Here is a 70,843-nt window from a genome sequence, read left to right as displayed (position 1 = left end):
TAAATTTCGTTGTAAAAATGACAAATCGCTGGTCAAATTTTAACCCTTATAACTTCCTAACAAAAAAAAATTTTGTTTCCAAAATTGTGCTGATGTAAAGTAAACATGTGGGAAATGTTATTTATTAACTATTTTGTGTCACATATCTCTCTGGTTTAACAGAATAAAAATTCAAAATGTGAAAATTGCAAAATTTTCAAAATTTTCGCCAAATTTCCGTTTTTATCACAAATAAACGCAGAATTTATTGACCTAAATTTACCACTAACATGAAGCCCAATATGTCACGAAAAAACAATCTCAGAACCGCTAGGATCCGTTGAAGCGTTCCTGAGTTATTACCTCATAAAGGGACACTGGTCAGAATTGCAAAAAACGGCAAGGTCTTTAAGGTCAAAATAGGCTGGGTCATGAAGGGGTTAAAGACGTGTGCAGGTACTGTGACAACAGCAGGCAGGAAAGCTACTGACTACCAGATCGAGTCTTTAGACGGACAATTCTGCCTACCGCTACCTACGATCATCGAATGTAACCAGATCCCAGACAACAGATCTGAAATCCCTACGCCAGATGTAGCAATCCATCACGCTCACTTAAAACGAATACCACACCTCATACCGGAACTCGACCATCAGGCCCAGATAATTCTGCTGTTGGGGAGAGATATCCTGCAGGTTCATAAAGTGAGACGTCATATCAACGGACTCCACAATGCTCCCTATGCCCAAAGGTTAGACCTAGGATGGGTCATAATTGGCAACGTATGCTTGGGACGCATGCACGCCCCATCTTCTGTGACAAGCATGCTGACAAATACATTGGAGAAAGGACGTCCATCTCTGTTTCAACCTTGTAACAATGAGTTCCATGTCAGGGAACTGCCACACAGCATCCAACTGCCCAACCATTTAATAGACTTTACTCACGACAGCAGTATAGTGTCGGGAAGCTATGAGGATCAGTTAGGGTGCACAGTCTTCCAGAGAACTAAGCAGGACAACCAAGTGGCAATGTCGGTAGAGGAAAAGTTGTTCTTAGAGGTAATGGACAAGGGACTCGTTAAAGATGAGACCAACAGCTGGGTCGCACCTCTTCCCTTCAAAACCCACAGACCACGTTTACCGAACAACAGAAATCAGGCATTACAACGTTTCTCCTCTCTCATTCGTAATCTGCAAAAGAAACCAGAGATGAAAGATCACTTTTTCTCCTTCATGTCAAAGATTTTTGAAAACCGTCACGCAGAACTAGCTCCCACTCTCAAAGACTCTGAAGAATGCTGGTTCCTACCCATGTTCGGAGTATACCACCCTAAGAAACCAGGCCAGATCAGAGTCGTGTTTGATTCCAGTGCTAAGTTTAATGATGTCTCCCTGAATGACGTTCTACTGACAGGACCAGACCTCAATAACAAACTACTGGGTGTACTTATGCGCTTCCGTAAGGATTCCATTGCCTTCATCGCTGACATCCAGCAAATGTTCCATTGTTTCCTTGTGAGAGAGAGAGACAGGAACTTCCTAAGATTCTTCTGGTACAGAGACAATGATCCTACTAAAGAAGTCACAGAGTATCGCATGAGAGTGCACATCTTTGGCAACAGTCCTTCACCTGCAGTCGCCATTTACGGACTCAAAAGGTCAGCTCAGGAAGGAGAACCAGAATACGGAGCAGATGTCAGACAATTCATAGAAAAGGACTTTTATGTCGACGACTGTCTAAAAGCCATGCCTTCAAATGAGACTGCCATCAGTCTTCTCAGGAGAGCTCAGGACATGCTTGCCTGCTCGAACCTTAGGCTTCATAAAATAGCCTCAAACAGCCAAGAACTCATGGAAGCGTTCCCTTCTCAAGACCTATGTAATGGTCTCAGAGACCTGGACCTGGGGTCAGACCCCGCACCAATGCAACGCAGCCTCGGGCTTCTCTGGAATCTACAATCAGACACTTTCACCTTTCAGGTCAGCCAGGAAGAAAGGCCTTTCACACGTAGAGGCGTCCTGTCTACCATCAACAGTCTGTACGACCCCTTGAGTTTCGCAGCTCCTGTTACTATGCAAGGCAAGGCCCTACTAAGAGACTTAACTAGGGAAACATCTGACTGGGATGCACCTCTGCCACCTGACAAGAGGATCCAGTGGGAAGAGTGGAAGAACTCGTTAGCAGCACTCTCCAACCTGCATGTGCCGAGACCATACACCCCTGTGCCATCTACTGAGATACAGAGCCAAAGACTGTCTGTATTTGCAGATGCTTCTGTCAAAGCAATTGGCGCTGTTGCCTACCTCAAAACTGTAGACTCCAAATGTCAGTGCCACATTGGTTTCGTCATGGGAAAGGCCAAACTCGCACCACAACCAGAGCACACTATACCCAGGTTAGAGCTTTGTGCCGCAGTCTTAGCCGTTGAGTTAGCGGAGTTCATCGCATCCGAAATGGATATCGACCTGACACAAGCCAAGTTCTACTCAGACAGCAAAGTAGTCCTGGGATATATCCACAACGAAACCAGGCGATTCTACGTTTATGTCAATAACAGAGTGCTACGAATCAGAAGATCAGTTCATCCAAAGCAGTGGCATTACATACCCACAGACCAGAATCCCGCGGATCATGCAACTAGAGCAGTTGACGCAAGTCGACTAGGAAGCACAACGTGGCTCTCTGGACCAAAACTATTGTACATTGAGGAATGTTTTCCAGACACCTTTGAACTAGTAGGAGAGGACTCAGATGCTGAAATCCGCCCTCAGGTGTCTACCCTTCATACAGTAACCTCTGTTATCCAGCTTGGATCTTGCAGGTTCGACAGATTCTCAAGTTGGAAGTCACTTACTCGAGCCATTACCTGCCTGACTCATATAGCTCGCTCATTCAGGACCACCAGAACTCGTGACATGGAAAAATGTAAAGGAGCAGCGAGGCTTACCCACGAAAGCCTAATGACCTTCATGGCTGAAGCTGCAGCTATAATCAATGCAAGACCCCTGGTTCCAGTTTCTAACGACCCTGAGGAGCCCTTGTTATTGACTCCAGCTACTCTACTTACCCAGAAAACAGGACTGTCCAGTGCCCCTCCAGGAGGATTCGACGCTAAGGACCTCTACAAGCGCCAATGGAGACAGGTACAAAGTCTTGCAATTACTTTCTGGGACAGGTGGCGCAAGCAATATTTGTCTACCCTGCAGCCACGTACGAAGTGGCAATCTGCTAAACCTAATCTGAACATAGGTGACCTTGTTCTGGTGAAAGACTGTCAGATTCACCGGAACCAGTGGCCACTTGGTCTAGTTACCGCAACGTTCCCGAGCAAGGACGGCAACGTCCGCAAAGTTGAGCTAAGGATGACCAAAGGGAATGAACCTAAGACATTTTCCAGACCGGTATCTTAACTGGTCCTATTGTTGCCTTCGGAAGAAAGGAGTAGTGACATCCGTTGATGCCAGACGGGGAGTGTTCTGTCTCCGCCATCTAATATTGTTACCCTGATTATTTGTTCGCATAATTGCAGTTTCCTCAGTATACAGTATTGATATATTCATGCCTTTATTCATCTGTCATGCTTTGGCTCCCTCTAGCGGTCAGAGTTATGTTGGCAGTTCAATCTTGTTTTTGTATTATCCATGTCTGATTCTCCTCCTCCTTTGCAATGCATTATGGTAGCTCAGCCTCCATTTCCCTCCATTTTTCCTTTCACTTTCTTCAGTTTGCCTTCAAGGAAAGACGCTTCACTTCATCCCCCTTGCGATTGCATTGCCGGTATGTCTTTATGCTTCATATAGATATTCCTGCTCTATATTAGCTTAGTTTAACCAGTTGTACTCCCAGTTTAGTCACTAGCTTCTAAATGTTATGCATAATGTATATCATGTGTATTATGTATCTGTTCTATGCCATGCACTGATTCTATGTATATCATTGTTCACAGTTTCACCGCATCAATATACCACTACGTTTAATAAAGCACAGACTCAACCACAGTCTCCTTATTGGACCCCGGTATAGCGGTTTAGCTGACTGTATAGCCTGCCTCAGCTAGTGAGGACAGAACACCCCTAGAGCATATGGTGCCTGCAGATTATTACCAGATCCTTCTCTACCAGAGACTGTCTTTGCTCTATACCCACAGAGCATATGGTTCCTGCAGATTATTACCCAGATCCTTCTCTACTAGACTCTTCTATACCCATAGAGCATATGGTTCCTGCAGATTATTACCAGATCCTTCTCTACCAGAGACTCTCCTAGTTCTATACCCCTAGAGCATATGGTGCCTGCAGATTATTACCCAGATCCTTCTCTACCAGAGACTCTCCTAGTTCTATACCCCTAGAGCATATGGTGCCTGCAGATTATTACCAGATCCTTCTCTACCAGAGACTGTCTTTGCTCTATACCCACAGAGCATATGGTTCCTGATGATTATTTCCCAGATCCTTCTCTACCAGAGACTCTCCTAGTTCTATACCCCTATAGAATATGGTGCCTGCAGATTATTACCCAGATCCTTCTCTACCAGAGACTCTCCTAGTTCTATACCCCTAGAGCATATGGTGCCTGCAGATTATTACCAGATCCTTCTCTACCAGAGACTCTCCTAGTTCTATACCTCTAGAGCATATGGTGCCTGCAGATTATTACCAGATCCTTCTCTACCAGAGACTGTCTTTGCTCTATACCCACAGAGCATATGGTTCCTGATGATTATTTCCCAGATCCTTCTCTATCAGAGACTCTCCTAGTTCTGTAGCCCTATAGAATATGGTGCCTGCAGATTATTACCCAGATCCTTCTCTACCAGAGACTCTCCTAGTTCTATACCTCTAGAGCAGCGGTTCTCAACCTGGGGGTCGCGACCCGAGGGGGGTCGAACGACCAAAACACAGGGGTCGCCACCAGTGGCGTAGGAAGGGGGGAGAAGAAGAAAAAAAAAAAAAAAAAGACGCCCCTTTAAATCTTCGGGCGGCGCCGTCCGCCGCCACGACCAGGGCCAGCTCCCCCCACCCCCGCTCTAATACTCACCTCTATTGGTTCCTGCGGCGCCGGCAGCTGCAGCGTCCTCTGACTCTGTGACGTCTCAGAGCAGAGGGCGCGATGACGTCATCACTGTGCGCGCCGCTCTGCCTCTCTGTCCTGAGCGTCGCAGAGCCGGAGAGACGCTGACTGGCTGCACCGGACCTGCGCTAGGAACGGGAGAGGTGAGGATTTTACTTTTTTTTTTTTTTCTTTATGTCTGACTGTCTGGGGGCAATACAGGAGACTATGGGGCAATGCTGGACACACTGGGGCAATACTGGAGACCATGGGGCAGAATGCTGGACACACTGGGGCTATACTGGAGACCATGGGGCAGATTGCTGGACACACTGGGGCAATACAGGAGACTATGGGGCAGATTGCTGGACACACTGAGGCAATACTGCAGACCATGGGGCAGAATGCTGGACACACTGGGGCAATACAGGAGACCATGGGGCAGATTGCTGGACACACTGGGGCAATACAGGAGACTATGGGGCAGATTGCTGGACACACTGGGGCAATACTGGAGACCATGGGGCAGAATGCTGGACACACTGGGGCAATACAGGAGACCATGGGGCAGATTGCTGGACACACTGGGGCAATACAGGAGACTACTATGGGGCAGATTGCTGGACACACTGGGGCAATACTGGAGACCATGGGGCAGAATGCTGGACACACTGGGGCAATACTGGAGACCATGGGGCAGATTGCTGGACACACTGGGGCAATACAGGAGACCATGTGGCAGAATGCTGGACACACTGGGGCAATACAGGAGACCATGGGGCAGATTGCTGGACACACTGGGGCAATACAGGAGACCATGGGGCAGATTGCTGGACACACTGGGGCAATACTGGAGACCATGGGGCAGAATGCTGGACACACTGGGGCAATACAGGAGACCATGGGGCAGATTGCTGGACACACTGGGGCAATACAGGAGACTACTATGGGGCAGATTGCTGGACACACTGGGGCAATACTGGAGACCATGGGGCAGAATGCTGGACACACTGGGGCAATACTGGAGACCATGGGGCAGAATGCTGGACACACTGGGGCAATACTGGAGACCATGGGGCAGATTGCTGGACACACTGGGGCAATACAGGAGACTATGGGGCAGATTGCTGGACACACTGGGGCAATACTGGAGACCATGGGGCAGATTTCTGGACACATTGAGGCAATGCTGGAGACCATGGGGCAGAATGCTGGACACACTGGGGCAATGCTGGACACTGGGCACAAATAAGGAAGTTGGGGGTGGCGGTGGCATGGGGGGTGGGGTCAGAACAGTTAATAATTTAAGAAATAGAAGTACAGAGAGGAACATAAAGTGCATGTATACTAATGCCAGAAGCCTCGCCAACAAAACGAACGAATTAGAACTAATGTTGTTGGAGCATAATGATGACATGGTGGGGATATCTGAGACATGGCTGGATGAGAGCCATGACTGGGCTGTTAACTTGCAGGGCTATAGCCTGTTCAGAAATGACCGTACAGATAAGCGAGGGGGAGGGGTGTGTCTATATGTAAAATCATCCTTAAAACCCATCCTGCGCGATAATATAGGTGAATTTAATGAAAATGTAGAATCCCTGTGGGTGGAGATAAGGGGAGGGGGAAAAAATAATAAATTACTGATAGGGGTTTGTTATAAATCTCCAAAAATAATGGAAGCAATGGAGAATATCCTCGTAAAGCAAATAGATGAAGCTGCGACTCAAGGAGAAGTCATTATTATGGGGGACTTCAACTACCCTGAAATAGATTGGGGAACAGAAACCTGCAGTTCCAGCAAAGGTGATCGGTTTTTGACAATTATGAGAGACAATTACCTTTCACAACTGGTTCAGGACCCAACAAGAAGGGGGGCACTGCTAGACCTAATATTAACCAACAGGCCAGACCGCATATCAAATATAAGGGTTGGGGGTCACTTGGGAAATAGCGATCACAAAATAATAAGTTTTCATGTATCCTTTAAAAAGATGTGTAGTAGAGGGGTTACAAGGACACTAAACTTCAGGAGGGCAAATTTCCAACGGATGAGAGAGGATCTTGGTGCAATTAACTGGGACGATATCCTGAGACACAAAAATACACAAAGAAAATGGGAGACGTTTATTAGCATCCTGGATAGGACCTGTGCACAGTATATACCGTATGGGAATAAACATATTAGAAATAGGAGGAAACCAATATGGCTAAATAGAGCTGTAAGGGGCGCAATAAGTGACAAAAAGAAAGAATATAGAGAACTAAAGGAAGTAGGTAGTGAGGAGGCATTAAATAAATACAGAAAATTAAATAAATTCTGTAAAAAGCAAATCAAGGCAGCAAAGATTGAGACAGAGAGACTCATTGCCAGAGAGAGTAAAAATAATCCTAAAATATTCTTTAACTACATAAATAGTAAGAAACTAAAAAATGATAGTGTTGGCCCCCTTAAAAATAGTCTGGGTGAGATGGTGGATGAGGATGAGGAAAAAGCCAATATGCTAAATTACCGTATATACTCGAGTATAAGCCGACCCGAGTATAAGCCGACCCCCCTAATTTTGCCACAAAAAACTGGGAAAACTTATTGACTCGAGTATAAGCCTAGGGTAGAAAATGCAGCATTTACCGGTGAATTTCAAAAATAAAAATAGATGCTCCATACCGTTCATTATTGCCCCATAGATGCTCCATATACAACTGTGCTATATAGAATGCTCTGCACCGTTGATTATGGCCCCATAGATGCTCCTTATAATGCTGTGCCCCATATATGCTCTGCACCTTTGATTATGGCCCCATAGGTGCTCCTTATAATGCTGTGCCATATATGCTCTGCACCTTTATGGCCCCATAGGTGCTCCTTATAATGCTGTGCCCCTTATATGCTCTGCACCTTTATGGCCCCATAGGTGCTCCTTATAATGCTGTGCCCCTTATATGCTCTGCACCTTTATGGCCCCATAGATGCTCCTTATAATGCTGTGCCCCATATATGCTCTGCACCTTTATGGCCCCATAGGTGCTCCTTATAATGCTGTGCCCCATATATGCTCTGCACCTTTATGGCCCCATAGATGCTCCTTATAATGTTGTGCCCCATATATGCTCTGCACCTTTATGGCCCCATAGGTGCTCCTTATAATGTTGTGCCCCATATATGCTCTGCACCTTTATGGCCCCATAGATGCTCCTTATAATGTTGTGCCCCATATATGCTCTGCACCTTTATGGCCCCATAGGTGCTCCTTATAATGTTGTGCCCCATATATGCTCTGCACCTTTATGGCCCCATAGGTGCTCCTTATAATGTTGTGCCCCTTATATGCTCTGCACCTTTATGGCCCCATAGGTGCTCCTTATAATGCTGTGCCCCTTATATGCTCTGCACCTTTATGGCCCCATAGATGCTCCTTATAATGCTGTGCCCCATATATGCTCTGCACCTTTATGGCCCCATAGGTGCTCCTTATAATGCTGTGCCCCTTATATGCTCTGCACCTTTATGGCCCCATAGATGCTCCTTATAATGCTGTGCCCCATATAATGCTCTGCACCTTTATGGCCCCATAGGTGCTCCTTATAATGCTGTGCCCCTTATATGCTCTGTACCTTTATGGCCCCATAGGTGCTCCTTAGAATGCTGCTGGTGCTGCCATAAAAAAAAAAAAAAATCACATACTCACCTCTCTTCTCAGGACGCCGGCGCTTTCAATAATTACCTGCTCCTCTGCGGCTCCGTCCCCAGCACTGACGCTCAGCAGAGGGCGCGCACTGACTACGTCACAGCGCCCTCTAACCTGAGCGTCACTGCTAGAGGACGCTGCAGACGGAGCGAGGAGCAGGTAATTATAGCGCTGCGCTCCCCTTACCTGCTGCGGCGCGGTCCCTGCAGTCCCTGGCTTCTCCGGCGCTGCAGCTTCTTCCTGTAATTGAGCGGTCACATGGCACCGATCATTTACAGCAATGAATATGCGGCTCCTCCCCTATGGGGGTGGAGCCGCCTATTCATTTCTGTAATGAGCGGTGCCATGTGACCGCTCAGTGCAGGAAGAATCTGCAGCGCCGGAGAAGCCAGGGACTGCAGGGACCGCGCCGCAGCAGGTAAGTATGACTACACAGCCCCCGCCCCCCCTCCCCTGCCGACACCCGGGTATATGACTCGAGTATAAGCCGAGAGGGGGACTTTCAGCCCAAAAAAATGGGCTGAAAATCTCGGCTTATACTCGAGTATATACGGTACTTTTTTTCATCAGTATTTACACAAGAAAATCCCATGGCGACAAAATGTCTAGTGATAAAAATTCCCAATTAAATGTCACCTGCTTAACCCAGCAGGAAGTGCGGCGGTGTCTAAAAATCACTAAAATTGACAAATCTCCGGGCCCGGATGGGATCCACCCTCGAGTACTGCAGGAATTAAGTACAGTCATTGATAGACCATAATTATTAATCTTTAAAGACTCCATAATAACAGGGTCTGTACCACAGGACTGGCGTATAGCAAATGTGGTGCCAATATTCAAAAAGGGGACAAAAACTGAACTCGGAAACTATAGGCCAGTAAGCTTAACCTCTACTGTGGGTAAAATCCTGGAGGGCATTCTAAGGGACGCTATACTGGAGTATCTGAAGAGGAATAACCTCATGACCCAGTATCAGCACGGGTTTACTAGGGACCGTTCATGTCAGACTAATCTGATCAGCTTCTATGAGGAGGTAAGTTCCGGATTGGACCAAGGGAACCCAGTGGATGTAGTGTATATGGACTTCTCAAAAGCTTTTGATACGGTGCCACACAAAAGGTTGATACATAAAATGAGAATAATGGGGATAGGGGAAAATATGTGCAAGTGGGTTGAGAGCTGGCTCAGGGATAGGAAACAAAGGGTGGTTATTAATGGAGCACACTCGGACTGGGTAGCGGTTAGCAGTGGGGTACCACAGGGGTCAGTATTGGGCCCTCTTCTTTTTAACATATTTATTAATGACCTTGTAGGGGGCATTCAGAGTAGAATTTCAATATTTGCAGATGACACTAAGCTCTGCAGGGTAATCAATACAGAGGAGGACAACTTTATATTACAGGATGATTTATGTAAACTAGAAGCTTGGGCTGATAAATGGCAAATGAGCTTTAATGGGGATAAATGTAAGGTCATGCACTTGGGTAGAAGTAATAAGATGTATAATTATGTGCTTAATTCTAAAACTCTGGGCAAAACCGTCAATGAAAAAGACCTGGGTGTATGGGTGGATGACAAACTCATATTCAGTGGCCAGTGTCAGGCAGCTGCTACAAAGGCAAATAAAATAATGGGATGCATTAAAAGAGGCATAGATGCTCATGAGGAGAACATAATTTTACCTCTATACAAGTCACTAGTTCGACCACACTTAGAATACTGTGCACAGTTCTGGTCTCCGGTGTATAAGAAAGACAGAGCTGAACTGGAGCGGGTGCAGAGAAGAGCGACCAAGGTTATTAGAGGACTGGGGGGTCTGCAATACCAAGATAGGTTATTACACTTGGGGCTATTTAGTTTGGAAAAACGAAGACTAAGGGGTGATCTTATGTTAATGTATAAATATATGAGGGGTCAGTAAAAAGACCTTTCTGATGATCTTTTTAATCACAGTCCTGAGACAGGGACAAGGGGGCATCCTCTACGTCTGGAGGAAAGAAGGTTTAAGCATAATAACAGACGCGGATTCTTTACTGTAAGAGCAGTGAGACTATGGAACTCTCTGCCGTATGATGTTGTAATGAGTGATTCATTACTTAAATTTAAGAGGGGACTGGATACCTTTCTGGAAAAGTATAATGTTACAGGGTATATACACTAGATTCCTTGATAGGGCGTTGATCCAGGGAACTAGTCTGATTGCCGTATGTGGAGTCGGGAAGGAATTTTTTTCCCCAATGTGGAGCTTACTCTTTGCACATGGGGTTTTTTTGCCTTCCTCTGGATCAACATGTTAGGGCATGTTAGGTTAGGCTATGGGTTGAACTAGATGGACATATAGTCTTCCTTCAACCTTAATAACTATGTAACTGGGGCAGATTGCTGGACACACTGGGGGTAATATGCTGGACACACTGGGGCAATGCTGGACACTGGGGGTAATATGCTGGACACACTGGGGCAGATTGCTGGACAACATGGGGGTAATATGCTGGACACACTGGGGGCAGGACTTGAGGCATGGGCAGAATGTAGATACGGGGCATGATTGGAGACACGGGGCAGGATTGGATCATGGGGCAAGACGGATACGATGGAGGCTGGTGGGGCAGGATGGGGAGATCATATGGAGTAGAATGGATACTCATGAGGGCAGGATGCGAGAACATATGGCTGGAGCCAGGAATGAGATAAACGGGGCCAGGGTGGGGAATAGTGTTACCATAGGCATAATAGGGGATAATTAAGGGATATTATTACTGCAGTGATGTATTTATTTTATTTTTTGAGTATACTGTTTTAAATGGGGGGGGGTGGTCCTGTTACTGTGCAGAGTGACACTATATCGCCTTTTTATCTTCATGTGGTGTAATGTAGAAGTTGTGAAAAATTAAGTAATGTGTTCTGCAAGCGGAGCTCGAGATAACGGTGTTATTTCCTGCAGAGACGAGTCCTGGCTGGAAGGAATGATGGCGGTCTGTGCTGGATGAAAGATGAAGGACTTCACCTAGAGACGTCACTGGTGAGTCAGTGTTACCTATACACTGACACTATACACTGTATACTATATAGAGGTCCTGTGTATAATGTCACCAGTGATCTCTGTATTACCTCTATACATAATGCATATCAGATATTTACATTCCGAATCATAACTAATAAAATTACAGTTTTAAAGTAGCCACCAAAATTATTTTTGGGGTTGGGGGTCACCGCAACATGAGGAACTGTATTGCGGGGTCACGGCATTAGAAAGGTTGAGAACCACTGCTCTAGAGCATATGGTGCCTGCAGATTATTACCAGATCCTTCTCTACCAGAGACTGTCTTTGCTCTATACCCACAGAGCATATGGTTCCTGATGATTATTTCCCAGATCCTTCTCTACCAGAGACTCTCCTAGTTCTGTACCCACAGAGCATATGGTTCCTAATGATTATTACCCAGATCCTTCTCTACCAGAGACTCTCCTAGTTCTGTAACCCTAGAGCATATGGCACCTGCAGATTATTACCCAGATCCTTCTCTACCAGACTCTTCTATACCCATAGAGCATATGGTTCCTGATGATTATTACCCAGATCCTTCTCTACCAGAGACTCTCCTAGTTCTGTACCCCTAGAGCATATGGTGCCTGCAGATTATTACCAGATCCTTCTCTACCAGAGACTGTCTTTACTCTATACCCACAGAGCATATGGTTCCTGATGATTATTACCCAGATCCTTCTCTACCAGAGACTCTCCTAGTTCTGTAACCCTAGAGCATATGGCACCTGCAGATTATTACCCAGATCCTTCTCTACCAGACTCTTCTATACCCATAGAGCATATGGTTCCTGATGATTATTACCCAGATCCTTCTCTACCAGAGACTCTCCTAGTTCTGTACCCCTAGAGCATATGGTGCCTGCAGATTATTACCCAGATCCTTCTCTACCAGACTCTTCTTTACCCATAGAGCATATGGTTCCTGATGATTATTACCCAGATCCTTCTCTACCAGAGACTCTCCTAGTTCTGTACCCCTAGAGCATTTGGTGCCTGCAGATTATTACCAGATCCTTCTCTACCAGAGACTGTCTTTACTCTATACCCACAGAGCATATGGCACCTGCAGATTATTACCCAGATCCTTCTCTACCAGACTCTTCTATACCCATAGAGCATATGGAACCTGCAGATTATTACCCAGATCCTTCTCTACCAGAGACTCTCCTAGTTCTATACCCCTAGAGCATATGGTGCCTGCAGATTATTACCCAGATCCTTCTCTACCAGAGACTCTCCTAGTTCTATACCCCTAGAGCATATGGTGCCTGCAGATTATTACCAGATCCTTCTCTACCAGAGACTGTCTTTGCTCTATACCCACAGAGCATATGGTTCCTGCAGATTATTACCCAGATCCTTCTCTACCAGAGACTCTCCTAGTTCTATACCCCTATAGAATATGGTGCCTGCAGATTATTACCCAGATCCTTCTCTACCAGAGACTCTCCTAGTTCTACACCCCAGAGCATATGGTGCCTGCAGATTATTACCAGATCCTTCTCTACCAGAGACTGTCTTTGCTCTATACCCATAGAGCATATGGTTCCTGCAGATTATTACCCAGATCCTTCTCTACCAGAGACTCTCCTAGTTCTATACTCCGCCCTAGAGCATATGGTGCCTGCAGATTATTACCAGATCCTTCTCTACCAGAGACTGTCTTTGCTCTATACCCACAGAGCATATGGTTCCTGATTATTATTTCCCAGATCCTTCTCTACCAGAGACTCTCCTAGTTCTATACCCCTATAGAATATGGTGCCTGCAGATTATTACCCAGATCCTTCTCTACCAGAGACTCTCCTAGTTCTATACCCCTAGAGCATATGGTGCCTGCAGATTATTACCAGATCCTTCTCTACCAGAGACTCTCCTAGTTCTATACCTCTAGAGCATATGGTGCCTGTAGATTATTACCAGATCCTTCTCTACCAGAGACTGTCTTTGCTCTATACCCACAGAGCATATGGTTCCTGCAGATTATTACCCAGATCCTTCTCTACCAGAGACTGTCTTTGCTCTATACCCACAGAGCATATGGTTCCTGATGATTATTTCCCAGATCCTTCTCTACCAGAGACTCTCCTAGTTCTATATCCCTATAGAATATGGTGCCTGCAGATTATTACCCAGATCCTTCTCTACCAGAGACTCTCCTAGTTCTATACCCCTAGAGCATATGGTGCCTGCACATTATTACCCAGATCCTTCTCTACCAGAGACTCTCCTAGTTCTATACCCATAGAGCATTGTTGTGAATTCTGTGGCTGAATTCACTCCTGTGGTCACAAGTGGTACTGCAGCTTCTGAGCTTCCTCCCTCAGGTGTTCTGGTGAGCTCGTTAACTGCTTCATTACTTAACTCCGCCTGATGCTGCTATCCTTGCTCCTTGTCAATGTTTCAGTGTTGGATCTGAGCTTCTCCTCATTGTTCCTGTGACCTGCTGCTCTGTATAGCTAAGTGCTTTTTGCTTTTTTTGTTGCTTTTTTTCTGTCCAGCTTGTCTTTTGTTTTGCTGGAAGCTCTGAGACGCAAAGGGTGTACCGCCGTGCCGTTAGTTCGGCACGGTGGGTTTTTTTTTGCCCCCTTTGCATGGTTTTGCTTTAGGGTTTTTTGTAGACTGCAAAGTTCGCTTTACTGTCCTCGCTCTGTCCTAGAATATCGGGCCCCACTTTGCTGAATCTATTTCATCCCTACGTTTTGTCTTTTCATCTTACTCACAGTCATTATATGTGGGGGGCTGCCTTTTCCTTTGGGGAATTTCTCTGGGGCAAGTCAGGCCTATTTTTCTATCTTCAGGCTAGCTAGTTTCTTAGGCTGTGCCGAGTTGCCTAGGTAGTTGTTAGGCGCAATCCACAGCCGCTTTTAGTTGTGTTTAGGATAGGATCAGGTTTGCAGTCTACAGAGTTTCCACGTCTCAGAGCTCGTTCTTGTATTTTTGGGTATTTGTCAGATCACTGTGTGCGCTCTGATCGCTAAGCACACTGTGTTTCTGGATTGCCTTCATAACACCTGTCATTAGCAAACATAACAGAGCATATGGCACCTGCAGATTATTACCCAGATCCTTCTCTACCAGACTCTTCTATACCCATAGAGCATATGGTGCCTGCAGATTATTACCAGATCCTTCTCTACCAGAGACTGTCTTTGCTCTATACCCACAGAGCATATGGTTCCTGCAGATTATTACCCAGATCCTTCTCTACCAGACTCTTCTATACCCATAGAGCATATGGTGCCTGCAGATTATTACCAGATCCTTCTCTACCAGAGACTGTCTTTGCTCTATACCCACAGAGCATATGGCACCTGCAGATTATTACCCAGATCCTTCTCTACCAGAGACTCTCCTAGTTCTGTACCCACAGAGCATATGGTTCCTGATGATTATTACCCAGATCCTTCTCTACCAGAGACTCTCCTAGTTCTGTACCCCTAGAGCATATGGCACCTGCAGATTATTACCCAGATCCTTCTCTACCAGATTCTTCTATACCCATAGAGCATATGGTTCCTGATGATTATTACCCAGATCCTTCTCTACCAGAGACTCTCCTAGTTCTGTACCCCTAGAGCATATGGTGCCTGCAGATTATTACCCAGATCCTTCTCTACCAGAGACTCTCCAAGTTCTGTACCCCTAGAGCATATGGTGCCTGCAGATTATTACCCAGATCCTTCTCTACCAGAGACTCTCCAAGTTCTGTACCCCTAGAGCATATGGTGCCTGCAGATTATTACCCAGATCCTTCTCTACCAGACTCTTCTATACCCATAGAGCATATGGTGCCTGCAGATTATTACCCAGATCCTTCTCTACCAGAGACTCTCCTAGTTCTGTACCCCTAGAGCATATGGTGCCTGCAGATTATTTCCCAGATCCTTCTCTACCAGAGATTCTCCTAGTTCTGTACCCATGTAGAATATGGTGCTTACAGATTATCACCCAGATCCTTCTCTACCAGAGACTCTCCTAGTTCTGTACTCCTAGAGCATATCGTGCCTGCAGATTATTACCCAGATCCTTCTCTACCAGAGATTCTCCTAGTTCTGTACCCCTATAGAATATGGTGCTTACAGATTATCACCCAGATCCTTCTCTTCCAGAGACTCTCCTAGTTCTGTACCCCTAGAGCATATGGTGCCTGCAGATTATTACCCAGATCCTTCTCTACCAGAGACTCTCCTTGTTCTGTACCCCTATAGCATATGGCACCTGCAGATTATTACCAGATCCTTCTCTACCAGAGATTCTCCTAGTTCTGTACCCCTATAGAATATGGTGCTTACAGATTATCACCCAGATCCTTCTCTACCAGAGACTCTCCTAGTTCTGTACCCCTATAGCATATGGCACCTGCAGATTATTACCAGATCCTTCTCTACCAGAGATTCTCCTAGTTCTGTACCCCTATAGAATATGGTGCTTACAGATTATCACCCAGATCCTTCTCTACCAGAGACTCTCCTAGTTCTGTACTCCTAGAGCATATGGCACCTGCAGATTATTACCCAGATCCTTCTCTACCAGAGACTCTCCTAGTTCTGTACCCCTATAGAATATGGTGCTTACAGATTATCACCCAGATCCTTCTCTACCAGAGACTCTCCTAGTTCTGTACCCCTAGAGCATATGGCACCTGCAGATTATTACCCAGATCCTTCTCTACCAGAGACTCTCCTAGTTCTGTACCCCTAGAGCATATGGTGCCTGCAGATTATTACCCAGATCCTTCTCTACCAGAGACTCTCCTTGTTCTGTACCCCTATAGCATATGGCACCTGCAGATTATTACCAGATCCTTCTCTACCAGAGATTCTCCTAGTTCTGTACCCCTATAGAATATGGTGCTTACAGATTATCACCCAGATCCTTCTCTACCAGAGACTCTCCTAGTTCTGTACCCCTAGAGCATATGGCACCTGCAGATTATTACCAGATCCTTCTCTACCAGAGACTCTCCTTGTTCTGTACCTTTATAGCATATGGCACCTGCAGATTATTACCAGATCCTTCTCTACCAGAGACTCTCCTTGTTCTGTACCCCTATAGCATATGGCACCTGCAGATTATTACCAGATCCTTCTCTACCAGAGACTCTCCTAGTTCTGTACCCCTATAGCATATGGCACCTGCAGACTGTTACTCAGGTCCTTCCCTACAAGTCACTTTCCTAGTTTACTTCCACTAGAGCATATGGGCTTCAATATTACTAGTTTCCATGTGGATAACTTTCCATTACTCCACGATAAACCACATTCGCCTATTTCTGGACTGCTCCTTTAAATTGCTGTCATGCTCTGTGCTCCTCAGGATCGGCACCAGGCGGATGACCTTGGTTTTGTAATTTCTGTACTGGTTTTCAGCATTACTGACCAGTTCACTCTCCCCGTGGGTTTCCTCTGACCCTTCCTGGCAGTGGGGGCTCTCAGATCTACCCCTTCTTTACGCTGAATCTGCTGATTTTTCGATGACTTACTTCTCACACCCCGAGTCTGGAGATTAGCGCAAATTCTTTCTGCATCTCCATGGAGAGTAATCCCTGCTGGAGATTATACAGTAAGTAATCCAATCTCTGACAATAAACTCCAGGGAGAAAGTTGGACACGACGCAACTCTGCTGCCCAAGCTCCCCAGATACATGTGATGCACAGGAGTCCATGTAATACACATAGCATTATTGAAGGGGTTAACTGTAAGTTAAAGGGATTGTCCACTTTACCGTTACAGTGACAGATGAAGCAGCATACAACCCGATGGTGAGTGTCCAGGTCTCTGGAGAAAAGACATACTGGTATAAGTAATCATGAAAAGTGTTAAAGTGCTGAAAAACAGGCGATGAACTGCAGAGCGGGAAAGTGATAACTACATATATCAGGGACAGATATACTCCCTCCATATCTATATTACAGGGAGAGATACAGTGGCTTGGAAAAGTATTTGTGCTCCTACATCACACCAGTGGTAGCGGTTTGGGAACAGCCATAAATGCCAGAATACAATGATGGCAAATTACAACATTTCAGATTTGTAAATATACAACCAAATTCCATCAGAACAAGATCACAAGAACAATCCAGACAGGACACATTATAGTCAATGACTGAAGTGTAGATAAAACATAGCCCAATAGATAGACAGGAGCTTAAGAGCTTGACAGAAGCTCAAGGGCTTGACAGGAGCTCAAGAGCTAGGCAAGAGCTCAAGAGACAGACAGGAGTCAAGACATGGGGAGGAGATCAAGAGATAGACAGGAGCTCAAGAGATAGACAGCTCAAGAGCAAGACAGGAGCTCAAGAGATGGGCAGGAGCTTAAGGGCTTGATAGGAGCTCAAGAGCTAGACAGGTGATCAAGACCTAGACAGGAGCTCAAGAGCTAGACAGAAGCTTAAGAGCTTGACAGGAGCTCAAGGGCTTGACAGGAGCTCAAGAGCTAGGAAAGAGCTCAAGAGATAGGCAAGAGCTCAAGAGATAAGCATGAGCTCAAGAGATAGGCATGAGCTCAAGAGATAGGCATGAGCTCAAGAGATAGACAGGAGCTCAAGAGATGGGCAGCAGCTCAAGGGCTTGATAGGAGCTCAAGAGTTAGACAGGAGATCAAGACATAGACAGGAGCTCAAGAGCTATACAGAAGCTTAAAAACTTGACAGGAGCTCAAGAGCTAGGCAAGAGCTCAAGAGATAGGCAAGAGATAGGCATGAGCTCAAGAGATATTCAAGAGCTCAAGAGATACACAGGAGCTCAAGAGCTTGACAGGAGTTAAGAGATGGGCAGGAGATCAAGAGATAGACAGGAACTCAAAAGACAGGAGCTCAAGAGATACCCCGGAACTGAAGAGATACACAGAAGTTCAAGAAATAGATAGAAGTTCGGAAGATGGACGGCGCTCAGGACATCGACTGAGAACAAACAAGAGAAAGAAAAGAATCCACCAGAAACACATCCTGGAGCACAAGCAGACCCGGATTCTCATAAGTATCAAACCCTCCTCTGTCTTCCTCTACATACTCCTTTCTTATACCCCTAACCCTCTTTCTGTTATAAACAGGAAAAGCGTCAGTTTGAAAGTACTATATAAGCACATATGGCGACTCATAAGACAGATAATGACAATAGGAGAACCAAGAGTCAAAACTGGCCAGAAATTCACAAAAAGTTATATTTATTGAAAAATCAATTACATAAATACAATCATGATGAACAGTGATCAATAGTATATAAACAACATAGCTGTTACGCCCACAGGGTGTGACAAGGTAAAGTGGACTCACTAGACCACTGATGGTGCAGTGGCGGCTGTATACCCGATACTCAAAAGACAGGAGAGTAGATCTCATAAACCAAAAGATATTTATTAACAAAAAGGAAACAGGTGTCAGAGGGAAAGAACCTCTGGATCACAGCACTGTACCATGTAGTGGAGCACCGGGCAAGGTGTACCCCTATACAGGGATTCCCCCGTCACAACACCAGATGGCCTGAATGCTACGAATCCAGGACCAGAGGACGACCCATACTGACAAACTAGCAACACAGTAGAATACTTGAGCCAGCTGGTGGGGACAATCCCAGAAGCTCCATGAAATCCAGCAAGGTAGTTTCCACTGGTAGCAGGATCTGGAGGATTCCGTGAGGAGAGGCAAGACAACCTGGAGTGAGAACCGGAGAGACCAGAGAAGTCCAGAATGGGATTCACCAGAAGAGGACTCTCTGAAAATAGAGATATAAATAAAGTGCAGAGCACAGCAGAGCGTGGCCTGAAGCTGCAGCAACAATCCAAAGAATGAACACATAGCCCAGGCACCTCCCTAAAGGGGAGGGTGCTATTTATGCACAGAGCATCATAACACAGACGGCCCTAATAGCGAACAGGTGTCCTGCTGTTTCAAGTATGTGCAGGAAGCGGGGCGCGGCTCCTAAGAGCATTTCCAGGAGACCTGCCAAGAGGATGCAGGTTCTTAGCAGAGAAAGAAGCCGCAGATCGTCTGGAGCCACGGACAGGGTGAGAAAGGCTGTGTGATAGGCGCCGGTCTCCCTGCACAGCGGAGACCGAACCTGCGGCTGAGGGCATGACAGTACCCCCCCCTTACATCCCCCCTTCTTCAAACCTGTCAGGAACCTTCTAAGAAGAACTGGGGCATTAATGTTCTCCACAGGCTCCCAGGATCTCTCCTCAGGACCGTATCCCTTCCAGTCAACCAGAAAGAGGGACCTGCCCCCTCTTTTCTTCATGGCCAGGATGTCCTTAACTTCATAAACGTCCTCGGAACCGACAGGAGAAGGAAAATTACCAGGATCCTGGGTGAAGCGGCTGAGGACAACTGGTTTTAGCAGGGATACATGGAAGGAGTTATGGATCCGTAAGGAGGCAGGCAATTTTAAACGATAGCACACATCGTTGATTTGGTGGAGTACTTCAAAAGGACCGATAAAACGAGGAGCCAGCTTATAAGAAGGGACTTTAAGTTGGATGTGCCTGGAAGACAGCCATACCTTATCTCCGGGATGGAAAGGTGGAGGATCCAGACGTCTCTTATCCGCATGTTCCTTGGTTCGAACAGATGCCTGCTCCAGTGAGGTCCTCGTCTCAGTCCAGACTTTTGTGAAGTCCTTGGCCAGGGACTCAGCTGCTGGATTGCTGGAAGCAAGAGGCAGTGGAGTCGGGATCTTAGGATGCTGTCCATAAACAATAAAAAATGGGGAGTTAGAGGAGGACTCACCGACATGATTATTGTAGGAAAACTCAGCCCATGGCAGCAGGTCGGCCCAGTCGCTGTGGTGACCATTCACGAAGTGTCGCAGATAGTTGGTGAGGACTTGATTCACTCTCTCCACTTGGCCATTAGATTGTGGGTGATAGGCCGAGGAGAAGTCCAGAGTGACATCCAACAGTTTACAGAGGGACCGCCAGAATCAGGAAATGAATTGGACTCCTCTGTCGGAAACAATGTGGAGTGGAAGTCCGTGAAGCCGAAGGACATGCTGAATGAAGAGCTTTGCAAGTTTAGGAGCGGAAGGAAGACCAGACAGTGGAGTGAAATGTCCCATCTTGGAGAACCGGTCTACAACAACCCAGATTACAGTACAACCGGATGATGCTGGCAGATCTGTGATGAAATCCATGGCAATGTGTTGCCAGGGAGCAGACGGAATCGGGAGAGGGAGGAGGTGACCGGCTGGCAGTTTCTTTTGTGTTTTATTACGAGCACAGGAAGAACAGGCTGCAACAAAGTTCAGAACATCTTGGCGCAAAGTGGACCACCAGTAGTGTCGAGAAATTAGTTGTAACGTCTTCTTTTGACCAGCGTGTCCGGCAAGCTTAGAAGAATGACCCCAGTGTAAAACTCGATTCTTGTCTCTTTCAGTTACAAGGGTCTTACCGGGAGGGAGTTGCGACAGCCTGACTGGAGCCACCGTGATCATCTTGGACGGTTCAATGATATGCTAAAGCTCCTCTTCAAGGTCGTCAGACAAGAAGGACCTGGAAAGCGCATCGGCTTTGATATTCTTCTCTGCAGGACGGAAATGGAGAGAGAAATTGAACCGAGCAAAGAACAATGACCAACGAGCCTGGTGAGGATTGAGTCTTTGAGCAGACTGAAGATAGGACAGATTCTTATGATCAGTGTAAATGATGACTGGATGAACTGCGCCTTCAAGCAGATATCGCCATTCCTCTAAGGCTAGCTTAATTCCTAGTAACTCTCTATCACCAATTGAGTAGTTACGTTCACAGGGTGTAAATGCCTTGGAGAAGAAACCACAGGTCACCATCTTACCAGTAGGCAGTTTTTGTGTGAGGACTGCTCCGGATCCGGATGACGAAGCGTCCACTTCAAGGAAAAACTGTTTGTTGATCATAGGCCGATGAAGAGCTGGTGCGGATGAGAAGGCTTGTTTGAGGGAGGCGAAAGCTGATTCGGCCTCAGGAGTCCAATCCTTTGGTTTGGCTCCTTTACAAGTCAGGGCAGTGAGTGGTCTTACCAGAGAGGAGAATTGTGGAATGAATTGCCGATAGTAGTTGGCGAATCCTAGGAACCGCTGAATGGCCTTGATTCCCTCAGGTTTTGGCCACTTTAACACGGCAGAAACCTTCTCTGGATCCATCTTGAGACCTGTATCGGAAATAATATAGCCAAGAAAGGGTAAAGACCTCCGTTAAAACAGACATTTCTCAAACTTTGCGTAGAGACGATTCTCCCTCAATCTTTGAAGAACGAGACGAACATTCCTCCTGTGAGTTGGTAAGTCGGGAGAAAACACCAGGATGTCATCCAGATACACCACCACACAAACATAGAGCAGGTCACGAAATACATCATTGACAAACTCCTGAAAAACGGCGGGAGCATTGCTTAACCCAAAAGGCATGACTAGATATTCGTAATGACCATCTCGCGTGTTGAAGGCGGTTTTCCACTCATCACCGGATCGTATCCTGACGAGGTTGTAAGCCCCACGGAGATCCAACTTGGTGAAAATCCTGGAACCTCGAAGCCGATCAAAGAGCTCAGGAATTAAGGGAAGTGGGTATCTGTTCTTTACCGTTATTAGGTTGAGACCACGGTAGTCGATGCATGGGCGAAGAGACCCATCTTTCTTCTTGACGAAGAAGAACCCAGCTCCAGCTGGGGAGGAGGATTTCTGGATAAACCCTCGAGCCAAATTCTCCTTGATGTAATCGGACATGGCTTGAGTCTCAGTAGGAGAAAGAGGGTAGATCCTATCTCGAGGCGGAGTAGATCCAGGGATAAGATCGATGGGGCAATCGTAAGACCTGTGCGTGGAAGTGTCTCGGCTTCCCTCTTGTTGAATACATCTGCGAAGGACCAGTAGGCAGACGGTAACCCGGGTAAAGCTGCCGGAGGCCGTGGGGTAGAACCAGGCCGTACTGGTATGAGGCAGAGTTCGTGACAAGACTGACCCCATCGAAGGACATTTCCAGACCGCCAATCCACAGGTTCGTGGAGGCGCAGCCACGGAAGACGTAGAAGGAATGGTGGAGAAAGATTCGGTAACACATAGAAGGTAATCTTTTCCCTGTGTAGTGCTCCGATTTGAAGCTCCACCTCTTCGGTGATACCGATAATGGCATCTTTCAGGGGTCTACCATCTACGGAGATGATGCGCCAGGACCGCTGCAGTGGAACAATTGGAATCCCGAACTGCCTGGCCACAGCTTGCTGGATGAAATTTCCACCAGATCCAGAGTACAGATAGGCCGTCTCGGAGAACCGCACCTTCACGAAGATTACCTGTATGGATATGGTTAGCGGGAGAGAAGAGTCATTCTCACCTAGGGAGGTGTTGTGAATTCTGTTGTCGGGCTCCCTCCTGTGGTCATGAATGGTATTTCGGCTGGTTCTGTCCATGGACTTCCTCTGGTGGGTGTTTCTGAGTTTCCTTCTACAGGTGACGAGGTTAATTCGTTAGCGGGCTGCTCTATTTAACTCCACTTAGATCTTTGCTCCATGCCACCTGTCAATGTTCCAGTATTGGTCTAGTTCACTCCTGGATCGTTCTTGTGACCTGTCTTCCCAGCAGAAGCTAAGTTCCAGCTTGTATTTCTTTGGTTTGCTATTTTTTTGTCCAGCTTGCTATTTTTACTGTTGTCTTGCTTGCTGGAAGCTCTGGGACGCAGAGGGAGCGCCTCCGCACCGTGAGTCGGTGCGGAGGGTCTTTTTTGTGCCCTCTGCGTGGTCCTTTTGTAGGTTTTTGTGCTGACCGCAAAGTAACCTTTCCTATCCTCGGTCTGTTCAGTAAGTCGGGCCTCACTTTGCTAAATCTATTTCATCTCTGTGTTTGTATTTTCATCTTTACTCACAGTCATTATATGTGGGGGGCTGCCTTTTCCTTTGGGGAATTTCTCTGAGGCAAGGTAGGCTTTATTTTTCTATCTTCAGGGCTAGCTAGTTCCTTAGGCTGTGCCGAGTTGCATAGGAAGCGTTAGGCGCAATCCACGGCTATTTCTAGTGTGTTTGATAGGATTAGGAATTGCGGTCAGCAGAGTTCCCACGTCCCAGAGCTCGTCCTTTATTATCAGTAACTATCAGGTCATTCCGTGTGCTCTTAACCACCAGGTCCATTTTTGTCCTGACCACCAGGTCATAACAGTACAGGTGGCCCAAAGTACTAATGCATCTCAATAGAGGGATAAGAGAAGTTCTGAGACCATTTTTTTTCCTTTGCAGTGTGTTTTGTCTCTCTTTTCCCCTTTACCTCTGGGTGGTTCAGGACACAGGTGTAAACATGGACATTCAAGGTCTGTCCTCTTGGATGGATAATCTCACTACAAGGGTACAAGACATTCAAGATTTTGTGGTTCAGAATCCAATGTTAGAGCCTAGGATTCCAATTCCTGATTTGTTTTTTGGTGATAGATCTAAGTTCTTGAATTTCAAAAATAACTGTAAATTGTTTCTTGCCTTGAAACCTCGCTCCTCAGGTGATCCTGTTCAACAAGTAAAGATCATTATTTCCTTGTTACGTGGTGACTCTCAAGAATGGGCATTTTCCCTTGCGCCGGGAGATCCGGCATTGCGTGATGTTGATGCTACGCCTTTGGCCAAGAATAAGCCTCAGTACTGGACCCTATTGACCATGTGCATGGCTCCTGCACATCAGGAGGATATCCGCTTTCTGGTGTTGCATAATCTGCATGATGTGGTCGTTTTGGGGTTGCCATGGCTACAGGTTCATAATCCAGTATTGGACTGGAAATCTATGTCTGTGTCCAGCTGGGGTTGCCAGGGGGTACATGGTGATGTTCCATTTTTGTCTATTTCGTCTTCCACTCCTTCTGAAGTTCCAGAGTTTTTGTCGGATTATCGGGATGTATTTGATGAGCCCAAAGCCAGTGCCCTACCTCCTCATAGGGATTGCGATTGTGCAATTAATTTGATTCCTGGTAGTAAGTTTCCTAAGGGCCGATTGTTCAATTTGTCTGTGCCAGAACACGCCGCTATGCGGAGTTATATAAAGGAATCCTTGGAGAAAGGCCATATTCGCCCGTCGTCATCAACGTTAGGAGCAGGGTTCTTTTTTGTGGCCAAGAAGGATGGTTCTTTGAGACCTTGTATTGATTACCGCCTTCTTAATAAAATTACAGTCAAATTTCAGTATCCTTTGCGGTTGCTGTCTGATTTGTTTGCTCGTATAAAAGGGGCTAGTTGGTTCACCAAGATAGATCTTCGAGGGGCGTATAATCTTGTGCGTATTAAACAAGGCGATGAATGGAAAACAGCATTTAATACGCCCGAGGGCCATTTTGAGTACCTGGTTATGCCATTCGGCCTTTCCAATGCTCCATCAGTATTTCAGTCCTTTATGCATGACATCTTCCGAGAGTACCTGGATAAATTCCTGATTGTGTATTTGGATGATATTTTGGTCTTTTCAGATGATTGGGAGTCTCATGTGAAGCAGGTCAGAATGGTGTTCCTGGTCCTTCGTGCGAATTCCTTGTTTGTGAAGGGGTCAAAGTGTCTCTTTGGAGTTCAGAAGGTTTCATTTTTGGGGTTCATTTTTTCCCCTTCTACTGAGATGGACCCTGTTAAAGTCCAGGCCATTTACGATTGGACTCAGCCGACATCTGTGAAGAGCCTGCAAAAGTTCCTGGGCTTTGCTAATTTTTATTGGCGCTTCATCGCTAATTTTTCTACTGTTGCTAAACGGTTGACTGATTTGACCAAGAAGGGTGCTGATGTGGTCAATTGGTCTTCTGCAGCTGTAGAGGCTTTTCAGGAGTTGAAGCGTCGTTTTTCTTCTGCCCCTGTGTTGTGCCAGCCAGATGTTTCGCTCCCGTTTCAGGTTGAGGTTGATGCTTCTGAGATTGGAGCAGGGGCTGTTTTGTCGCAAAGAAGTTCTGATGGCTCGGTGATGAAGCCATGTGCTTTCTTTTCTAGAAAGTTTTCGCCTGCTGAGCGTAACTATGATGTTGGTAATCGTGAGTTGTTGGCCATGAAGTGGGCATTCGAGGAGTGGCGTCATTGGCTTGAAGGAGCCAAGCATCGCGTGGTGGTCTTGACAGATCACAAGAATTTGACTTATCTTGAGTCTGCCAAACGGTTGAATCCGAGACAGGCTCGATGGTCGTTATTTTTCTCCCGTTTTGATTTTGTGGTTTTGTACCTTCCGGGCTCTAAGAATGTGAAGGCTGATGCCCTGTCAAGGAGTTTTGTGCCTGACTCTCCGGGTGTTCCTGAGCCGGCGGGTATTCTCAAAGAGGGGGTAATTTTGTCTGCCATCTCCCCTGATTTGCGGCGGGTGCTGCAAAAATTTCAGGCTTATAGACCTGACCGTTGCCCAGCGGAGAAACTGTTTGTCCCTGATAGATGGACTAGTAGAGTTATCTGATATTCATTGTTCAGTGTTGGCTGGGCATCCTGGAATCTTTGGTACCAGAGATTTGGTGGCTAGATCCTTTTGGTGGCCGTCTTTGTCACGGGATGTGCGTTCTTTTGTGCAGTCCTGTGGGACTTGTGCTCGGGCTAAGCCATGCTGTTCCCGTGCCAGTGGGTTGCTTTTGCCCTTGCCGGTCCCAAAGAAGCCCTGGACGCATATTTCTATGGATTTTATTTCGGATCTCCCTGTCTCTCAAAAGATGTCGGTCATTTCGGTGGTTTGTGATCGCTTTTCTAAGATGGTCCATTTGGTACCCTTGTCTAAATTGCCTTCCTCCTCTGATTTGGTGCCATTATTTTTCCAGCATGTGGTTCGTTTACATGGCATTCCGGAGAACATCGTCTCGGACAGAGATTCCCAGTTTGTTTCGAGGTTTTGGCGATCCTCTTGTGCTAGGATGGGCATTGATTTGTCTTTTTCCTCGGCTTTCCATCCTCAGACAAATGGCCAAACCGAACGAACTAATCAAACTTTGGAAACATATCTGAGATGCTTTGTTTCTGCTGATCAGGATGATTGGGTGTCCTTTTTGCCGTTGGCTGAGTCCACCCTTAATAATCGGGCCAGCTCGGCTACTTTGCTTTCGCCGTTTTTCTGCAATTCTGGTTTCCATCCTCGTTTCTCTTCAGGGCAGGTTGAGTCTTCGGACTGTCCTGGTGTAGATACTGTGGTGGATAGGTTGCAGCAGATTTGGACTCATGTGGTAGACAATTTGACATTGTCCCAGGAGAAGGCTCAACGTTTCGCTAACCGCCGGCGCTGTATTGGTCCCCGACTTCGTGTTGGGGATTTGGTTTGGTTGTCGTCTCGTTATGTTCCTATGAAGGTTTCCTCTCCTAAGTTTAAGCCTCGTTTCATTGGTCCGTATAAGATTTCTGAGGTTATCAATCCTGTGTCGTTTCGTTTGGCCCTTCCTGCTTCTTTTGCCATCCATAATGTGTTCCATAGGTCGTTATTGCGGAGATACGTGGCGCCTGTGGTTCCATCCGTTGATCCTCCTGCCCCGGTGTTGGTTGGGGGGGAGTTGGAGTATGTGGTGAAGATTTTGGATTCTCGTGTTTCGAGACGGAAACTCCAGTACCTGGTCAAGTGGAAGGGTTATGGTCAGGAAGATAATTCCTGGGTTTTTGCCTCTGATGTTCATGCTGCCGATCTGGTTCGTGCCTTTCATTTGGCTCATCCTGGTCGGCCTGGGGGCTCTGGTGAGGGTTCGGTGACCCCTCCTCAAGGGGGGGTACTGTTGTGAATTCTGTTGTCGGGCTCCCTCCTGTGGTCATGAATGGTACTTCGGCTGGTTCTGTCCATGGACTTCCTCTGGTGGGTGTTTCTGAGTTTCCTTCTACAGGTGACGAGGTTAATTCGTTAGCGGGCTGCTCTATTAACTCCACTTAGATCTTTGCTCCATGCCACCTGTCAATGTTCCAGTATTGGTCTAGTTCACTCCTGGATCGTTCTTGTGACCTGTCTTCCCATCAGAAGCTAAGTTCCAGGTTGTATTTCTTTGGTTTGCTATTTTTCTGTCCAGCTTGCTTTGTTTACTGTTGTCTTGCTTGCTGGAAGCTCTGGGACGCAGAGGGAGCGCCTCCGCACCGTGAGTCGGTGCGGAGGGTCTTTTTTGCGCCCTCTGCGTGGTCCTTTTGTAGGTTTTTGTGCTGACCGCAAAGTAACCTTTCCTATCCTCTGTCTGTTCAGTAAGTCGGGCCTCACTTTGCTAAATCTATTTCATCTCTGTGTTTGTATTTTCATCTTTAATCACAGTCATTATATGTGGGGGGCTGCCTTTTCCTTTGGGGAATTTCTCTGAGGCAAGGTAGGCTTTATTTTTCTATCTTCAGGGCTAGCTAGTTCCTTAGGCTGTGCCGAGTTGCATAGGGAGCGTTAGGCGCAATCCACGGCTATTTCTAGTGTGTTTGATAGGATTAGGGATTGCGGTCAGCAGAGTTCCCACGTCCCAGAGCTCGTCCTTTATTATCAGAAACTATCAGGTCATTCCGTGTGCTTTTAACCACCAGGTCCATTATTGTCCTGACCACCAGGTCATAACAGTACAGGTGGCCCAAAGTACTAATGCATCTCAATAGAGGGATAAGAGAAGTTCTGAGACTATTTTTTTTTTCTTTGCAGTGTGTTTTGTCTCTCTCTTCCCCTTTACCTCTGGGTGGTTCAGGACACAGGTGTAAACATGGACATTCAAGGTCTGTCCTCTTGGATGGATAATCTCACTACAAGGGTACAAAACATTCAAGATTTTGTGGTTCAGAATCCGATGTCAGAGCCTAGGATTCCAATTCCTGATTTGTTTTTTGGTGATAGATCTAAGTTCTTGAATTTCAAAAATAATTGTAAATTGTTTCTTGCCTTGAAACCTCGCTCCTCAGGTGACCCTGTTCAACAAGTAAAGATCATTATTTCTTTGTTACGTGGTGACCCTCAAGACTGGGCATTTTCCCTTGCGCCAGGAGATCCGGCATTGCGTGATGTTGATGCGTTTTTCCTGGCGCTTGGATTGCTTTATGACGAACCTAATTCAGTGGATCAGGCAGAGAAAATCTTGCTGGCTCTGTGTCAGGGTCAGGATGAAGCGGAGATATATTGTCAGAAGTTTAGAAAGTGGTCTGTGCTCACTCAGTGCAATGAATGTGTCCTGGCAGCAATCTTCAGAAAGGGTCTCTCTGAAGCCCTTAAGGATGTCATGGTGGGGTTTCCCATGCCTGCTGGTCTGAATGAGTCTATGTCCTTGGCCATTCAGATCGATCGATGCTTGCGTGAGCGTAAAGCTGTGCACCATTTGGCGGTACTATCTGAGCATGGGCCTGAGCCTATGCAATGTGATAGGACTTGGACCAGAGCTGAACGGCAAGAACACAGACGTCGGAATGGGCTATGTTTTTACTGTGGTGATTCCACTCATGCTATCTCCGATTGTCCTAAGCGCACTAAGCGGTTCGCTAGGTCTGCCACCATTGGTACGGTACAGTCTAAATTTCTATTGTCTGTTACTCTGATTTGCTCTTTGTCATCCTATTCTGTTATGGCATTTGTGGATTCAGGCGCTGCCCTGAATTTGATGGACTTGGAGTATGCTAGGCGCTGTGGTTTTTTCTTGGAGCCCTTGCAGTATCCTATTCCATTGAGAGGAATTGATGCTACGCCTTTGGCCAAGAATAAGCCTCAGTACTGGACCCAATTGACCATGTGCATGGCTCCTGCACATCAGGAGGATATCCGCTTTCTGGTGTTGCATAATCTGCATGATGTGGTCGTTTTGGGGTTGCCATGGCTACAGGTTCATAATCCAGTATTGGACTGGAAATCTATGTCTGTGTCCAGCTGGGGTTGCCAGGGGGTACATGGTGATGTTCCATTTTTGTCTATTTCGTCTTCCACTCCTTCTGAAGTTCCAGAGTTTTTGTCGGATTATCGGGATGTATTTGATGAGCCCAAATCCAGTGCCCTACCTCCTCATAGGGATTGCGATTGTGCAATTAATTTGATTCCTGGTAGTAAGTTTCCTAAGGGTCGACTGTTTAATTTTTCTGTACCTGAGCACGCCGCTATGCGGAGTTATGTGAAGGAGTCTTTGGAGAAGTGTCATATTCGCCCGTCATCGTCGCCATTGGGAGCGGGGTTCTTTTTTGTGGCCAAGAAGGATGGTTCGCTGAGAACTTGTATTGATTACCGCCTTCTAAATAAAATTACGGTCAAATTTCAGTACCCCTTGCCGCTGCTGTCTGATTTGTTTGCTCGGATTAAGGGGGCTAGTTGGTTCACCAAGATAGATCTTCGTGGTAATAATCTTCGCGTATAATCTTGTGCGTATTAAACGGGGCGATAAATGGAAAACAGCATTTAATACGCCCGAGGGCCATTTTGAGTACCTGGTTATGCCATTCGGGCTTTCCAATGCTCCATCAGTATTTCAGTCCTTTATGCATGACATCTTCCGAGAGTACCTGGATAAATTCCTGATTGTATATTTGGATGATATTTTGGTCTTTTCGGATGATTGGGAGTCTCATGTGAAGCAGGTCAGAATGGTGTTCCAGGTCCTTCGTGCGAATTCTTTGTTTGTGAAGGGGTCAAAGTGTCTCTTTGGAGTTCAGAAGGTTTCATTTTTGGGTTTCATTTTTTCCCCTTCTACTATCGAGATGGACCCTGTTAAAGTCCAGGCCATTTATGATTGGACTCAGCCGACATCTGTGAAGAGCCTGCAGAAGTTCCTGGGCTTTGCTAATTTTTATCGTTGCTTCATCAGTAATTTTTCTAGTGTTGCTAAACCATTGACTGATTTGACCAAGAAGGGTGCTGATGTGGTCAATTGGTCTTCTGCGGCTGTGGAAGCTTTTCGGGAGTTGAAGCGTCGTTTTTCTTCTGCCCCTGTGTTGTGCCAGCCAGATGTTTCGCTTCCGTTTCAGGTCGAGGTTGATGCTTCTGAAATTGGAGCAGGGGCTGTTTTGTCGCAAAGAAGTTCTGATGGCTCGGTGATGAAACCATGTGCTTTCTTTTCTAGAAAGTTTTCGCCTGCTGAGCGCAATTATGATGTTGGCAATCGAGAGTTGTTGGCCATGAAGTGGGCATTCGAGGAGTGGCGTCATTGGCTTGAAGGAGCCAAGCATCGCGTGGTGGTCTTGACGGATCACAAGAATTTGACTTATCTCGAGTCTGCCAAACGGTTGAATCCTAGACAGGCTCGTTGGTCGCTATTTTTCTCCCGTTTTGATTTTGTGGTTTCGTACCTTCCAGGCTCTAAGAATGTGAAGGCTGATGCCCTGTCAAGGAGTTTTGTGCCCGACTCTCCGGGTGTTCCTGAGCCGGCGGGTATTCTCAAAGAGGGGGTAATTTTGTCTGCCATCTCCCCTGATTTTCGGCGGGTGCTGCAAAAATTTCAGGCTGATAGACCTGACCGTTGCCCAGCGGAGAAACTGTTTGTCCCTGATAAATGGACTAGTAGAGTTATCTCTGAGGTTCATTGTTCGGTGTTGGCTGGTCATCCTGGAATCTTTGGTACCAGAGATTTGGTGGCTAGATCCTTTTGGTGGCCGTCTTTGTCGCGGGATATGCATTCTTTTGTGCAGTCCTGTGGGACCTGTGCTCGGGCTAAGCCCTGCTGTTCTCGTGCCAGTGGGTTGCTTTTGCCCTTGCCGGTCCCGAAGAGGCCCTGGACGCATATCTCTATGGATTTTATTTCGGATCTCCCTGTCTCTCAAAAGATGTCGGTCATTTGGGTGGTTTGTGATCGCTTCTCTAAGATGGTCCATTTGGTACCCTTGTCTAAATTGCCTTCCTCCTCTGATTTGGTGCCATTGTTTTTCCAGCATGTGGTTCGTTTACATGGCATTCCGGAGAACATCGTTTCGGACAGAGGTTCCCAGCTTGTTTCGAGGTTTTGGCGAGCCTTTTGTGCTAGGATGGGCATTGATTTGTCTTTTTCCTCGGCTTTCCATCCTCAGACAAATGGCCAAACCGAACGAACTAATCAGACTTTGGAAACATATCTGAGATGTTTTGTTTCTGCTGATCAGGATGATTGGGTGTCCTTTTTGCCTTTGGCTGAGTTCGCCCTTAATAATCGGGCCAGCTCGGCTACTTTGGTTTCGCCGTTTTTCTGCAATTCTGGTTTCCATCCTCGTTTCTCTTCAGGGCAGGTTGAGTCTTCGGACTGTCCTGGTGTAGATACTGTGGTGGATAGGTTGCAGCAGATTTGGACTCATGTGGTGGACAATTTGACATTGTCCCAGGAGAAGGCTCAACATTTCGCTAACCGCCGGCGCTGTGTGGGTCCCCGACTTCGTGTTGGGGATTTGGTTTGGTTGTCGTCTCGTTATGTTCCTATGAAGGTTTCCTCTCCTAAGTTTAAGCCTCGTTTCATTGGTCCGTATAAGATTTCTGAGGTTCTCAATCCTGTGTCGTTTCGTTTGACCCTTCCAGCTTCTTTTGCTATCCATAATGTATTCCATAGGTCATTGTTGCGCAGATACGTGGCGCCTGTGGTTCCATCCGTTGATCCTCCTGCCCCGGTGTTGGTTGAGGGGGAGTTGGAGTATGTGGTGGAGAAGATTTTGGATTCTCGTATTTCGAGACGGAAACTCCAGTACCTGGTCAAGTGGAAGGGTTATGGTCAGGAAGATAATTCGTGGGTCTTTGCCTCCGATGTTCATGCTGCCGATCTGGTTCGTGCCTTTCATTTGGCTCGTCCTGGTCGGCCTGGGGGCTCTGTTGAGGGTTCGGTGACTCCTCCTCAAGGGGGAGGTACTGTTGTGAATTCTGTTGTCAAGCTCCCTCCTGTGGTCATGAATGGTACTTCGGCTGGTTCTGTCCAAGGGCTTCCTCTGGTGGTTGTGAGTGGAGGCTGCGGCTTCTGAGTTTCCTTCCACAGGTGACGAGGTTAATTCGTTAGCTGGCTGCTCTATTTAACTCCACTTAGATCTTTGCTCCATGCCACCTGTCAATGTTCCAGTATTGGTCTAGTTCTCTCCTGGATCGTTCTTGTGACCTGTCTTCCCAGCAGAAGCTAAGTTCCTGCTTGTTTTTCTCTGGTTTGCTATTTTTCTGTCCAGCTTGCTATTTTGATTTTTGTCTTGCTTGCTGGAAGCTCTGGGACGCAGAGGGAGCGCCTCCGCACCGTGAGTCGGTGCAGAGGGTCTTTTTGCGCCCTCTGGGTGGTCTTTTTGTAGTTTTTTGTGCTGACCGCAAAGTTACCTTTCCTATCCTCTGTCTGTTCAGTAAGTCGGGCCTTACTTTGCTAAATCTATTTCATCTCTATGTTTGTAATTTTCATCTTTACTCACAGTCATTATATGTGGGGGGCTGCCTTTTCCTTTGGGGAATTTCTCTGAGGCAAGGTAGGCTTTATTTTTCTATCTCTAGGGCTAGCTAGTTTCTTAGGCTGTGTCGAGTTGCATAAGGAGCGTTAGGAGCAATCCACGGCTATTTCTAGTGTGTGTGATAGGATTAGGGATTGCGATCAGCAGAGTTCCCACCTCTCAGAGCTCGTCCTTTATTATCAGAAACTATCAGGTCATTCCGTGTGCTCTTAACCACCAGGTCCATTATTGTCCTTACCACCAGGTCATAACACTCTCGGTCTCTCTGTATCTCTCGGTCTCTCTGTATTTCTCGGTCTCTCTGTATCTCTCGGTCTCTCTGTATCTCTCGGTCTCTCTGTATCTCTCGGTCTCTCTCTGTATCTCTCGGTCTCTCTCTGTATTTCTCGGTCTCTCTGTATCTCTCGGTCTATCTGTATCTCTCGGTCTCTCTGTATTTCTCGGTCTCTCTGTATCTCTCGGTCTCTCTGTATCTCTCGGTCTCTCTGTATTTCTCGGTCTCTCTGTATTTCTCGGTCTCTCTGTATCTCTCGGTCTCTCTGTATCTCTCGGTCTCTCTCTGTATTTCTCGGTCTCTCTGTATCTCTCGGTCTCTTTCTGTATCTCTCGGTCTCTCTCTGTATTTCTCGGTCTCTCTGTATCTCTCGGTCTATCTGTATCTCTCGGTCTCTCTGTATTTCTCGGTCTCTCTGCATCTCTCGGTCTCTCTGTATCTCTCGGTCTCTCTGTATCTCTCGGTCTCTCTGTATTTCTCGGTCTCTCTGTATCTCTCGGTCTCTCTGTATCTCTCGGTCTCTCTCGGTATCTCTCGATCTCTCTCTGTATCTCTCGGTCTCTCTGTATCTCTCGGTCTCTCTGTATCTCTCGGTCTCTCTGTATCTCTCGGTCTCTCTGTATCTCTCGGTCTCTCTCTGTATCTCTCGGTCTCTGTATTTCTCGGTCTCTCTGTATCTCTCGGTCTCTCTGTATCTCTCGGTCTCTCTGTATCTCTCGGTCTCTCTCTGTATCTCTCGGTCTCTGTATTTCTCGGTCTCTGTATCTCTCGGTCTCTCTGTACCTCTCGGTCTCTCTGTATTTCTTGGTCTCTCTGTATCTCTCGGTCTCTGTATTTCTCGGTCTCTCCGTATTTCTCGGTCTCTCTGTATCTCTCGGTCTCTCTCTGTATCTCTCGGTCTCTGTATTTCTCGGTCTCTGTATTTCTCGGTCTCTCTGTATCTCTCGGTCTCTCTGTATCTCTCGGTCTCTCTGTATCTCTCGGTCTCTCTCTGTATCTCTCGGTCTCTGTATTTCTCGGTCTCTGTATCTCTCGGTCTCTCTGTATCTCTCGGTCTCTCTGTATTTCTTGGTCTCTCTGTATCTCTCGGTCTCTGTATTTCTCGGTCTCTCCGTATTTCTCGGTCTCTCTGTATCTCTCGGTCTCTCTGTATCTCTCGGTCTCTCTGTATTTCTCGGTCTCTCTGTATCTCTCGGTCTGTCTGTATCTCTCGGTCTCTCTGTATTTCTCGGTCTCTCTGTATCTCTCGGTCTCTCTGTATCTCTCGGTCTCTCTGTATTTCTCGGTCTCTCTGTATCTCTCGGTCTCTCTGTATCTCTCGGTCTCTCTCTGTATCTCTCGATCTCTCTCTGTATCTCTCGGTCTCTCTGTATCTCTCGGTCTCTCTGTATCTCTCGGTCTCTCTCTGTATCTCTCGGTCTCTGTATTTCTCGGTCTCTGTATTTCTCGGTCTCTCTGTATCTCTCGGTCTCTCTGTATTTCTCGGTCTCTCTGTATCTCTCGGTCTCTCTGTATCTCTCGGTCTCTCTGTATCTCTCGGTCTCTCTGTATTTCTCGGTCTCTCTGTATCTCTCGGTCTCTCTGTATCTCTCTGTATCTCTCGATCTCTCTCTGTATCTCTCGGTCTCTCTGTATCTCTCGGTCTCTCTGTATCTCTCGGTCTCTCTGTATCTCTCGGTCTCTCTGTATTTCTCGGTCTCTCTGTATCTCTCGGTCTCTCTGTATCTCTCGGTCTCTCTGTATCTCTCGGTCTCTCTGTATTTCTCGGTCTCTCTGTATCTCTCGGTCTCTCTGTATCTCTCGGTCTCTCTCTGTATCTCTCGGTCTCTCTCTGTATCTCTCGGTCTCTCTGTATCTCTAGGTCTCTCTGTATCTCTCGGTCTCTCTGTATCTCTCGGTCTCTCTCTGTATCTCTCGGTCTCTCTCTGTATCTCTCGGTCTCTGTATTTCTCGGTCTCTGTATTTCTCGGTCTCTCTGTATCTCTCGGTCTCTCTGTATCTCTCGGTCTCTCTGTATCTCTCGGTCTCTCTCTGTATCTCTCGGTCTCTGTATTTCTCGGTCTCTGTATCTCTCGGTCTCTCTGTATCTCTCGGTCTCTCTGTATTTCTTGGTCTCTCTGTATCTCTCGGTCTCTGTATTTCTCGGTCTCTCCGTATTTCTCGGTCTCTCTGTATCTCTCGGTCTCTCTGTATCTCTCGGTCTCTCTGTATTTCTCGGTCTCTCTGTATCTCTCGGTCTCTCTGTATCTCTCGGTCTCTCTCTGTATCTCTCGGTCTCTCTCTGTATTTCTCGGTCTCTCTCTGTATCTCTCGGTCTCTCTCTGTATCTCTCGGTCTCTCTCTGTATCTCTCGGTCTCTCTGTATCTCTCGGTCTCTCTGTATTTCTCGGTCTCTCTGTATTTCTCGGTCTCTCTGTATCTCTCGGTCTCTGTGTATCTCTCGGTCTCTCTGTATCTCTCGGTCTTTCTCTCGGTCTCTCTGTATCTCTCGGTCTCTCTGTATCTCTCGGTCTCTCTGTATCTCTCGGTCTCTCTGTATTTCTCGGTCTCTCTGTATCTCTCGGTCTCTCTCTGTATCTCTCGGTCTCTCTGTATCTCTCGGTCTCTCTGTATCTCTCGGTCTCTCTGTATCTCTCGGTCTCTGTATTTCTCGGTCTCTCTGTATCTCTCGGTCTCTCTGTATCTCTCGGTCTCTCTGTATCTCTCGGTCTCTGTATTTCTCGGTCTCTCTGTATTTCTCGGTCTCTCTGTATCTCTCGGTCTCTCTGTATCTCTCGGTCTCTCTGTATTTCTCGGTCTCTCTGTATCTCTCGGTCTCTCTGTATCTCTCGGTCTCTCTGTATCTCTCGGTCTCTCTGTATTTCTCGGTCTCTGTTTCTCTCGGTCTCTCTGTATCTCTCGGTCTCTCTCTGTATCTCGGTCTCTCTGTATCTCTCGGTCTCTCTGTATCTCTCGGTCTCTCTCTGTATCTCTCGGTCTCTCTGTATCTCTCGGTCTCTCTCTGTATCTCTCGGTCTCTCTGTATCTCTCGGTCTCTCTGTATCTCTCGGTCTCTCTGTATTTCTCGGTCTCTCTGTATCTCTCGGTCTCTCTGTATCTCTCGGTCTTTCTCTCGGTCTCTCTGTATCTCTCGGTCTCTCTGTATTTCTCGGTCTCTCTGTATTTCTCGGTCTCTCTGTATCTCTCGGTCTCTCTGTATCTCTCGGTCTCTCTGTATCTCTCAGTCTCTCTGTATCTCTCGATCTCTCTGTATCTCTCGGTCTCTAAGTATTTCTCGGTCTCTCTGTATCTCTCGGTCTCTCTGTATCTCTCGGTCTCCCTGTATTTCTCGGTCTCTCTCTGTATCTCTCGGTCTCTCTCGGTCTCTCTGTATCTCTCGGTCTCTCTGTATTTCTCGGTCTCTCTGTATCTCTCGGTCTCTCTGTATCTCTCGGTCTCTCTCTATTTCTCGGTCTCTCTCTATTTCTCGGTCTCTCTCTATTTCTCGGTCTCTCTCTATTTCTCGGTCTCTCTGTATCTCTCGGTCTCTCTGTATTTCTCGGTCTCTCTCTATTTCTCGGTCTCTCTCTGTATCTCTCGGTCTCTCTGTATCTCTCGATCTCTCTGTATCTCTCAGTCTCTCTCGATCTCTCTGTATCTCTCAGTCTCTAAGTATTTCTCGGTCTCTCTGTATCTCTCGGTCTCTCTGTATCTCTCGGTCTCCCTGTATTTCTCGGTCTCTCTCTGTATCTCTCGGTCTCTCTGTATCTCTCGGTCTCTCTGTATTTCTCGGTCTCTCTCTGTATCTCTCGGTCTCTCTGTATCTCTCGGTCTCTCTCTATTTCTCGGTCTCTCTCTATTTCTCGGTCTCTCTGTATCTCTCGGTCTCTCTGTATTTCTCGGTCTCTCTGTATTTCTCGGTCTCTCTGTATCTCTCGGTCTCTCTGTATCTCTCGGTCTCTCTGTATCTCTCGGTCTTTCTCTCGGTCTCTCTGTATCTCTCGGTCTCTCTGTATCTCTCGGTCTCTCTGTATCTCTCGGTCTCTCTGTATTTCTCGGTCTCTCTGTATCTCTCGGTCTCTCTCTGTATCTCTCGGTCTCTCTGTATCTCTCGGTCTCTCTGTATCTCTCGGTCTCTCTGTATCTCTCGGTCTCTGTATTTCTCGGTCTCTCTGTATCTCTCGGTCTCTCTGTATCTCTCGGTCTCTCTGTATCTCTCGGTCTCTCTGTATCTCTCGGTCTCTGTATTTCTCGGTCTCTCTGTATCTCTCGGTCTCTCTGTATCTCTCGGTCTCTCTGTATCTCTCGGTCTCTCTGTATCTCTCGGTCTCTGTATTTCTCGGTCTCTCTGTATTTCTCGGTCTCTCTGTATCTCTCGGTCTCTCTCTGTATCTCTCGGTCTCTCTCTGTATTTCTCGGTCTCTCTCTGTATCTCTCGGTCTCTCTCTGTATCTCTCGGTCTCTCTCTGTATCTCTCGGTCTCTCTGTATCTCTCGGTCTCTCTGTATTTCTCGGTCTCTCTGTATTTCTCGGTCTCTCTGTATCTCTCGGTCTCTGTGTATCTCTCGGTCTCTCTGTATCTCTCGGTCTTTCTCTCGGTCTCTCTGTATCTCTCGGTCTCTCTGTATCTCTCGGTCTCTCTGTATCTCTCGGTCTCTCTGTATTTCTCGGTCTCTCTGTATCTCTCGGTCTCTCTCTGTATCTCTCGGTCTCTCTGTATCTCTCGGTCTCTCTGTATCTCTCGGTCTCTCTGTATCTCTCGGTCTCTGTATTTCTCGGTCTCTCTGTATCTCTCGGTCTCTCTGTATCTCTCGGTCTCTCTGTATCTCTCGGTCTCTGTATTTCTCGGTCTCTCTGTATTTTTCGGTCTCTCTGTATCTCTCGGTCTCTCTGTATCTCTCGGTCTCTCTGTATTTCTCGGTCTCTCTGTATCTCTCGGTCTCTCTGTATCTCTCGGTCTCTCTGTATCTCTCGGTCTCTCTGTATTTCTCGGTCTCTGTTTCTCTCGGTCTCTCTGTATCTCTCGGTCTCTCTCTGTATCTCGGTCTCTCTGTATCTCTCGGTCTCTCTGTATCTCTCGGTCTCTCTCTGTATCTCTCGGTCTCTCTGTATCTCTCGGTCTCTCTCTGTATCTCTCGGTCTCTCTGTATCTCTCGGTCTCTCTGTATCTCTCGGTCTCTCTGTATTTCTCGGTCTCTCTGTATCTCTCGGTCTCTCTGTATCTCTCGGTCTTTCTCTCGGTCTCTCTGTATCTCTCGGTCTCTCTGTATTTCTCGGTCTCTCTGTATTTCTCGGTCTCTCTGTATCTCTCGGTCTCTCTGTATCTCTCGGTCTCTCTGTATCTCTCAGTCTCTCTGTATCTCTCGATCTCTCTGTATCTCTCGGTCTCTAAGTATTTCTCGGTCTCTCTGTATCTCTCGGTCTCTCTGTATCTCTCGGTCTCCCTGTATTTCTCGGTCTCTCTCTGTATCTCTCGGTCTCTCTCGGTCTCTCTGTATCTCTCGGTCTCTCTGTATTTCTCGGTCTCTCTGTATCTCTCGGTCTCTCTGTATCTCTCGGTCTCTCTCTATTTCTCGGTCTCTCTCTATTTCTCGGTCTCTCTCTATTTCTCGGTCTCTCTCTATTTCTCGGTCTCTCTGTATCTCTCGGTCTCTCTGTATTTCTCGGTCTCTCTCTATTTCTCGGTCTCTCTCTGTATCTCTCGGTCTCTCTGTATCTCTCGATCTCTCTGTATCTCTCAGTCTCTCTCGATCTCTCTGTATCTCTCAGTCTCTAAGTATTTCTCGGTCTCTCTGTATCTCTCGGTCTCTCTGTATCTCTCGGTCTCCCTGTATTTCTCGGTCTCTCTCTGTATCTCTCGGTCTCTCTGTATCTCTCGGTCTCTCTGTATTTCTCGGTCTCTCTCTGTATCTCTCGGTCTCTCTGTATCTCTCGGTCTCTCTCTATTTCTCGGTCTCTCTCTATTTCTCGGTCTCTCTGTATCTCTCGGTCTCTCTGTATTTCTCGGTCTCTCTGTATTTCTCGGTCTCTCTGTATCTCTCGGTCTCTCTGTATCTCTCGGTCTCTCTGTATCTCTCGGTCTTTCTCTCGGTCTCTCTGTATCTCTCGGTCTCTCTGTATCTCTCGGTCTCTCTGTATCTCTCGGTCTCTCTGTATTTCTCGGTCTCTCTGTATCTCTCGGTCTCTCTCTGTATCTCTCGGTCTCTCTGTATCTCTCGGTCTCTCTGTATCTCTCGGTCTCTCTGTATCTCTCGGTCTCTGTATTTCTCGGTCTCTCTGTATCTCTCGGTCTCTCTGTATCTCTCGGTCTCTCTGTATCTCTCGGTCTCTCTGTATCTCTCGGTCTCTGTATTTCTCGGTCTCTCTGTATTTCTCGGTCTCTCTGTATCTCTCGGTCTCTCTGTATCTCTCGGTCTCTCTGTATTTCTCGGTCTCTCTGTATCTCTCGGTCTCTCTGTATCTCTCGGTCTCTCTGTATCTCTCGGTCTCTCTGTATTTCTCGGTCTCTGTATCTCTCGGTCTCTCTGTATCTCTCGGTCTCTCTCTGTATCTCGGTCTCTCTGTATCTCTCGGTCTCTCTGTATCTCTCGGTCTCTCTCTGTATCTCTCGGTCTCTCTGTATCTCTCGGTCTCTCTCTGTATCTCTCGGTCTCTCTGTATCTCTCGGTCTCTCTGTATCTCTCGGTCTCTCTGTATTTCTCGGTCTCTCTGTATCTCTCGGTCTCTCTGTATCTCTCGGTCTTTCTCTCGGTCTCTCTGTATCTCTCGGTCTCTCTGTATTTCTCGGTCTCTCTGTATTTCTCGGTCTCTCTGTATCTCTCGGTCTCTCTGTATCTCTCGGTCTCTCTGTATCTCTCAGTCTCTCTGTATCTCTCTGTCTCTCTGTATCTCTCAGTCTCTCTGTATCTCTCGATCTCTCTGTATCTCTCGGTCTCTAAGTATTTCTCGGTCTCTCTGTATCTCTCGGTCTCTCTGTATCTCTCGGTCTCCCTGTATTTCTCGGTCTCTCTCTGTATCTCTCGGTCTCTCTCGGTCTCTCTGTATCTCTCGGTCTCTCTGTATCTCTCGGTCTCTCTCTATTTCTCGGTCTCTCTCTATTTCTCGGTCTCTCTCTATTTCTCGGTCTCTCTCTATTTCTCGGTCTCTCTGTATCTCTCGGTCTCTCTGTATTTCTCGGTCTCTCTCTATTTCTCGGTCTCTCTCTGTATCTCTCGGTCTCTCTGTATCTCTCGATCTCTCTGTATCTCTCAGTCTCTCTGTATCTCTCGATCTCTCTGTATCTCTCAGTCTCTAAGTATTTCTCGGTCTCTCTGTATCTCTCGGTCTCTCTGTATCTCTCGGTCTCCCTGTATTTCTCGGTCTCTCTCTGTATCTCTCGGTCTCTCTGTATCTCTCGGTCTCTCTGTATTTCTCGGTCTCTCTCTGTATCTCTCGGTCTCTCTGTATCTCTCGGTCTCTCTCTATTTCTCGGTCTCTCTGTTGTTGTGAATTCTGTGGCAGAGCTCCCTCCTGTGGTCACAAGTGGTACTTCGGCTGATTCTTTCTGGGAGCTTCCGTTTGTGGAGGAAACTGGTACTGCTGCTTCTGAGTTTCCTCCCTCAGGTGATCTGGTGAGGTCGTTAGGTGCTTCTCTACTTAACCCCACCTAATGCTTTGATTCATGCTTCCTGTCAATGTTCCAGTGTTGGACTTGTGTTTCTCTGGATCATTCCTGTGGCCTGCTGCTCTGCATAGCTAAGTGCTTCTTTGCTATTTGTTGCTATTTTTTCTGTCCAGCTTGTCTATTTGTTTTGCTGGAAGCTCTGTGACGCAAAGGGTGTACCTCCGTGCCGTTAGTTCGGTACGGAGGGTCTTTTTGCCCCTTTGCGTGGTTTTCTTTAGGGTTTTGTGTAGACCGCAAAGTTATCTTTCCTATCCTCGTTCTGTCTAGAATATCGGGCCTCACTTTGCTGAATCTATTTCATCCCTACGTTTGTGTTTTCATCTTACTCACAGTCATTATATGTGGGGGGCTGCCTTTTCCTTTGGGGTATTTCTCTGAGGCAAGGTAGGCTTATTTTTTCTATCTTCAGGCTAGTTAGTTTCTCAGGCTGTGCCGAGTTGCATAGGTAGAGTTAGGCGCAATCCACGGCTGCCTCTAGTTGTGTTTGGAGAGGATCAGGGATTGCGGTCTGCAGAGTTCCCACGTCTCAGAGCTCGTTCTATTATTTTGGGTTATTGTCAGATCACTGTATGTGCTCTGACCTCCATGTCCATTGTGATACTGAATTGCCTTTCATAACAGTACAGGAAGCCAAAAGTACTAATGATTCTCAATAGAGGGAAAAAAGAAGTTCTGAGACCATTTTTTTTTCTTGGCTTTGTGTTTTGTCTTTTTTTTCCCCTAGACATTTGGGTGGTTCAGTACACAGGTGTAGCGATGGACATTAGAAGTCTGTCTTCATTTGTGGATCAGCTCTCGGCAAGAGTACAAAAGATTCAAGACACTATTGATCAGAAATCTATGTTAGAACCAAGAATTCCTATTCCTGATTTGTTTTTTGGAGATAGAACTAAGTTTCTGAGTTTCAAAAATAATTGTAAGTTATTTCTGGCCTTGAAACCTCGTTCCTCTGGTGATCCAGTTCAACAGGTTTTGATTATTATTTATTTTTTGCGCGGTGACCCTCAGGACTGGGCATTTTCTCTTGCGCCAGGAGATCCTGCATTGAGTAATATCAATGTGTTTTTCCTGGCGCTCGGATTGCTGTACGATGAGCCTAATTCAGTGGATCAGGCAGAAAACAATTTGCTGGCTCTTTGTCAGGGTCAGGATGAGATAGAGGTATATTGCCAGAAATTTAGAAAATGGTCAGTGCTCACTCAATGGAATGAATCTTCACTGGCAGCTATGTTCAGAAAGGGTCTCTCTGAAGCCCTTAAGGATGTCATGGTGGGATTTCCTATGCCTGCTGGTTTGAATGAGTCTATGTCTTTGGCTATTCAGATCGGTCGACGCTTGCGTGAGCGTAAATCTGTGCACCATTTGGCGGTATTACCTGAGCTTAAACCTGAGCCTATGCAGTGCGATAGGACTTTGACCAGAGTTAAACGGCAAGAACACAGACGTCTGAATGGGCTGTGTTTCTACTGTGGTGATTCCACTCATGCTATCTCTGATTGTCCTAAGCGCACTAAGCGGTTCGCTAGGTCTGCCACCATTGGTACGGTACAGTCAAAATTTCTTCTGTCCGTTACCTTGATCTGCTCTTTGTCATCATATTCTGTCATGGCGTTTGTGGATTCAGGCGCTGCTCTGAATTTGATGGACTTGGAATATGCTAAGCATTGTGGGTTTTTCTTGGAGCCCTTGCAGTGTCCTATTCCATTGAGAGGTATTGATGCTACGCCTTTGGCCAAGTATAAGCCTCAATACTGGACCCAGCTGACCATGTGCATGGCTCCTGCACATCAGGAGGATATTCGCTTTCTGGTGTTGCATAATCTGCATGATGTGGTCGAGTTGGGGTTGCCATGGCTACAAGCCCATAATCCAGTATTGGATTGGAAATCCATGTCGGTGTCCAGCTGGGGTTGTCAGGGGGTACATGGTGATGTTCCATTTTTGTCAATTTCGTCATCCACCCCTTCTGAGGTTCCAGAGTTCTTGTCTGATTACCGGGATGTATTTGATGAGCCCAAGTCCGATGCCCTACCTCCGCATAGGGATTGTGATTGTGCTATCAATTTGATTCCTGGTGGTAAATTCCCAAAAGGTCGACTGTTTAATTTATCCGTGCCTGAGCACACCGCTATGCGCAGTTATGTGAAGGAATCCCTGGAGAAGGGGCATATTCGCCCGTCATCGTCGCCATTAGGAGCAGGGTTCTTTTTTGTAGCCAAAAAGGATGGTTCGCTGAGACCTTGTATAGATTATCGCCTTCTTAATAAGATCACTGTTAAATTTCAGTACCCCTTGCCTTTGTTATCTGATTTGTTTGCTCGGATTAAGGGGGCTAGTTGGTTCACCAAGATTGATCTTCGTGGTGCGTATAATCTGGTGCGAATCAGGCGAGGTGATGAATGGAAAACTGCATTTAATACGCCCGAGGGTCATTTTGAGTATCTAGTGATGCCATTCGGACTTGCCAATGCTCCATCAGTGTTTCAGTCCTTTATGCATGACATCTTCCGAGAGTACCTGGATAAATTCCTGATTGTGTACTTGGATGACATTTTGATCTTCTCGGATGATTGGGAGTCTCATGTGAAGCAGGTCAGAACGGTTTTTCAGGTCCTGCATGCTCTTTGTTTGTGAAGGGATCAAAGTGTCTCTTTGGTGTGCAGAAGGTTTCATTTTTGGGGTTCATCTTTTCCCCTTCTACTATCGAGATGGATCCTGTTAAGGTCCAAGCCATCCATGATTGGACTCAGCCGACATCTCTGAAAAGTCTGCAAAAGTTCCTGGGCTTTGCTAATTTTTATCGTCGCTTCATCTGCAATTTTTCTAGTATTGCCAAACCATTTACCGATTTGACCAAGAAGGGTGCTGATTTGGTCAATTGGTCTTCTGCTGCTGTGGAAGCTTTTCAAGAGTTGAAGCGTCGTTTTTCTTCTGCCCCTGTGTTGTGTCAACCTGATGTTTCTCTTCCGTTCCAGGTCGAGGTTGATGCTTCTGAGATTGGAGCAGGGGCTGTTTTGTCGCAGAGAGGTTCTGATTGTTCAGTGATGAAACCATGCGCTTTTTTTTCCAGGAAGTTTTCGCCTGCTGAGCGGAATTATGATGTGGGCAACTGAGAGTTGCTGGCCATGAAGTGGGCATTCGAGGAGTGGCGTCATTGGCTTGAGGGAGCTAAGCATCGCGTGGTGGTATTGACTGATCATAAGAACCTGACTTATCTCGAGTCTGCTAAGCGTTTGAATCCTAGACAGGCTCGTTGGTGGCTGTTTTTCGCCCGTTTTGACTTTGTGATTTCGTACCTTCCGGGCTCTAAAAATGTGAAGGCGGATGTTCTGTCTAGGAGTTTTGTGCCCGACTCTCCGGGTTTATCTGAGCCGGCGGGTATCCTCAAGGAAGGAGTAATTGTGTCTGCCATCTCCCCTGATTTGCGGCGGGTGCTGCAAAAATTTCAGGCTAATAAACCTGATCGTTGTCCAGCGGAGAAACTGTTTGTCCCGGATAGGTGGACAAATAAAGTGATCTCTGATGTTCATTGTTCGGTGTTGGCTGGTCATCCTGGAATCTTTGGTACCAGAGAGTTAGTGGCTAGATCCTTTTGGTGGCCGTCTCTGTCGCGGGATGTGCGTTCTTTTGTGCAGTCCTGTGGGATTTGTGCTCGGGCTAAGCCCTGCTGTTCTCGTGCCAGTGGGTTGCTTTTGCCCTTGCCGGTCCCGAAGAGACCTTGGACACATATCTCTATGGATTTTATTTCAGATCTTCCCGTCTCTCAAAAGATGTCAGTCATTTGGGTGGTCTGTGATCGCTTTTCTAAGATGGTCCATCTGGTACCCTTGTCCAAGTTGCCTTCCTCCTCTGATTTGGTGCCATTGTTCTTCCAGCATGTGGTTCGTTTGCATGGCATTCCAGAGAATATCGTTTCTGACAGAGGTTCCCAGTTTGTTTCGAGGTTTTGGCGAGCCTTTTGTGGTAGGATGGGCATTGACTTGTCTTTTTCCTCGGCTTTTCATCCTCAGACTAATGGCCAGACCGAACGAACCAATCAGACCTTGGAAACCTTTCTGAGATGCTTTGTTTCTGCCGATCAGGATGACTGGGTGTCCTTTTTGCCTTTGGCTGAGTTCGCCCTTAATAATCGGGCCAGCTTGGCTACCTTGGTTTCGCCATTTTTCTGCAATTCTGGGTTCCATCCTCGTTTCTCTTCAGGACAGGTTGAGTCTTCGGACTGTCCTGGTGTGGATACTGTGGTGGACAGGTTGCAGCAGATTTGGACTCATGTAGTGGACAATTTGACCTTGTCCCAGGAGAAGGCTCAACGTTTTGCTAATCGCAGACGCCGTGTGGGTCCCCGACTTCGTGTTGGGGATCTGGTTTGGTTATCTTCTCGTCATATTCCTATGAAGGTTTCCTCTCCGAAGTTTAAACCTCGTTTCATTGGTCCTTATAGGATTTCTGAGGTTATTAATCCTGTGTCTTTTCGTCTGACCCTCCCAGATTCTTTTTTCATACATAACGTCTTCCATAGGTCATTGTTGCGGAGATACGTGGCACCTATGGTTCCATCTGTTGACCCTCCTGCCCCGGTTTTGGTGGAGGGGGAATTGGAGTATATTGTGGAGAAGATTTTGGATTCTCGTGTTTCAAGACGGAAACTCCAGTATCTGGTTAAATGGAAGGGTTATGCTCAGGAGGATAATTCCTGGGTTTTTGCCTCTGATGTCCATGCTCCCGATCTTGTTCGTGCCTTTCATGTGGCTCATCCTGGTCGGCCTGGGGGCTCTGGTGAGGGTTAGGTGACCCCTCCTCAAGGGGGGGGTACTGTTGTGAATTCTGTGGCAGAGCTCCCTCCTGTGGTCACAAGTGGTACTTCGGCTGATTCTTTCTGGGAGCTTCCGTTTGTGGAGGAAACTGGTACTGCTGCTTCTGAGTTTCCTCCCTCAGGTGATCTGGTGAGATCGTTAGGTGCTTCTCTACTTAACCCCACCTAATGCTTTGATTCATGCTTCCTGTCAATGTTCCAGTGTTGGACTTGTGTTTCTCTGGATCATTCCTGTGGCCTGCTGCTCTGCATAGCTAAGTGCTTCTTTGCTATTTGTTGCTATTTTTTCTGTCCAGCTTGTCTATTTGTTTTGCTGGAAGCTCTGGGACGCAAAGGGTGTACCTCCGTGCCGTTAGTTCGGTACGGAGGGTCTTTTTGCCCCTTTGCGTGGTTTTCTTTAGGGTTTTGTGTAGACCACAAAGTTATCTTTCCTATCCTCGTTCTGTCTAGAATATCGGGCCTCACTTTGCTGAATCTATTTCATCCCTACGTTTGTCTTTTCATCTTACTCACAGTCATTATATGTGGGGGGCTGCCTTTTCCTTTGGGGTCTTTCTCTGAGGCACGGTAGGCTTATTTTTTCTATCTTCAGGCTAGTTAGTTTCTCAGGCTGTGCCGAGTTGCATAGGTAGCGTTAGGCGCAATCCACGGCTGCCTCTAGTGTTGTTTGGAGAGGATCAGGGATTGCGGTCTGCAGAGTTCCCACATCTCAGAGCTCGTTCTATTATTTTGGGTTATTGTCAGATCACTGTATGTGCTCTGACCTCCATGTCCATTGTGATACTGAATTGCCTTTCATAACACTCTGTATTTCTCGGTCTCTCTGTATCTCTCGGTCTCTCTGTATTTCTCGGTCTCTCTCTATTTCTCGGTCTCTCTGTATTTCTCGGTCTCTCTGTATCTCTCGGTCTCTCTCTATTTCTCGGTCTCTCTCTATTTCTCGGTCTCTCTGTATTTCTCGGTCTCTCTCGGTCTCTCTCTATTTCCCGGTCTCTCTCTATTTCTCTGTCTCTCTGTATTTCTCGGTCTCTCTGTATCTCTCGGTCTCTCTGTATCTCTCGGTCTCTCTGTATCTCTCAGTCTCTCTCTATTTCTCGGTCTCTCTCTATTTCTCGGTCTCCCTGTATTTCTCGGTCTCTCTGTATTTCTCGGTCTCTCTCTGTATCTCTCGGTCTCTCTCTATTTCTCGGTCTCTCTCTATTTCTCGGTCTCTCTGTATCTCTCGGTCTCTCTGTATCTCTCGGTCTCTCTGTATTTCTCGGTCTCTCTGTATCTCTCGGTCTCTCTCTATTTCTCGGTCTCTCTCTATTTCTCGGTCTCTCTCTATTTCTCGGTCTCTCTGTATTTCTCGGTCTCTCTGTATTTCTCGGTCTCTCTGTATTTCTCGGTCTCTCTCTGTATCTCTCGGTCTCTCTCTATTTCTCGGTCTCTCTCTATTTCTCGGTCTCTCTGTATCTCTCGGTCTCTCTGTATCTCTCGGTCTCTCTGTATTTCTCGGTCTCTCTGTATCTCTCGGTCTCTCTCTATTTCTCGGTCTCTCTCTATTTCTCGGTCTCTCTCTATTTCTCGGTCTCTCTGTATTTCTCGGTCTCTCTGTATCTCTCGGTCTCTCTGTATTTCTCGGTCTCTCTCTGTATCTCTCGGTCTCTCTCTATTTCTCGGTCTCTCTCTATTTCTCGGTCTCTCTGTATCTCTCGGTCTCTCTGTATCTCTCGGTCTCTCTGTATTTCTCGGTCTCTCTGTATCTCTCGGTCTCTCTCTATTTCTCGGTCTCTCTCTATTTCTCGGTCTCTCTCTATTTCTCGGTCTCTCTGTATTTCTCGGTCTCTCTGTATCTCTCGGTCTCTCTGTATCTCTCGGTCTCTCTGTATTTCTTGGTCTCTCTGTATTTCTCGGTCTCTCTGTATCTCTCGGTCTCTCTGTATTTCTTGGTCTCTCTGTATTTCTCGGTCTCACTGTATCTCTCGGTCTCTCTCTGTATCTCTCGGTCTCTCTGTATCTCTCGGTCTCTCTGTATCTCTCGGTCTCTCTGTATTTCTCGGTCTCTCTGTATCTCTCAGTCTCTCTGTATCTCTCTGTCTCTCTCGGTCTTTCTCTCGGTCTCTCTGTATCTCTCGGTCTCTCTGTATTTCTCGGTCTCTCTGTATCTCTCGGTCTCTCTGTATCTCTCGGTCTCTCTGTATCTCTCGGTCTCTCTGTATCTCTCGATCTCTCTGTATCTCTCGGTCTCTAAGTATTTCTCGGTCTCTCTGTATCTCTCGGTCTCTCTGTATCTCTCGGTCTCTAAGTATTTCTCGGTCTCTCTGTATCTCTCGGTCTCTCTGTATCTCTCGGTCTCTCTGTATTTCTCGGTCTCTCTGTATCTCTCGGTCTCTCTGTATTTCTCGGTCTCTCTCTATCTCTTGGTCTCTCTCTGTATCTCTCGGTCTCTCTGTATCTCTCGGTCTCTCTGTATTTCTCGGTCTCTCTGTATCTCTCGGTCTCTCTGTATTTCTCAGTCTCTCTCTATTTCTCGGTCTCTCTGTATTTCTCGGTCTCTCTGTATCTCTCGGTCTCTCTGTATCTCTCGGTCTCTCTCTATTTCTCGGTCTCTCTGTATCTCTCGGTCTCTCTCTATTTCCCGGTCTCTCTCTATTTCTCGGTCTCTCTCTATTTCTCGGTCTCTCTGTATCTCTCGGTCTCTCTGTATCTCTCGGTCTCTCTGTATCTCTGGTCTCTCTGTATTTCTCGGTCTCTCTGTATCTCTCGGTCTCTCTCTATTTCTCGGTCTCTCTGTATCTCTCGGTCTCTCTGTAACTCTCGGTCTCTCTGTATTTCTCGGTCTCTCTGTATTTCTCGGTCTCTCTGTATCTCTCGGTCTCTCTGTATCTCTCGGTCTCTCTGTATCTCTCGGTCTTTCTCTCGGTATCTCTGTATCTCTCGGTCTCTCTGTATCTCTCGGTCTTTCTCTCGGTATCTCTGTATCTCTCGGTCTCTCTGTATTTCTCGGTCTCTCTGTATTTCTCGGTCTCTCTGTATCTCTCGGTCTCTCTGTATCTCTCGGTCTCTCTGTGTCTCTCGGTCTCTCTGTATTTCTCGGTCTCTCTGTATCTCTCGGTCTTTCTCTCGGTCTCTCTGTATCTCTCGGTCTCTCTGTATCTCTCGGTCTCTCTGTATCTCTCGGTCTCTCTCTGTATTTCTCGGTCTCTCTGTATCTCTCGGTCTCTCTGTATCTCTCGGTCTCTCTGTATCTCTCGGTCTTTCTCTCGGTATCTCTGTATCTCTCGGTCTCTCTGTATTTCTCGGTCTCTCTGTATTTCTCGGTCTCTCTGTATCTCTCGGTCTCTCTGTATCTCTCGGTCTCTCTGTGTCTCTCGGTCTCTCTGTATCTCTCGATCTCTCTGTATCTCTCGGTCTCTAAGTATTTCTCGGTCTCTCTGTATCTCTCGGTCTCTAAGTATTTCTCGGTCTCTCTGTATCTCTCGGTCTCTCTGTATCTCTCGGTCTCTCTGTATTTCTCGGTCTCTCTGTATCTCTCGGTCTCTCTGTATTTCTCGGTCTCTCTCTGTATCTCTCGGTCTCTCTCTGTATCTCTCGGTCTCTCTGTATCTCTCGGTCTCTCTGTATCTCTTGATCTCTCTGTATCTCTCAGTCTCTAAGTATTTCTCGGTCTCTCTGTATCTCTCGGTCTCTCTGTATCTCTCGGTCTCTAAGTATTTCTCGGTCTCTCTGTATCTCTCGGTCTCTCTGTATCTCTCGGTCTCTCTGTATTTCTCGGTCTCTCTGTATCTCTCGGTCTCTCTGTATTTCTCGGTCTCTCTCTATCTCTTGGTCTCTCTCTGTATCTCTCGGTCTCTCTGTATCTCTCGGTCTCTCTGTATTTCTCGGTCTCTCTGTATCTCTCGGTCTCTCTGTATTTCTCAGTCTCTCTCTATTTCTCGGTCTCTCTGTATTTCTCGGTATCTCTGTATCTCTCGGTCTCTCTGTATTTCTCGGTCTCTCTCTATTTCTCGGTCTCTCTGTATCTCTCGGTCTCTCTCTATTTCCCGGTCTCTCTCTATTTCTCGGTCTCTCTCTATTTCTCGGTCTCTCTGTATCTCTCGGTCATCTCTGTATCTCTCGGTCTCTCTGTATCTCTCTCTATTTCTCGGTCTCTCTCTATTTCTCGGTCTCTCTGTATTTCTCGGTCTCTCTCTGTATCTCTCGGTCTCTTTCTATTTCTTGGTCTCTCTCTATTTCTCGGTCTCTCTCTATTTCTCGGTCTCTCTGTATCTCTCGGTCTCTCTGTATCTCTCGGTCTCTCTCTATTTCTCGGTCTCTCTGTATCTCTCGGTCTCTCTCTACTTCTCGGTCTCTCTCTATTTCTCGGTCTCTCTCTATTTCTCGGTCTCTCTCTATTTCTCGGTCTCTCTCTATTTCTCGGTCTCTCTGTATCTCTCGGTCTCTCTGTATCTCTCGGTCTCTCTGTATTTCTCGGTCTCTCTGTATCTCTCGGTCTCTCTCTATTTCTCGGTCTCTCTGTATCTCTCGGTCTCTCTCTGTATCTCTCGGTCTCTCTCTGTATTTCTCGGTCTCTCTGTATCTCTCGGTCTCTCTGTATCTCTCGGTCTCTCTGTATCTCTCGGTCTCTCTCTGTATTTCTCGGTCTCTCTGTATCTCTCGGTCTCTCTCTGTATCTCTCGGTCTCTCTCTGTATTTCTCGGTCTCTCTGTATCTCTCGGTCTCTCTGTATCTCTCGGTCTCTCTGTATCTCTCGGTCTCTCTCTGTATTTCTCGGTCTCTCTGTATCTCTCGGTCTCTCTGTATCTCTCGGTCTCTCTGTATCTCTCGGTCTTTCTCTCGGTATCTCTGTATCTCTCGGTCTCTCTGTATCTCTCGGTCTCTCTCTGTATTTCTCGGTCTCTCTGTATTTCTCGGTCTCTCTGTATCTCTCGGTCTCTCTGTATCACTCGGTCTCTCTGTGTCTCTCGGTCTCTCTGTATCTCTCGATCTCTCTGTATCTCTCGGTCTCTAAGTATTTCTCGGTCTCTCTGTATCTCTCGGTCTCTAAGTATTTCTCGGTCTCTCTGTATCTCTCGGTCTCTCTGTATCTCTCGGTCTCTCTGTATTTCTCGGTCTCTCTGTATCTCTCGGTCTCTCTGTATTTCTCGGTCTCTCTCTGTATCTCTCGGTCTCTCTCTGTATCTCTCGGTCTCTCTGTATCTCTCGGTCTCTCTGTATCTCTTGATCTCTCTGTATCTCTCGGTCTCTAAGTATTTCTCGGTCTCTCTGTATCTCTCGGTCTCTCTGTATCTCTCGGTCTCTAAGTATTTCTCGGTCTCTCTGTATCTCTCGGTCTCTCTGTATCTCTTGGTCTCTCTGTATTTCTCGGTCTCTCTGTATCTCTCGGTCTCTCTGTATTTCTCGGTCTCTCTCTATCTCTTGGTCTCTCTCTGTATCTCTCGGTCTCTCTGTATCTCTCGGTCTCTCTGTATTTCTCGGTCTCTCTGTATCTCTCGGTCTCTCTGTATTTCTCAGTCTCTCTCTATTTCTCGGTCTCTCTGTATTTCTCGGTATCTCTGTATCTCTCGGTCTCTCTGTATTTCTCGGTCTCTCTCTATTTCTCGGTCTCTCTGTATCTCTCGGTCTCTCTCTATTTCCCGGTCTCTCTCTATTTCTCGGTCTCTCTCTATTTCTCGGTCTCTCTGTATCTCTCGGTCATCTCTGTATCTCTCGGTCTCTCTGTATCTCTCTCTATTTCTCGGTCTCTCTCTATTTCTCGGTCTCTCTGTATTTCTCGGTCTCTCTCTGTATCTCTCGGTCTCTTTCTATTTCTCGGTCTCTATTTCTCGGTCTCTCTCTATTTCTCGGTCTCTCTGTATCTCTCGGTCTCTCTGTATCTCTCGGTCTTTCTCTATTTCTCGGTCTCTCTGTATCTCTCGGTCTCTCTCTACTTCTCGGTCTCTCTCTATTTCTCGGTCTCTCTCTATTTCTCGGTCTCTCTGTATCTCTCGGTCTCTCTGTATCTCTCGGTCTCTCTGTATTTCTCGGTCTCTCTGTATCTCTCGGTCTCTCTCTATTTCTCGGTCTCTCTATATCTCTCGGTCTCTCTGTATCTCTCGGTCTCTCTGTATTTCTCGGTCTCTCTGTATTTCTCGGTCTCTCTGTATCTCTCGGTCTCTCTGTATTTCTCGGTCTCTCTGTATCTCTCGGTCTTTCTCTCGGTCTCTCTGTATCTCTCGGTCTCTCTGTATCTCTTGGTCTCTCTGTATCTCTCGGTCTCTCTGTATCTCTCGGTCTCTCTCTGTATTTCTCGGTCTCTCTGTATCTCTCGGTCTCTCTGTATCTCTCGGTCTTTCTCTCGGTATCTCTGTATCTCTCGGTCTCTCTGTATTTCTCGGTCTCTCTGTATCTCTCGGTCTCTCTGTATCTCTCGATCTCTCTGTATCTCTCGGTCTCTAAGTATTTCTCGGTCTCTCTGTATCTCTCGGTCTCTCTGTATCTCTCGGTCTCTCTGTATCTCTCGGTCTCTAAGTATTTCTCGGTCTCTGTATCTCTCGGTCTCTCTGTATCTCTCTGTATCTCTCGGTCTCTCTGTATTTCTCGGTCTCTCTCTATCTCTTGGTCTCTCTCTGTATCTCTCGGTCTCTCTGTATCTCTCGGTCTCTCTGTATCTCTCGGTCTCTCTGTATCTCTCGGTCTCTCTGTATCTCTCGATCTCTCTGTATCTCTCGGTCTCTCTGTATTTCTCAGTCTCTCTCAATTTCTCGGTCTCTCTGTATTTCTCGGTCTCTCTGTATCTCTCGGTCTCTCTGTATTTCTCGGTCTCTCTCTATTTCTCCGTCTCTCTGTATCTCTCGGTCTCTCTCTATTTCCCGGTCTCTCTCTATTTCTCGGTCTCTCTCTATTTCTCGGTCTCTCTGTATCTCTCGGTCTCTCTGTATCTCTCGGTCTCTCTGTATCTCTCGGTCTCTCTCTATTTCTCGGTCTCTCTCTATTTCTCGGTCTCTGTATTTCTCGGTCTCTCTCTGTATCTCTCGGTCTCTTTCTATTTCTCGGTCTCTCTCTATTTCTCGGTCTCTCTCTATTTCTCGGTCTCTCTGTATCTCTCGGTCTCTCTGTATCTCTCGGTCTCTCTATTTCTCGGTCTCTCTGTATCTCTCGGTCTCTCTCTACTTCTCGGTCTCTCTCTATTTCTCGGTCTCTCTCTATTTCTCGGTCTCTCTCTATTTCTCGGTCTCTCTCTATTTCTCGGTCTCTCTGTATCTCTCGGTCTCTCTGTATCTCTCGGTCTCTCTGTATTTCTCGGTCTCTCTGTATCTCTCGGTCTCTCTCTATTTCTCGGTCTCTCTGTATCTCTCGATCTCTCTGTATCTCTCGGTCTCTCTGTATTTCTCGGTCTCTCTGTATTTCTCGGTCTCTCTGTATCTCTCGGTCTCTCTGTATTTCTCGGTCTCTCTGTATCTCTCGGTCTCTCTGTATCTCTCGGTCTCTCTGTATCTCTCGGTCTCTCTGTATCTCTCGGTCTCTCTCTGTATTTCTCGGTCTCTCTGTATCTCTCGGTCTCTCTCTGTATTTCTCGGTCTCTCTGTATCTCTCGGTCTCTCTGTATCTCTCGGTCTTTCTCTCGGTATCTCTGTATCTCTCGGTCTCTCTGTATTTCTCGGTCTCTCTGTATTTCTCGGTCTCTCTGTATTTCTCGGTCTCTCTGTATCTCTCGGTCTCTCTGTATTTCTCGGTCTCTCTGTATTTCTCGGTCTCTCTGTATTTCTCGGTCTCTCTGTATTTCTCGGTCTCTCTGTATTTCTCGGTCTCTCTGTATTTCTCGGTCTCTCTGTATTTCTCGGTCTCTCTGTATTTCTCGGTCTCTCTGTATCTCTCGGTCTCTAAGTATTTCTCGGTCTCTCTGTATCTCTCGGTCTCTCTGTATCTCTCGGTCTCTCTGTATTTCTCGGTCTCTCTCTGTATTTCTCGGTCTCTCTGTATCTCTCGGTCTCTCTCTGTATCTCTCGGTCTCTAAGTATTTCTCGGTCTCTCTGTATCTCTCGGTCTCTCTGTATCTCTCGGTCTCTCTGTATTTCTCGGTCTCTCTGTATCTCTCGGTCTCTCTGTATCTCTCAGTCTCTCTGTATTTCTCGGTCTCTCTCTGTATCTCTCGGTCTCTCTGTATCTCTCGGTCTCTCTGTATTTCTCGGTCTCTCTGTATTTCTCGGTCTCTCTCTGTATCTCTCGGTCTCTCTCTATTTCTCTGTCTCTCTCTATTTCTCGGTCTCTCTCTATTTCTCGGTCTCTCTGTATTTCTCGGTCTCTCTGTATCTCTCGGTCTCTCTGTATCTCTCGGTCTCTCTGTATCTCTCGGTCTCTCTGTATCTCTCGGTCTCTCTGTATTTCTCGGTCTCTCTGTATTTCTCGGTCTCTCTGTATCTCTCGGTCTCTCTGTATCTCTCGGTCTCTCTGTATCTCTCGGTCTCTCTGTATTTCTCGGTCTCTCTCTGTATCTCTCGGTCTCTCTTTATCTCTCGGTCTTTCTCTCGGTCTCTCTCTATCTCTCGGTCTCTCTGTATCTCTCGGTCTCTCTGTATCTCTCGGTCTCTCTGTATCTCTCGGTCTCTCTGTATCTCTCGATCTCTCTGTATCTCTCGGTCTCTGTGTATCTCTCGGTCTCTCTGTATCTCTCGGTCTCTCTGTATTTCTCGGTCTCTCTGTATCTCTCGGTCTCTCTGTATCTCTCGGTCTCTCTCTGTATCTCTCGGTCTCTAAGTATTTCTCGGTCTCTCTGTATCTCTCGGTCTCTCTGTATCTCTCGGTCTCTAAGTATTTCTCGGTCTCTCTGTATCTCTCGGTCTCTCTGTATCTCTCGGTCTCTCTGTATTTCTCGGTCTCTCTCTGTATCTCTCGGTCTCTCTCTATTTCTCGGTCTCTCTCTGTGTCTCTCGGTCTCTCTCTATTTCTCGGTCTCTCTCTATTTCTCGGTCTCTCTGTATCTCTCGGTCTCTCTGTATCTCTCGGTCTCTCTGTATTTCTCGGTCTCTCTGTATCTCTCGGTCTCTCTATTTCTCGGTCTCTCTCTATTTCTCGGTCTCTCTCTATTTCTCGGTCTCTCTCTATTTCTCGGTCTCTCTGTATCTCTCGGTCTCTCTGTATCTCTCGGTCTCTCTGTATCTCTCGGTCTCTCTGTATTTCTCGGTCTCTCTGTGTCTCTCGGTCTCTCTGTATTTCTCGGTCTCTCTCTATTTCTCAGTCTCTCTCTATTTCTCGGTCTCTCTGTATTTCTCGGTCTCTCTGTATCTCTCGGTCTCTCTGTATCTCTCGGTCTTTCTGTATCTCTCGGTCTCTCTGTATTTCTCGGTCTCTCTGTATTTCTCGGTCTCTCTGTATCTCTCGGTCTCTCTGTATCTCTCGGTCTCTCTGTATCTCTCGGTCTCTCTCTGTATTTCTCGGTCTCTCTCTGTATTTCTCGGTCTCTCTCTATTTCTCGGTCTCTCTCTATTTCTCGGTCTCTCTCTATTTCTCGGTCTCTCTGTATCTCTCGGTCTCTCTGTATCTCTCGGTCTCTCTGTATCTCTCGGTCTCTCTATTTCTCGGTCTCTCTATTTCTCGGTCTCTCTCTGTATCTCTCGGTCTCTCTGTATCTCTCGGTCTCTCTGTATCTCTCGGTCTCTCTATTTCTCGGTCTCTCTATTTCTCGGTCTCTCTGTATCTCTCGGTCTCTGTATTTCTCGGTCTCTCTGTATTTCTCGGTCTCTCTGTATCTCTCGGTCTCTGTATTTCTCGGTCTCTCTGTATCTCTCGGTCTCTCTATTTCTCGGTCTCTCTATTTCTCGGTCTCTCTGTATTTCTCGGTCTCTGTATCTCTCGGTCTCTCTGTATCTCTCGGTCTCTCTGTATCTCTCGGTCTCTCTGTATCTCTCGGTCTCTCTATTTCTCGGTCTCTCTGTATTTCTCGGTCTCTCTGTATCTCTCGGTCTCTGTATTTCTCGGTCTCTCTGTATCTCTCGGTCTCTCTGTATCTCTCGGTCTCTCTATTTCTCGGTCTCTGTATCTCTCGGTCTCTCTGTATTTCTCGGTCTCTCTGTATTTCTCGGTCTCTCTCTGTATCTCTCGGTCTCTCTGTATCTCTCGGTCTCTCTGTATCTCTCGGTCTCTCTGTATTTCTCGGTCTCTCTGTATCTCTCGGTCTCTCTCTGTATCTCTCGGTCTCTCTCTGTATCTCTCGGTCTCTCTGTATCTCTCGGTCTCTCTCTGTATCTCTCGGTCTCTCTGTATCTCTCGGTCTCTCTCTGTATCTCTCGGTCTCTCTGTATTTCTCGGTCTCTCTCTGTATCTCTCGGTCTCTCTGTATTTCTCGGTCTCTCTGTATTTCTCGGTCTCTCTGTATTTCTCGGTCTCTCTCTGTATCTCTCGGTCTCTCTGTATTTCTCGGTCTCTCTCTGTATGTCTCGGTCTCTCTGTATCTCTCGGTCTCTCTGTATCTCTCGGTCTCTCTGTATCTCTCGGTCTCTCTGTATTTCTCGGTCTCTTTGTATTTCTCGGTCTCTCTCTGTATCTCTCGGTCTCTCTCTGTATCTCTCGATCTCTCTGTATTTCTCGGTCTCTATGTATCTCTCGGTCTCTCTCTGTATCTCTCGGTCTCTCTCTGTATCTCTCGGTCTCTCTGTATCTCTCGGTCTCTCTCTGTATCTCTCGGTCTCTCTGTATTTCTCGGTCTCTCTGTATCTCTCGGTCTCTCTCTGTATCTCTCGGTCTCTCTGTATCTCGGTCTCTCTGTATCTCTCGGTCTCTCTGTATTTCTCGGTCTCTCTGTATCTCTCGGTCTCTCTGTATCTCTCGGTCTCTCTGTATCTCTCGGTCTCTCTGTATCTCTCGGTCTCTCTCTGTATTTCTCGGTCTCTCTGTATCTCTCTGTATCTCTCGGTCTCTCTGTATCTCGGTCTCTCTGTATCTCTCGGTCTCTCTGTATCTCTCGGTCTCTCTCTGTATCTCTCGGTCTCTCTGTATCTCGGTCTCTCTGTATCTCTCGGTCTCTCTGTATTTCTCGGTCTCTCTGTATCTCTCGGTCTCTCTGTATCTCTCGGTCTCTCTGTATGTCTCGGTCTCTCTGTATCTCTCGGTCTCTCTGTATCTCTCGGTCTCTCTGTATCTGTCGGTCTCTCTGTATTTCTCGGTCTCTCTGTATCTCTCGGTCTCTCTGTATCTCTCGGTCTCTCTGTATCTCTCGGTCTCTCTATTTCTCGGTCTCTCTATTTCTCGGTCTCTCTGTATCTCTCGGTCACTCCGTATCTCTCGGTCTCTCCGTATCTCTCGGTCTCTCTGTATCTCTCGGTCTCTCTATTTCTCGGTCTCTGTATCTCTCGGTCTCTCTGTATTTCTCGGTCTCTCTGTATTTCTCGGTCTCTCTCTGTATCTCTCGGTCTCTCTGTATCTCTCGGTCTCTCTGTATCTCTCGGTCTCTCTGTATTTCTCGGTCTCTCTGTATCTCTCGGTCTCTCTCTGTATCTCTCGGTCTCTCTCTGTATCTCTCGGTCTCTCTGTATCTCTCGGTCTCTCTCTGTATCTCTCGGTCTCTCTGTATCTCTCGGTCTCTCTGTATCTCTCGGTCTCTTTCTGTATTTCTCGGTCTCTCTCTGTATTTCTCGGTCTCTCTGTATTTCTCGGTCTCTCTGTATCTCTCGGTCTCTCTCTGTATCTCTCGGTCTCTCTGTATCTCGGTCTCTGTATCTCTCGGTCTCTCTGTATTTCTCGGTCTCTCTGTATCTCTCGGTCTCTCTGTATCTCTCGGTCTCTCTGTATCTCTCGGTATCTCTGTATCTCTCGGTCTCTCTCTGTATCTCTCGGTCTCTCTGTATCTCTCGGTCTCTCTGTATCTCTCGGTCTCTCTCTGTATTTCTCGGTCTCTCTGTATTTCTCGGTCTCTCTGTATCTCTCGGTCTCTCTCTGTATCTCTCGGTCTCTCTGTATCTCTGAGTCTCTCTGTATCTCTCGGTCTCTCTGTATCTCTCGGTCTCTCTGTATCTCTCGGTCTCTCTGTATCTCTCGGTCTCTCTCTGTATTTCTCGGTCTCTCTGTATCTCTCGGTCTCTCTGTATCTCTCGGTCTCTCTCTGTATTTCTCGGTCTCTCTGTATCTCTCGGTCTCTCTGTATCTCTCGGTCTCTCTCTGTATCTCTCGGTCTCTCTGTATCTCGGTCTCTCTGTATCTCTCGGTCTCTCTGTATCTCTCGGTCTCTCTGTATCTCTCGGTCTCTCTGTATCTCTCGGTCTCTCTCTGTATTTCTCGGTCTCTCTGTATCTCTCGGTCTCTCTCTGTATCTCGCTCTCTGTATCTCTCGGTCTCTCTGTATCTCTCGGTCTCTCTGTATCTCTCGGTCTCTCTCTGTATCTCTCGGTCTCTCTGTATCTCGGTCTCTCTGTATCTCTCGGTCTCTCTGTATTTCTCGGTCTCTCTGTATCTCTCGGTCTCTCTGTATCTCTCGGTCTCTCTGTATCTCTCGGTCTCTCTGTATTTCTCGGTCTCTCTGTATCTCTCGGTCTCTCTGTATTTCTCGGTCTCTCTGTATCTCTCGGTCTCTCTGTATCTCTCGGTCTCTCTGTATCTCTCGGTCTCTCTATTTCTCGGTCTCTCTATTTCTCGGTCTCTCTGTATCTCTCGGTCTCTGTATCTCTCGGTCTCTCTGTATCTCTCGGTCTCTCTGTATCTCTCGGTCTCTGTATCTCTCGGTCTCTCTGTATCTCTCGGTCTCTCTGTATCTCTCGGTCTCTCTGTATTTCTCGGTCTCTCTGTATCTCTCGGTCTCTCTCTGTATCTCTCGGTCTCTCTCTGTATCTCTCGGTCTCTCTGTATCTCTCGGTCTCTCTGTATCTCTAGGTCTCTCTGTATCTCTCGGTCTCTCTCTGTATTTCTCGGTCTCTCTGTATTTCTCGGTCTCTCTGTATCTCTCGGTCTCTCTCTGTATCTCTCGGTCTCTCTGTATCTCGGTCTCTCTGTATCTCTCGGTCTCTCTGTATTTCTCGGTCTCTCTGTATCTCTCGGTCTCTCTGTATCTCTCGGTCTCTCTGTATCTCTCGGTCTCTCTGTATCTCTCGGTCTCTCTCTGTATCTCTCGGTCTCTCTGTATCTCTCGGTCTCTCTGTATCTCTCGGTCTCTCTCTGTATTTCTCGGTCTCTCTGTATTTCTCAGTCTCTCTGTATCTCTCGGTCTCTCTGTATCTCTCGGTCTCTCTCTGTATCTCTCGGTCTCTCTCTGTATCTCTCGGTCTCTCTGTATCTCGGTCTCTCTGTATCTCTCGGTCTCTCTGTATCTCTCGGTCTCTCTGTATCTCTCGGTCTCTCTCTGTATCTCTCGGTCTTTCTCTCGGTATCTCTGTATCTCTCGGTCTCTCTGTATTTCTCGGTCTCTCTGTATTTCTCGGTCTCTCTGTATCTCTCGGTCTCTCTGTATCTCTCGGTCTCTCTGTGTCTCTCGGTCTCTCTGTATCTCTCGATCTCTCTGTATCTCTCGGTCTCTAAGTATTTCTCGGTCTCTCTGTATCTCTCGGTCTCTAAGTATTTCTCGGTCTCTCTGTATCTCTCGGTCTCTCTGTATCTCTCGGTCTCTCTGTATTTCTCGGTCTCTCTGTATCTCTCGGTCTCTCTGTATTTCTCGGTCTCTCTCTGTATCTTTCGGTCTCTCTCTGTATCTCTCGGTCTCTCTGTATCTCTCGGTCTCTCTGTATCTCTTGATCTCTCTGTATCTCTCGGTCTCTAAGTATTTCTCGGTCTCTCTGTATCTCTCGGTCTCTCTGTATCTCTCGGTCTCTAAGTATTTCTCGGTCTCTCTGTATCTCTCGGTCTCTCTGTATCTCTCGGTCTCTCTGTATTTCTCGGTCTCTCTGTATCTCTCGGTCTCTCTGTATTTCTCGGTCTCTCTCTATCTCTTGGTCTCTCTCTGTATCTCTCGGTCTCTCTGTATCTCTCGGTCTCTCTGTATTTCTCGGTCTCTCTGTATCTCTCGGTCTCTCTGTATTTCTCAGTCTCTCTCTATTTCTCGGTCTCTCTGTATTTCTCGGTATCTCTGTATCTCTCGGTCTCTCTGTATTTCTCGGTCTCTCTCTATTTCTCGGTCTCTCTGTATCTCTCGGTCTCTCTCTATTTCCCGGTCTCTCTCTATTTCTCGGTCTCTCTCTATTTCTCGGTCTCTCTGTATCTCTCGGTCATCTCTGTATCTCTCGGTCTCTCTGTATCTCTCTCTATTTCTCGGTCTCTCTCTATTTCTCGGTCTCTCTGTATTTCTCGGTCTCTCTCTGTATCTCTCGGTCTCTTTCTATTTCTCGGTCTCTCTCTATTTCTCGGTCTCTCTCTATTTCTCGGTCTCTCTGTATCTCTCGGTCTCTCTGTATCTCTCGGTCTCTCTCTATTTCTCGGTCTCTCTGTATCTCTCGGTCTCTCTCTACTTCTCGGTCTCTCTCTATTTCTCGGTCTCTCTCTATTTCTCGGTCTCTCTCTATTTCTCGGTCTCTCTGTATCTCTCGGTCTCTCTGTATCTCTCGGTCTCTCTGTATTTCTCGGTCTCTCTGTATTTCTCGGTCTCTCTGTATCTCTCGGTCTCTCTGTATTTCTCGGTCTCTCTGTATCTCTCGGTCTTTCTCTCGGTCTCTCTGTATCTCTCGGTCTCTCTGTATCTCTTGGTCTCTCTGTATCTCTCGGTCTCTCTGTATCTCTCGGTCTCTCTCTGTATTTCTCGGTCTCTCTGTATCTCTCTGTATCTCTCGGTCTCTCTGTATCTCGGTCTCTCTGTATCTCTCGGTCTTTCTCTCGGTCTCTCTGTATCTCTCGGTCTCTCTGTATTTCTCGGTCTCTCTGTATTTCTCGGTCTCTCTGTATCTCTCGGTCTCTCTGTATCTCTCGATCTCTCTGTATCTCTCGGTCTCTAAGTATTTCTCGGTCTCTCTGTATCTCTCGGTCTCTCTGTATCTCTCGGTCTCTAAGTATTTCTCGGTCTCTCTGTATCTCTCGGTCTCTCTGTATCTCTCTGTATCTCTCGGTCTCTCTGTATTTCTCGGTCTCTCTCTATCTCTTGGTCTCTCTCTGTATCTCTCGGTCTCTCTGTATCTCTCGGTCTCTCTGTATCTCTCGGTCTCTCTGTATCTCTCGGTCTCTCTGTATCTCTCGATCTCTCTGTATCTCTCGGTCTCTCTGTATTTCTCAGTCTCTCTCAATTTCTCGGTCTCTCTGTATTTCTCGGTCTCTCTGTATCTCTCGGTCTCTCTGTATTTCTCGGTCTCTCTCTATTTCTCCGTCTCTCTGTATCTCTCGGTCTCTCTCTATTTCCCGGTCTCTCTCTATTTCTCGGTCTCTCTCTATTTCTCGGTCTCTCTGTATCTCTCGGTCTCTCTGTATCTCTCGGTCTCTCTGTATCTCTCGGTCTCTCTCTATTTCTCGGTCTCTCTCTATTTCTCGGTCTCTGTATTTCTCGGTCTCTCTCTGTATCTCTCGGTCTCTTTCTATTTCTCGGTCTCTCTCTATTTCTCGGTCTCTCTCTATTTCTCGGTCTCTCTGTATCTCTCGGTCTCTCTGTATCTCTCGGTCTCTCTATTTCTCGGTCTCTCTGTATCTCTCGGTCTCTCTCTACTTCTCGGTCTCTCTCTATTTCTCGGTCTCTCTCTATTTCTCGGTCTCTCTCTATTTCTCGGTCTCTCTCTATTTCTCGGTCTCTCTGTATCTCTCGGTCTCTCTGTATCTCTCGGTCTCTCTGTATTTCTCGGTCTCTCTGTATTTCTCGGTCTCTCTGTATCTCTCGGTCTCTCTGTATTTCTCGGTCTCTCTGTATCTCTCGGTCTCTCTGTATCTCTCGGTCTCCTGTATCTCTCGGTCTCTCTGTATCTCTCGGTCTTTCTCTCGGTATCTCTGTATCTCTCGGTCTCTCTGTATTTCTCGGTCTCTCTGTATTTCTCGGTCTCTCTGTATTTCTCGGTCTCTCTGTATTTCTCGGTCTCTCTGTATCTCTCCGTCTCTCTCTGTATCTCTCGGTCTCTAAGTATTTCTCGGTCTCTCTGTATCTCTCGGTCTCTCTGTATCTCTCGGTCTCTCTGTATTTCTCGGTCTCTCTGTATCTCTCGGTCTCTCTGTATCTCTCGGTCTCTCTGTATCTCTCGGTCTCTCTGTATTTCTCGGTCTCTCTCTGTATTTCTCGGTCTCTCTGTATCTCTCGGTCTCTCTCTGTATCTCTCGGTCTCTCTGTATTTCTCAGTCTCTCTGTATTTCTCGGTCTCTCTCTGTATCTCTCGGTCTCTCTGTATCTCTCGGTCTCTCTGTATTTCTCGGTCTCTCTGTATTTCTCGGTCTCTCTCTGTATCTCTCGGTCTCTCTCTATTTCTCTGTCTCTCTCTATTTCTCGGTCTCTCTCTATTTCTCGGTCTCTCTCTATTTCTCGGTCTCTCTCTATTTCTCGGTCTCTCTGTATCTCTCGGTCTCTCTGTATCTCTCGGTCTCTCTGTATCTCTCGGTCTCTCTGTATTTCTCGGTCTCTCTCTGTATCTCTCGGTCTCTCTCTATTTCTCTGTCTCTCTCTATTTCTCGGTCTCTCTCTATTTCTCGGTCTCTCTCTATTTCTCGGTCTCTCTCTATTTATCGGTCTCTCTGTATCTCTCGGTCTCTCTGTATTTCTCGGTCTCTCTGTATTTCTCGGTCTCTCTGTATCTCTCGGTCTCTCTGTATCTCTCGGTCTCTCTGTATCTCTCGGTCTCTCTGTATCTCTCGGTCTCTCTGTATTTCTCGGTCTCTCTCTGTATCTCTCGGTCTCTCTTTATCTCTCGGTCTTTCTCTCGGTCTCTCTCTATCTCTCGGTCTCTCTGTATCTCTCGGTCTCTCTGTATCTCTCGGTCTCTCTGTATCTCTCGGTCTCTCTGTATCTCTCGATCTCTCTGTATCTCTCGGTCTCTGTGTATCTCTCGGTCTCTCTGTATCTCTCGGTCTCTCTCTGTATCTCTCGGTCTCTAAGTATTTCTCGGTCTCTCTGTATCTCTCGGTCTCTCTGTATCTCTCGGTCTCTAAGTATTTCTCGGTCTCTCTGTATCTCTCGGTCTCTCTGTATCTCTCGGTCTCTCTGTATTTCTCGGTCTCTCTCTGTATCTCTTTGTCTCTCTCTGTATCTCTCGGTCTCTCTGTATCTCTCGGTCTCTCTCTATTTCTCGGTCTCTCTGTATCTCTCGGTCTCTCTGTATCTCTCGGTCTCTCTGTATCTCTCGGTCTCTCTGTATTTCTCGGTCTCTCTGTATCTCTCGGTCTCTCTATTTCTCGGTCTCTCTCTATTTCTCGGTCTCTCTCTGTGTCTCTCGGTCTCTCTCTATTTCTCGGTCTCTCTCTATTTCTCGGTCTCTCTGTATCTCTCGGTCTCTCTGTATCTCTCGGTCTCTCTGTATTTCTCGGTCTCTCTGTATCTCTCGGTCTCTCTATTTCTCGGTCTCTCTCTATTTCTCGGTCTCTCTCTATTTCTCGGTCTCTCTCTATTTCTCGGTCTCTCTGTATCTCTCGGTCTCTCTGTATCTCTCGGTCTCTCTGTATCTCTCGGTCTCTCTGTATTTCTCGGTCTCTCTGTGTCTCTCGGTCTCTCTGTATTTCTCGGTCTCTCTCTGTATCTCTCGGTCTCTCTGTATTTCTCAGTCTCTCTCTATTTCTCGGTCTCTCTGTATTTCTCGGTCTCTCTGTATCTCTCGGTCTCTCTGTATCTCTCGGTCTTTCTGTATCTCTCGGTCTCTCTGTATTTCTCGGTCTCTCTGTATTTCTCGGTCTCTCTGTATCTCTCGGTCTCTCTGTAGCTCTCGGTCTCTCTGTATCTCTCGGTCTCTCTCTGTATTTCTCGGTCTCTCTCTGTATTTCTCGGTCTCTCTGTATCTCTCGGTCTCTCTCTATTTCTCGGTCTCTCTCTATTTCTCGGTCTCTCTCTATTTCTCGGTCTCTCTGTATCTCTCGGTCTCTCTGTATCTCTCGGTCTCTCTGTATCTCTCGGTCTCTCTATTTCTCGGTCTCTCTATTTCTCGGTCTCTCTCTGTATCTCTCGGTCTCTCTGTATCTCTCGGTCTCTCTGTATCTCTCGGTCTCTCTATTTCTCGGTCTCTCTATTTCTCGGTCTCTCTGTATCTCTCGGTCTCTGTATTTCTCGGTCTCTCTGTATTTCTCGGTCTCTCTGTATCTCTCGGTCTCTGTATTTCTCGGTCTCTCTGTATCTCTCGGTCTCTCTATTTCTCGGTCTCTCTATTTCTCGGTCTCTCTGTATTTCTCGGTCTCTGTATCTCTCGGTCTCTCTGTATCTCTCGGTCTCTCTGTATCTCTCGGTCTCTCTGTATCTCTCGGTCTCTCTATTTCTCGGTCTCTCTGTATTTCTCGGTCACTCTGTATCTCTCGGTCTCTGTATCTCTCGGTCTCTCTGTATCTCTCGGTCTCTCTGTATCTCTCGGTCTCTCTATTTCTCGGTCTCTGTATCTCTCGGTCTCTCTGTATTTCTCGGTCTCTCTGTATTTCTCGGTCTCTCTCTGTATCTCTCGGTCTCTCTGTATCTCTCGGTCTCTCTGTATCTCTCGGTCTCTCTGTATTTCTCGGTCTCTCTGTATCTCTCGGTCTCTCTCTGTATCTCTCGGTCTCTCTCTGTATCTCTCGGTCTCTCTGTATCTCTCGGTCTCTCTCTGTATCTCTCGGTCTCTCTGTATCTCTCGGTCTCTCTCTGTATCTCTCGGTCTCTCTGTATTTCTCGGTCTCTCTCTGTATCTCTCGGTCTCTCTGTATTTCTCGGTCTCTCTGTATTTCTCGGTCTCTCTGTATTTCTCGGTCTCTCTCTGTATCTCTCGGTCTCTCTGTATTTCTCGGTCTCTCTCTGTATGTCTCGGTCTCTCTGTATCTCTCGGTCTCTCTGTATCTCTCGGTCTCTCTGTATTTCTCGGTCTCTTTGTATTTCTCGGTCTCTCTCTGTATCTCTCGGTCTCTCTCTGTATCTCTCGATCTCTCTGTATTTCTCGGTCTCTATGTATCTCTCGGTTTCTCTCTGTATCTCTCGGTCTCTCTCTGTATCTCTCGGTCTCTCTGTATCTCTCGGTCTCTCTCTGTATCTCTCGGTCTCTCTGTATTTCTCGGTCTCTCTGTATCTCTCGGTCTCTCTCTGTATCTCTCGGTCTCTCTGTATCTCGGTCTCTCTGTATCTCTCGGTCTCTCTGTATTTCTCGGTCTCTCTGTATCTCTCGGTCTCTCTGTATCTCTCGGTCTCTCTGTATCTCTCGGTCTCTCTGTATCTCTCGGTCTCTCTCTGTATTTCTCGGTCTCTCTGTATCTCTCTGTATCTCTCGGTCTCTCTGTATCTCGGTCTCTCTGTATCTCTCGGTCTCTCTGTATCTCTCGGTCTCTCTCTGTATCTCTCGGTCTCTCTGTATCTCGGTCTCTCTGTATCTCTCGGTCTCTCTGTATTTCTCGGTCTCTCTGTATCTCTCGGTCTCTCTGTATCTCTCGGTCTCTCTGTATGTCTCGGTCTCTCTGTATCTCTCGGTCTCTCTGTATTTCTCGGTCTCTCTGTATCTGTCGGTCTCTCTGTATTTCTCGGTCTCTCTGTATCTCTCGGTCTCTCTGTATCTCTCGGTCTCTCTGTATCTCTCGGTCTCTCTATTTCTCGGTCGTTCTATTTCTCGGTCTCTCTGTATCTCTCGGTCTCTCTGTATCTCTCGGTCTCTCTGTATCTCTCGGTCTCTCTGTATCTCTCGGTCTCTCTATTTCTCGGTCTCTGTATCTCTCGGTCTCTCTGTATTTCTCGGTCTCTCTGTATTTCTCGGTCTCTCTCTGTATCTCTCGGTCTCTCTGTATCTCTCGGTCTCTCTGTATCTCTCGGTCTCTCTGTATTTCTCGGTCTCTCTGTATCTCTCGGTCTCTCTCTGTATCTCTCGGTCTCTCTCTGTATCTCTCGGTCTCTCTGTATCTCTCGGTCTCTCTCTGTATCTCTCGGTCTCTCTGTATCTCTCGGTCTCTCTGTATCTCTCGGTCTCTCTCTGTATTTCTCGGTCTCTCTCTGTATTTCTCGGTCTCTCTGTATTTCTCGGTCTCTCTGTATCTCTCGGTCTCTCTCTGTATCTCTCGGTCTCTCTGTATCTCGGTCTCTGTATCTCTCGGTCTCTCTGTATTTCTCGGTCTCTCTGTATCTCTCGGTCTCTCTGTATCTCTCGGTCTCTCTGTATCTCTCGGTATCTCTGTATCTCTCGGTCTCTCTCTGTATCTCTCGGTCTCTCTGTATCTCTCGGTCTCTCTGTATCTCTCGGTCTCTCTCTGTATTTCTCGGTCTCTGTATTTCTCGGTCTCTCTCTGTATCTCTCGGTCTCTCTGTATCTCTCGGTCTCTCTGTATCTCTCGGTCTCTCTCTGTATTTCTCGGTCTCTCTGTATCTCTCGGTCTCTCTCTGTATCTCTCGGTCTCTCTGTATCTCTGAGTCTCTCTGTATCTCTCGGTCTCTCTGTATCTCTCGGTCTCTCTGTATCTCTCGGTCTCTCTGTATCTCTCGGTCTCTCTCTGTATTTCTCGGTCTCTCTGTATCTCTCGGTCTCTCTGTATCTCTCGGTCTCTCTCTGTATTTCTCGGTCTCTCTGTATCTCTCGGTCTCTCTGTATCTCTCGGTCTCTCTCTGTATCTCTCGGTCTCTCTGTATCTCGGTCTCTCTGTATCTCTCGGTCTCTCTGTATCTCTCGGTCTCTCTGTATCTCTCGGTCTCTCTGTATCTCTCGGTCTCTCTCTGTATTTCTCGGTCTCTCTGTATCTCTCGGTCTCTCTCTGTATCTCGCTCTCTGTATCTCTCGGTCTCTCTGTATCTCTCGGTCTCTCTGTATCTCTCGGTCTCTCTCTGTATCTCTCGGTCTCTCTGTATCTCGGTCTCTCTGTATCTCTCGGTCTCTCTGTATTTCTCGGTCTCTCTGTATCTCTCGGTCTCTCTGTATCTCTCGGTCTCTCTGTATCTCTCGGTCTCTCTGTATTTCTCGGTCTCTCTGTATCTCTCGGTCTCTCTGTATCTCTCGGTCTCTCTGTATCTCTCGGTCTCTCTATTTCTCGGTCTCTCTATTTCTCGGTCTCTCTGTATCTCTCGGTCTCTGTATCTCTCGGTCTCTCTGTATCTCTCGGTCTCTCTGTATCTCTCGGTCTCTCTGTATCTCTCAGTCTCTCTGTATCTCTCGGTCTCTGTATCTCTCGGTCTCTCTGTATCTCTCGGTCTCTCTGTATCTCTCGGTCTCTCTGTATTTCTCGGTCTCTGTATCTCTCGGTCTCTCTCTGTATCTCTCTGTCTCTCTGTATCTCTCGGTCTCTCTCTGTATCTCTCGGTCTCTCTCTGTATCTCTCGGTCTCTCTGTATCTCTCGGTCTCTCTCTGTATCTCTCGGTCTCTCTGTATCTCGGTCTCTCTGTATCTCTCGGTCTCTCTGTATCTCTCGGTCTCTCTGTATCTCTCGGTCTCTCTGTATCTCTCGGTCTCTCTCTGTATCTCTCGGTCTCTCTGTATCTCTCGGTCTCTCTGTATCTCTCGGTCTCTCTCTGTATTTCTCGGTCTCTCTGTATTTCTCGGTCTCTCTGTATCTCTCGGTCTCTCTGTATCTCTCGGTCTCTCTCTGTATCTCTCGGTCTCTCTCTGTATCTCTCGGTCTCTCTGTATCTCGGTCTCTCTGTATCTCTCGGTCTCTCTGTATCTCTCGGTCTCTCTGTATCTCTCGGCCTCTCTCTGTATCTCTCGGTCTCTCTGTATCTCTCGGTCTCTCTCGGTCTCTCTCTGTATTTCTCGGTCTCTCTGTATTTCTCGGTCTCTCTGTATCTCTCGGTCTCTCTCTGTATCTCTCGGTCTCTCTGTATCTCGGTCTCTCTGTATCTCTCGGTCTCTCTGTATCTCTCGGTCTCTCTGTATCTCTCGGTCTCTCTGTATCTCTCGGTCTCTCTGTATTTCTCGGTCTCTCTGTATCTCTCGGTCTCTCTCTGTATCTCTCGGTCTCTCTCTGTATCTCTCGGTCTCTCTGTATCTCTCGGTCTCTCTCTGTATCTCTCGGTCTCTCTGTATCTCTCGGTCTCTCTCTGTATTTCTCGGTCTCTCTGTATTTCTCGGTCTCTCTGTATCTCTCGGTCTCTCTCTGTATCTCTCTGTATCTCTCTGTATCTCTCGGTCTCTCTCTGTATCTCTCGGTCTCTCTGTATCTCTCGGTCTCTCTGTATCTCTCGGTCTCTCTCTGTATCTCTCGGTCTCTCTCTGTATCTCTCGGTCTCTCTCTGTATCTCTCGGTCTCTCTGTATCTCTCGGTCTCTCTCTGTATCTCTCAGTCTCTCTGTATCTCTCGGTCTCTCTGTATCTCTCGGTCTCTCTGTATTTCTCGGTCTCTCTATTTCTCGGTCTCTCTGTATCTCTCGGTCTCTCTGTATTTCTCGGTCTCTCTGTATCTCTCGGTCTCTCTCTGTATCTCTCGGTCTCTCTCTGTATCTCTCGGTCTCTCTGTATCTCTCGGTCTCTCTCTGTATCTCTCGGTCTCTCTGTATCTCTCGGTCTCTCTCTGTATTTCTCGGTCTCTCTGTATTTCTCGGTCTCTCTGTATCTCTCGGTCTCTCTCTGTATCTCTCGGTCTCTCTCTGTATCTCTCGGTCTCTCTGTATCTCTCGGTCTCTCTCTGTATCTCTCGGTCTCTCTGTATCTCTCGGTCTCTCTGTATCTCTCGGTCTCTCTCTGTATTTCTCGGTCTCTCTGTATTTCTCGGTCTCTCTGTATCTCTCGGTCTCTCTCTGTATGTCTCAGTCTCTCTGTATCTCTCGGTCTCTCTGTATCTCTCGGTCTCTCTGTATCTCTCGGTCTCTCTGTATCTCTCGGTCTCTCTGTATTTCTCGGTCTCTCTGTATTTCTCGGTCTCTCTGTATTTCTCGGTCTCTCTCTGTATCTCTCGGTCTCTCTGTATGTCTCGGTCTCTCTGTATTTCTCGGTCTCTCTGTATTTCTCGGTCTCTCTGTATTTCTCGGTCTCTCTGTATTTCTCGGTCTCTCTCTGTATCTCTCGGTCTCTCTGTATTTCTCGGTCTCTCTCTGTATCTCTCGGTCTCTCTGTATTTCTCGGTCTCTCTGTATCTCTCGGTCTCTCTATTTCTCGGTCTCTCTATTTCTCGGTCTCTCTGTATCTCTCGGTCTCTCTGTATCTCTCGGTCTCTCTGTATCTCTCGGTCTCTCTGTATCTCTCGGTCTCTCTGTATCTCTCGGTCTCTCTATTTCTCGGTCTCTGTATCTCTCGGTCTCTCTGTATTTCTCGGTCTCTCTGTATTTCTCGGTCTCTCTGTATCTCTCGGTCTCTCTGTATCTCTCGGTCTCTCTGTATTTCTCGGTCTCTCTGTGTCTCTCGGTCTCTCTCTGTATCTCTCGGTCTCTCTCTGTATCTCTCGGTCTCTCTGTATCTCTCGGTCTCTCTCTGTATCTCTCGGTCTCTCTGTATCTCTCGGTCTCTCTCTGTATTTCTCGGTCTCTCTCTGTATCTCTCGGTCTCTCTGTATTTCTCGGTCTCTCTGTATCTCTCGGTCTCTCTCTGTATCTCTCGGTCTCTCTGTATCTCGGTCTCTGTATCTCTCGGTCTCTCTGTATTTCTCGGTCTCTCTGTATCTCTCGGTCTCTCTGTATCTCTCGGTCTCTCTGTATCTCTCGGTCTCTCTCGGTCTCTCTCTGTATCTCTCGGTCTCTCTGTATCTCTCGGTCTCTCTGTATCTCTCGGTCTCTCTCTGTATTTCTCGGTCTCTCTGTATTTCTCGGTCTCTCTGTATCTCTCGGTCTCTCTCTGTATCTCTCGGTCTCTCTGTATCTCTGAGTCTCTCTGTATCTCTCGGTCTCTCTGTATCTCTCGGGCTCTCTGTATCTCTCGGTCTCTCTCTGTATCTCTCGGTCTCTCTGTATCTCTCGGTCTCTCTGTATCTCTCGGTCTCTCTCTGTATTTCTCGGTCTCTCTGTATCTCTCGGTCTCTCTGTATCTCTCGTTCTCTCTCTGTATCTCTCGGTCTCTAAGTATTTCTCGGTCTCTCTGTATCTCTCGGTCTCTCTGTATCTCTCGGTCTCTAAGTATTTCTCGGTCTCTCTGTATCTCTCGGTCTCTCTGTATCTCTCGGTCTCTCTGTATTTCTCGGTCTCTCTGTATCTCTCGGTCTCTCTGTATTTCTCGGTCTCTCTCTGTATCTCTCGGTCTCTCTCTGTATCTCTCGGTCTCTCTGTATCTCTCGGTCTCTCTGTATCTCTTGATCTCTCTGTATCTCTCGGTCTCTAAGTATTTCTCGGTCTCTCTGTATCTCTCGGTCTCTCTGTATCTCTCGGTCTCTAAGTATTTCTCGGTCTCTCTGTATCTCTCGGTCTCTCTGTATCTCTCGGTCTCTCTGTATTTCTCGGTCTCTCTGTATCTCTCGGTCTCTCTGTATTTCTCGGTCTCTCTCTATCTCTTGGTCTCTCTCTGTATCTCTCGGTCTCTCTGTATCTCTCGGTCTCTCTGTATTTCTCGGTCTCTCTGTATCTCTCGGTCTCTCTGTATTTCTCAGTCTCTCTCTATTTCTCGGTCTCTCTGTATTTCTCGGTATCTCTGTATCTCTCGGTCTCTCTGTATTTCTCGGTCTCTCTCTATTTCTCGGTCTCTCTGTATCTCTCGGTCTCTCTCTATTTCCCGGTCTCTCTCTATTTCTCGGTCTCTCTCTATTTCTCGGTCTCTCTGTATCTCTCGGTCATCTCTGTATCTCTCGGTCTCTCTGTATCTCTCTCTATTTCTCGGTCTCTCTCTATTTCTCGGTCTCTCTGTATTTCTCGGTCTCTCTCTGTATCTCTCGGTCTCTTTCTATTTCTCGGTCTCTCTCTATTTCTCGGTCTCTCTCTATTTCTCGGTCTCTCTGTATCTCTCGGTCTCTCTGTATCTCTCGGTCTCTCTCTATTTCTCGGTCTCTCTGTATCTCTCGGTCTCTCTCTACTTCTCGGTCTCTCTCTATTTCTCGGTCTCTCTCTATTTCTCGGTCTCTCTCTATTTCTCGGTCTCTCTCTATTTCTCGGTCTCTCTGTATCTCTCGGTCTCTCTGTATCTCTCGGTCTCTCTGTATCTCTCGGTCTCTCTGTATTTCTCGGTCTCTCTGTATCTCTCGGTCTCTCTCTATTTCTCGGTCTCTCTGTATCTCTCGGTC

This window comes from Ranitomeya imitator, chromosome 3 (assembly GCF_032444005.1).
Source record: "Ranitomeya imitator isolate aRanImi1 chromosome 3, aRanImi1.pri, whole genome shotgun sequence".
Lineage (NCBI taxonomy): Eukaryota > Metazoa > Chordata > Amphibia > Anura > Dendrobatidae > Ranitomeya > Ranitomeya imitator.
The sequence above is the reverse complement of the archived record's forward strand: the minus strand, read 5'-3'. Positions refer to the sequence as shown.